Genomic DNA, 72089 nt, shown 5'->3' on the forward strand with positions numbered 1-72089 from the left:
ATTTGCAATGTTTGTTTTTAAATAAAAATTGATTAAAAATAATTTGATCTTTTTATTAAAATTAATGCTAGTAAACTTTTTAACATGACTGTTGGCATTAGCATTATATGCACTTCAGCTCTACATGAAAAGCTTTTCACATGGAGCTATGAGTGAGTGATGCTACAAATAGGGGATCTCATCCCCAAATTTCATGTGTTTGAACTTGAAATCTCACATGTGTGAAAACTTTTGTTACCTTTAAGTTGGTAGGATTATTGGGTGATTCTCAAAATGATATAAAATGTTGACAATAAAGGGGAAAACCAAGTCAAAGAAGTTGTGAATGAGATTTTTAACTTCAATATATAATCATTTGTGCATATATAAAAAACAACAAAAAACTAAAGTTCCTCAAAGACAATGGGGATGCTTCGATTATAAAGAAACCTCAAAAAAGTATAAAATTAGGCCCAGTGAATACAAAAACAAATCAAATGGACAATACAACCTCTCAAGAAACAACATATAAGGGCAATACCAATTGGGTCACAAAAGAGAGTTAAATAGGGTGGTCATACAAAAAAGGACAAAAGATCAAAGCATTTTACGATGAAAAACTTTTGACATTTTTTTTTCAGTGTTAACTCTCTAGTATTAAAAAAAATGTATTCCATTGGAGCAATCAACTAGGAGTAAATGAATACTAATTCTAGTATATTTAGATTTTTACTTGATGTTGGACCTCATGTCTTATATATAAATGTTTTATTGTTGATTTGGTGCTCAATTTTAGTTTTGTGTCTTATTTTATTGGATTTGGTTCACTTATGTAATTTAAGTTGGTGACCATTTCCTTCATGAAAGCTATTATAAATTGTGGTTTTCTAAGAGAATGGGTTGTCCACAAGTTTGGTGTTTACATCTTGGGGGTTTCTTTGTTTTTGTTTAAGGTGCTTCTATAATGTAGCGACTTCAAAATATGAATTAATATTTTAAACAATATATTTTTAAATTTAAAATCCATTACTCTAGTTCCCTTTTCCTTTGGGTGATTTAAGTTTGAAAAACTGGAATTATTTTTTGAAATAAAAGGAGCCTTTAAACTATCAACTTGATTGGATGTTGCCTTGTTGCCTCTCTTTCAATAAATATAGGTCCATAACCTTTGGGTACTATATTGAGAACTAAATTAAATAAATAATGATTTATTATGTTTTATTTTAAGGGTGCTAGCTCAGTGGAAGAGCGCATGCTTTAGAAGCAGGAGGATGGTGGTTTGATTCCATCATGCTCTATTATGAACAAATACACTACCAAATATGTGACTAAATATGCTATTGAATATGCTACTAAATATGTGAGTAAATATACTAAATATGTGATTAAATATGCTATTAAATATAACACTATATATGTGACTAAATCAACTATCAAATAAATGACTAAATATATGATTAAATATACTAATAAATATACCACTAAATATGTGACTAAATTGATGATCAAAATCATGGATCAAATAAGTGACTAAAATTGTTTAGCAGTAAATTTTGTAGTGTTATAAATGACTGGATATTAATTACTATTAGTCATGTGACTGATTTTGGTCAGATATATACAAGTTTTACTGGTTTTTTAGTCACATATTGTTATTTTTGTACTAGTGTCAAAGAAAGGGTATGACACAACAATGAAATCGCAAATCAAGGGCATGACATGAAAATGAAATCATAGAGCAAGGGCATGAAAATGAAATATAGAGATCACGAGGGCACAACAACCAAATGCATCGATCACAAGGGTACCACGACAATGTTCATACCTCTCCACCTCTTTTGCGCACAGCTCTTTCCAAAATCAAAACAAATAGAAAATGATTGTCGTGTTTCATTTTTTTCTATTTTATCCTTGCAAGGGCATCACAATTATGATGCCAATGTTTAGAATTGCAACATCATCGGGCACAATTGCAAAAAAAAATTGAAAATGACCACAAATTACACTGTTGTCACAAATTGTTATTGCAATTTGACCCCAATTGTAGTGTATTTGTGCAATAAAGATTGAAATGGATAACTAGACTATGCATTCATTTACAAGGATCTAAAGTAGTACCAAAATAAATGATAATTAGGCTTGGTTATAACTAGAAGATGGTTTCATCATTGTAGTGGTATATGATGATGTGTACCTTACAATTTTTTATCTTATGAAAATGTGAACGTTGATTAAAATTCCCTCATTTTGTTCTTAACCATTTTAGTAGTCTTCTTCACATTTCTACAAGGATTGTGTAATAGTTTTAGGATATATTTTGATCAATTTTGAAGTACATGTGGAACATTGTTGTAATAATTTGATTTTTTTTTTGTTATGGTATGCAATATAACAATACTATTAAAAGTATATAAAACTATTGGCGTAACCCTTGAACCCTTAACATGTGCAAGTGCTAGTTATTTTTAAACTTCATATTATCTAACTATCTAATAACCAACTTCAAAAAGAAATTACAAAATTTATGGCATAGAATTTCTTAGAAATGTGTGAAACCACTAGAACTGCACATTATATCTTTTTATCATAAAGAAGTGCCACAAAATATGAAGCGTGCTTATTTCAAATAATTTTAGTATGCTTTACTTGTTATCTACGACTCTCATTATTCCCATTTTAACAAAATTAAATTTAACAAGAGATGCAATGCATCAATGTCCCTGTCTATAGCAAGAAAAATGAAAATGAAAAATGTGAGAGGACATATGAGAGGACATATGAGAGAACATATGAGAGAACATATATGTAATATGTAAATAATGAAAAAATATTTAAAATAATTATGATGTAAATAAATAATTTTTAGAACATATATAATCTATTTTGAGGGAATAAAATATCCATTTATCCAACCTAAGCGAGTAGAGGGAAATAACTTTTGCATTTTGTAAACACCATGAGAAGGGTCAATAGTCTAATCATTTATATCTTCCTCCATAAGCATGATGTTGAGCTCCTCCTCATCAACCATTTGCAACATTGGAATCCTCACCTTTCTCTTCACTTTTTCCTCCCCCTTTTTTAATTTTATTTTAGGTTGTGAGACATGAATCTAATCTCCATTTGTTCAACATCTTTTAGAAAGATGAATAATTCATCCTCAACTAACTCTTCATAATCAACAAGTCTAGTGGCTTCTCTTGGATCCTCATCATCAACATTTTGTTGGGGGATCTTACTTTCTTTTTTGTTTGGTCATGGCACGAGAACAAATCTCATCATGATTAGCCTAAATTTATTTTTATTTTAATGCCATAGGAGAAATCATCTTGTTTTTACCTGAACATGGTGAGGTAGGGGAAATTGGGACATTTTCACCTCCAAAATATCTTTCCATTGATTCATAATTTTCAACTTCCTCTAAATTCTCTATGTCTATCCCCTCTTTCCCCTTGCCCCAGTCACTTCTTTATCTTCTTCATATTAACTTTTTTCTTCAAATTTTGACACCATCTCCACATAATTGACCTTATTCTTCTTCCTTTTAGTTAAACTAGGGGAACCCATACTTAATTCCCCTAAAATCCTTTTACCTTTACCCACTTTTTCCCCTAAACCCATTATTTTACCACTATGTTTCACAAACTTCCTCAAAATAGGGTCAAGAACAATTTTTTAAAGATAATTGTTTGTCATCCTCATTAGACCCCTCATGCAAGATTGGTTTGTTATGATTAGACTTTAAAGCATTAATACTATGAGACAATGAACATAGTAGATAGAATGGAAAACACACACTTGTTTTGTATCTAAAATGATTAAGAAGCACAAAATGATATGTATGAGCCCTATCATATCTCTTGTAAAGAAAAATATAATTCTTTACAGGAGTAAGAACATGCCTCCAAAGAAACTTAATAGATGACACAACATAAATACCACTCTCCCCTTTAACCAATTTACCATTTATTTCTTTGGGAAAAATTCTAACTATTAGTTTAAAATATTTTAGGTCATGCAAAAAAAACCTTATCTTTATCACTGAGCCCTATTATTTCCATCATTTCCACTATATTGAGTTAGAATTTCCTCCCACCCAAGTTAACTTTATCATTATTCCAGCCTTTCAAGAACATGTCTATGAGTTCCAGTTTTTCCATTTTCATTTTCACCATATATGGAGTTAGACCCCCTTCAACCAATTTCTCCCACACTTCATTCAACTTCTTCCATTTTTTGTAGTTGTTGGGTCCCCTTCTTCTCAATTTCCCAACCATGTTATCAAATTGCAAAGTCAAACTCTCTAAATTTTCCTCAAGAAGTTGAGTTTCTTCAAGAAGAAACAAAACCAAATGACCCATAATACATGTGATGTATTTATTATCACACTATTACAACTTGGAGCATTTCCCATAATTATTACACTTTTTTTCCCAAAATGCTTTCATTCTCAATAGAAATGAATGAAAGGGCCTTGATTTTACTAGTTGTCTTATCATGATTAATAAGTGCCTTTGTTTCATAATTAATATCATCCAAGTTGTGGTTCCAAAACAAGATAACTTCCCTTTTAATTGGCATGTGTGTGAGTCAACAGCTGTATCCACTTCTCTAAATAAATAAGATATATAAACCTTGTCAAACTTAAATAATAATAAAATTTCTTCCTTGATAATATTTGCAATGGACAAAGAAGGAATAGAAGCATTAGATAGACAATTTAATATATTAAGTGAATCTCCTTCTATCCATATTCCTTTAGCCTTGATGTCAATAACCATTTTTAGTCCATGGAGAAGGCTTGTTGCTTCAACTAAGTGGTTGGTTTGAATATCAAGCTAGATCACTATTGCTTTTAACATCTTTCCATGATCATCCCTAACAATAAGACCACAATCAGTTGGACCTAGATTTTCCTTAGCAACTCCATCAAAGTTCATCTTAATCTAGCTCATCAAAGGTTGATCCCATTTTGTTATTTCCCATTCACTTTTGACCCTAGCATTTAGATCCCTTTTTCTACTTATGGACCAAGAAGGAACAAAAGCATTAGATGGATAATTTAATATATTAAGTGAATCTCATTCTATCCATATTCCCTTAGCCTTAATGTGAATAACCATTTTTAGTCCATGAAGAAGGCTTGTTTCTTTTGCTGAGTGGTTGGTTTGAATATCAAGCTAGATCACTATCACTTTTAACATATTTCTATGATCATCCCTAACAATAACACCACAACTAGCTAGACTTGGATTTCCCTTAGTAGCTCCATCAAATTTCATCTTAATCTAGCTTTTCAAAGGTTGATCCCATTTTGTATTTTCCCATTTACTTTTGACCATAGAATTTAGATCCCTTTTTCTACTTATGGATCAAGAAAGAACAGAAGCATTAGATGGACAATTTAATATATTAATTGAATCCCCTTGTATCCATATTCTCTTTGCCTCAATGTCAATAACCATTTTTAGTCTATGAAGAAGGCTCGTTGCTTCAGCTAAGTGGTTGGTTTGAATACCAAGCTAGATCTCTATCACTGTTAACATATTTTAGTGATCATCTATAATAATAACACTACAACTAGTTGGACCTAGAGTTCTCTTAGCAGCTCTATCAAAGTTCATCTTAATCTAGCTCGTCAAAGGTTAATCTCATTTCACATTTTCCCATTTACTTTTGACCATAGCATTTAGATCCCTTTTTCAACTTATGGACCAAGAAGGAACCGAAGCATTAGATAAAAAAATTATTATATTAAGTGAATCCCCTTCTATTCATATTCCTTTTTCCTTGATGTCAACAACCATTTTTAGTCCATGAAGAAGGTCCATTGCTTCAACTAATTAGTTGGTTTGAATACCAAGTTGGATCACTATCGCTTTTACCATATTTTCGTGATCATCCCTAACAATAACACCACAACTAGCTGGACCTAAATTTCCCTTAGTAGCTCCATCAAAGTTCATCTTAATCTAGCTCATCAAAGGTTGATCCCATTTTGCATTTTCCCATTTACTTTTGACCATAGAATTTAGATCCATTTTTCTACTTATGGACTAAGAAGGAACTAAAACATTGGATAGACAATTTAATATATTAAGTGAATCACCTTCTATCCATATTCCCTTAGCCTTGATGTCAATAACCATTTTTAGTCCATGAGAAAGGCCTATTACTTCATCCAAGTGGTTGGTTTGAATACCAAGCTAGATCACTATTACTTTTAACATATTTCCTTGATCATCCCTAACAATAACACCACAACTAGCTAGACTTGGATTTCCCTTAGCAGCTCTATCAAAGTTCATCTTAATCTAACTCATCAAAGGTCAATCCCATTTTGCATTTTCCCATTTAATTTTGACCATAGCATTTAGATCCTTTTCTCTGCTTTTTCCTTGTACATAATATCATAAGAATTGTTAAATATGTTTCACCACATTAAAAATAAAAACAAAAATACAATGAACAAGAGAAATGTCATTGTTTAAATTGCACTCTAATCAAAAGAGGATAGACACCTCACAAAGTATTCTAGAATAAGAATTTTATCTTGTAGGAAAAGTTGGAATTTTTCTCTTTGCATATATTTGCAAAAATAAAAACAAAATTCTCTGAGAAAACTCAATTTCCTTCGGTGGGAAATTCCATACCCGACCTAAATTTTTTATAATCGAAAAGGGACCAAATTCCTAGAACTTAAGAATTTTCCTTTTCAATTGTCCTAAAAAATAGAAAAGAAAAGAATTCTCTCTTATCGAGCATTTTTCATCCACAATCGATATCCACATCAGTGGGCATTTGTATATAAGCATACCTCACAGCTACATGAACATTGTGAGTAGCAGTACAAGGCGATCAGTTAAGAAGTTACAAGAATTTTTGTATCTTGAAGCATAAGCCACAATGGCTTACCAATAAGCTATGTATCTACCTCCTCAAGAATATCCATCTGATGTGTATCCACCACCCTAGTCATATGGATATGTGTATCCACCTCAAAAAAATAGAAAATAGGTGTTGTTTGCACCAGGCACTGGCCCTAAGATCATCAGAGCCTTTTAAGCTTATGATGAGGATGACAATGGCTTCATCAATGATAGGAGTTGCAGAAATCTCTCTCCATAACTGACTTGTCTTACAGCATCTAGACTGTGTGCCTCCTCATGTTCAAGTACAACAATAGGAATTTCCCCAAAATAGGTATCTCACTCATCTTCATTTATTGCTTTTCATTTCTTCTTATTGTTGTTTAATTCTATAATTAATGCACAACAATATAAGATTGGAATCATAGTTATATTTTTGTATAGTAGATTAAGTCAAACTGTATGTAAAGTGAGCTTAGTGTGGTTGTTGTTGTGAATGAATGCAAGGCTTAAAGAGTTCACAAGCTTGTGACATGATCTCTAGGCATGGTGGGTATGTTTCCTTTACCCATATTGCTACTTCAACTTGTCATGTGGATTTTGTGGGTGTCAAACCATTTTTTGATCTACAGTATTGTGTCATATTTAAAGTGAACTAATTCATGAGTGTCACTTTTGTAGTTAATTTTTGAGAAATTTGATAGAGACTATAGTGGGAAGATTGACAGCAGTGAACTGTGGAATTGTTAGGAAAGCAATGGTGCGAAAACACTTTTTGAATACCAAATGATAGGGAAATAAGCATAAACAAAGCTAAAGATGTGTATATTAATAAACTATCAGAAAACATATTAGACATAAGGTAGAGAAAACACAAATTTAATGTGGGAAACCCTTTTGGGAAAAAAAATCCACCACCCAAAACCCGAGCAAGCTTTTGTATTACAATAAATGAAATTTACATACAACACTCTACATTTTCACAGGCTCAAACTACCTTTTCAATCAACCTAATTTCATCAACATGCATTTAAATGAATTCTTGTAGCCATTAAAACACCTTGCAAATTCATTACAGAATACCACAAACAATTACAGGAAAAATGGTTTGCCAACTGTCTGGCAGCAGATGCCTTCAATGAACATAGAGTGGTTCGCCATACATAACATGACTTCACCATACTATCTGACACCATGTACTATCTATCATTGTACTATTTGACACCATGCCTTTAGCACCATGGCAGCATGACACCACCATACTGTCTGGCACTATGCCTCAAGCACCATGACACCAATGGCACCACCCCTCTGGCATCACGACACAAAATAATATTTTGTCACCGTATGCATTAAATTTTGTACACTTTGCATATATTAATATGTCACCATATGTTCAAAATAAAAAATAAAAAAATGAAAAACTGTCACCGTACGGTGGACTCACCATATAGTGAGGCACTTTGTCACCTCAACAATCTCCCATTTGATGAAGTGCTAAATCACTCTCATAGTATGGCTAACAAGAGTTAGGGGTATTAAGCCCCATGAAGTTTGTGCACAATTTGAACTTAGTTGTGTTTACTAGCTTTTTCAATGTATCTATAACATTCTCCCAAGTATCAACCTTTTTAAGATTTACCTTTCCATCTTTGACCATGTTGCATACAAAGTGGTATTGTACATCAATATGCTTTGTTCTAGCATGGAAAGTAAGATTTTTTGCCAAACATATTGCACTTTGACTATCACAAAAAACTATAATACTTCCTGCATCATAGCTAATATCTGAACACAAATGCTTAAGCCAAACTGCCTCCTAACATGCACGAGTAGATGTCATGTAATCTGCCTTAGTTGTCAACAATGCAATTACACTTTTTTGTTTGCTCATCCAACTAATAGCACCACCATTGATCATGAATACATATCCATTGGTGGATCTTTTCCTATCATTGTCCTTGGCCCTATCCACGTCAACATAACCTTGAATGCTAACAAACCTATTAGATCCCACTAAATTATCTTGATAACATAATGTGTCCTATGAAATACCCTTTAAATATTGTAGAACTCTTTTCACAACATCCCAATGCGACTTACCCAGATTCACTATAAATTGGCTTAATACTTCCACTACTTGTGCAATGTCTGGTCTCATATTGACCATTGCATACATAAGACTTCCAACAATACTTGCATAAGGTACCTACTTCATCTCTTCAATCTCATCAGGATTTTTTTGACTATCATTGACTGACAGCTTTGTTCCATGTAACACTGGAACTACCCATTGCTTGAATCAGTCATATTAAACTACTCTAGAATGCTGGTAATATGTTTTCTTTGGCTAAGCCAAAGTTTTTTTCCTACCCAATCCCTTATGATTTCCATCCCCAAAATAAATTTTTCTGACCCTAAACTTTTCATTTCAAACTTCAAGAATAATTGAGATTTTAATTCTGAAATCATTTCCTTACTATTGTCTATAAATAACATATCATCTACATATAGAGAAATAATAAGTATCTAATCACCTTCAGCTTTATAATATACATAGTGATCCAATTCAGATCTTGTAAAACCCAAAGACAAAACATATGTATCATATTTTTGGTACCACATTTTGGGTGACTATTTCAAACCATACAGAGACTTTTTTAGTTTACATACCAAATGCTCTTTACCTTTTTCTACAAAGTACTCTAGTTGGGACATGCACATCTCTTCTTCAAGATCACCATGAGGAAAAACCATTGTCACATCCATCTACTCAATTTCAAAGTCATGCACTACTGCAAGTGACAACAGAAATCTAATAGATGTTAGGTTAGCTACAAGAGAAAATATTTCTCGATAATCAACCCTTTGTTTCTAAGAATACCCCTTCACAACCAATCTTGCCTTGTACTTGTCAATCCTCCTATCTATGTTGTACTTCTTTTTAAATACCCATTTACATCCTATGGGTTTCCTCCCATTAGGAAAAGGTACTAGATCCTAGGTTTCATTCTTTTCCAAAGATTTCATTTCATCATTCATGGCTGATAACCAAGAATCTGAATTTGGCATAATAACTGTGCTAGTAAATTTAGGCCTAAATTTTGATTGCAACCAAAGTTGGTTGAATTGGCGACTAAACTTGTTGTCACTCTATTTTAGTCATTTTTTGACACAGACATTTTGCATCAAAATTTTGACTTCATAAAGGTGGACTTACCGACATGAATTTTGTTGATTTCCTTAGTCCAACCTAAACTATTATTTTATTTTGACATAAACCCTAACCAATTTGGCATCAAAATTGCGACCAACACCCCTTAATTGTCTACGCCAGTGCCATACATTCAACGTCAAAGTAAAGAAATGTGCATTGAAATTGAGACCAAAGATAGGTAGAAATTTTGATGAGCTATGCCAATTATTGTAAAAGCTTTGCTCTCATAGGAGCCTTCTAAACTGCACAAAATTTGATTCTAAAGTGTAATTTATCAGTGCATGAGAGTCAAGGTATCATGCACATTTCTATGTCCACAACATTATTTCATTCATGACATGATTTATTTCATACAAAACAATGGGAAGGAGGAAGAAATGTACACAATGTCCTGAGTCTCCACCGAGCAATTATGCTTTACAACTCAAATTTTGTGCAGTTTAAAAGGCTCCTATGAGGGCAAAGCCTTTGCAATAATTGGCATAGACCATTTAAATTTTGGTTCTTGAGACACCATTACTTGTGAAGATTGTATGGAAAAATAAAATTAGGAAAGAATTATTTATCAGGAATGAAAGCCAATAATTTCACTAACTAATCTCTATCTTTCAAACAAATAAACGTGACAAAAAAACTTACAGTCCCAATCACATCATCATAAGAGCTCATATATAACTATAACTATAACTATGTCTAAAACCAACATAATTTACAAATATCCACAATTCAAATATTATCCCTTGATGTTTTCTTTAATGCAAATTTTTAAGTCAACTATGTTATCACCTTGGATGTAATACCAAATTGTCATTAGGCTAAAGATTGCAACAAGATTTAAAAATGCAAGGAGAACTACCCAACCAAAGTAGAAAATGACATGAAAAGTTAACAATCTATCAATTGATGCCTCTAGATGAAATATTTCTAGCAATTGAACTATACATTATAGTAACAAAAAATTGTCTTAAAATTAATACCTCACCAGTTGTTCATTTACATCCGTAATAGCTTCACAAAAGTTGAAATCTTATGATTTGTCAAGAACACAAAAGGCACTCGTAGTTTAGCTGCATCAATAAAACCAAAGTAGTTCAGTTGCAAGGTGAGGGCAAGAGACTGTTAATATCAATTGTGGAGTTGTAGATAGGTAAGTGATAAACATAAAAAGGTATTACACGGCACCATTTTCCATGTTCTAATATGATGAACTACCTTGGAGTTGGTTCTTATAAACCTTGATTGCTTATTATTGGATTTGATCCAATAGTACCATTATCTGGAGGAGGTCCCACACCCCACTTTCCTATTGATTCTAAAGGCACTAACAAAGCATCTTTGCTAGTTAATCTCCCTTGTGAGCTCAACTAAAAGAGAATTCTTGATTGAAGAATGCCGAAGATAGTCACGATGTGCCTATTGGCCAAAGATAGTCATGATGTGCCTATTGCTAATAGGCACATGGTGACTATCTTCGACATTCTCCTATGGCTCTTGTGGTTCTAATCTTATAACATGAGACTTCCTCTTCTTTTTTCGAGCATAAGGCTAATGCAGCCCTATAATAAGAAATAAATGGGTTTAATTTTGATTATGTGCAACACAAAGAAAACCAAAATGTAATAGCAAATTTTAACAGAAAATGAACTATATAAACTTATAAAGGTCATAATAATAATAGGCCATAAAATTGGACAAATTTGTTGTAGATTTCTAGGATGATTGGGGTGTACTTATCATCATGATCTAAATTTTGTAAGAGATTAGCATGTGTTATTTTAGCAAAGATAACCTCCTAAGAGAAATGAGCACATGTTGTTGATTGTTCACTTTATCTAATCTAGTATTTTCTTGCTAGGTTTCAAATTATTAATCTATATAATCTGTTATTTTTGTTGGCTTTGGGGCATTTGCACATATTTCCAAAGTTCACAATGCATAACTTTTTCTATAGGAATTTTACTTACTTTCTTTAAGCTATGCCATTATTGTATGTAGCTGGGACAACATTATGGCGTCTTTGGAGGAAATTGTGCATATGAATGCCCAATGAAAATTCCATTTGAACCCTTTTTGAAGCATTTGAAAGTTATTGATGAATCTCTTGAGAATACCTTTCACAGTGTACCTATATTTTTGCTAACATAAATATTTGTGTTGTTGGATGGGCAATAGCTTGTGGTATCATTTGGGTGACATCTCAGCAATACCTTTGAAAGTGTACCTTTTGCAACATTATCTTAGTGACAAAATCTAGTGTGCATCCAATACTCATTTTAGTGTTATGCTTGTATGAGGAAATTAGAGATGTTTAGTCAGGGAATTGTCAAGAGAAAAAGAAGAAAATAGGATGAAGTAATTCAATTCACTATAAAAGAGACACCTTAGTTCACTTTCACAATTCTTAAGTAGTTGCAATCGATTTCAAAATCAAGTGACAGAAAGTTAATTGAAGTAGCGGATCTTCCTTTGTTTTCTTTTTAATCTTCCTTCTGTGTGTTTCATATTCAAACCACACTATTTTCAAGATGTGTTATGCATGAATGGCTAGGGTAGAGAATTAATCAAGCAACAATTTCTTTCAAGAAGCTCTAATAGAGAAAACTAATAAATTTAGATTAAACTTGCACCTTAACATTTACATAGTTTTTTGTCAAAGCAAAGACTCTTTTTTAAGTTTTCACATGGAAGAGAAAGAAGAACTTGAAACAATGTTGTTCGCAGCTTGAACAAGCACATTCCCTTCTCCAACAATTGTTACCCTTGAATGCACCTTTGTTTTGTTTTATAAACATTGGGAGAAAATAACTAACCAAATTGTAATTCCATAAGAAAAACTAAAGAGTTATATGTGAAAAAAAAAATAAGTTAGTGTCATTTGTTATTATTATTGTTATGTTAGGAAGGGCTATAAAAAAAGTATATAACGTGTGAAGATTATTATTGAATTTTAAATTTGAATGCATTTAATTTGTATTCGAGATGAAATCCTACATTTTCATTTCCATGAATAACTTATTCAGTTAAGAAAATGATTAATATGCTAACAATTTACTTATTATAAAAGTGACATTATTACCAATTTCATGACATCTCATAGAACATACAAGAACTATGTTAGAGTAAAATGTGACATCAATTACTTGCATCAAATCCTAAGTGGTGTGTGGGCTATGAGATCATCTGGTTCATCCCCTTCTGAGAGGCTAACCCTGTCTACTTCAACCACACTCTCATTCTATTAGGTCCTACAACCACTCAAAGACTCATAAGAAATATCAATTTAGTAACCAAGATAATATGACTAGAGATAAACATTAAATATAATCATGAGTGGCATACATCACATGACATAATAATATAAGAAATGAAATATGATTTCATAATCATACATCTACACATTAAATTGTTTATTGATTCATCTTAATTAATGCAGTCAAGTTACAAAACTAGAAAAATAGCTTAAATATTTCTTAATTGTTGTCCAAACAAAAATGTTGACTAGCCAAAAATTAACTCAATTTCCATATAAGAAACCAACAAGGCATGTCGACATGCAAGACACAACACATTTTTTGGAATTAGGTTTTGGATCCACACTCATGTTCAATACTATTCCAAATTTGGACATTTGAACTCAGCTGGTCATACTGTATACCTTATAATATTTTGATTCTTGCAGAATAGAATAACCATGATTAGGCTAAGTAGATACAAATGGCTTTCATGATCAAACCACTTGTAGTAGTTTCTAGTGAAGCCTAGTTTCTCGATGACTATGAGAAGCTTATTGACTATTGAACCATGTAGAATTGGCCTATTAACTCATGGTCTTTATATTGACATTCATCTTCACCATTTTACTTCTACTTTGATGAATCCTATCAAGCATAGAGGACTAATTTCATAATTGATAGTTGCCTTCCAAAAAGGATAATGGTGTAGAGTCTGAGGTAAAGACTGAGTGTTTGAAGACAATCCAAGGCTTTTGGAGCACAATATTAGATATGAAGGGTGTGGCATTGATGCATTGCCCACTGATTTTAATGTTATGGTTATTTTGATTGATTTTGATGTTGTAAATGCCTACCATTACTAGCCATGTTCCAAATATTGTTGATGCAACTTAGAACTGATGATAATGTTTTCATATTCTTGAATATTCTTGATGCTATTCATTGTAATTTTCATGGTAATGTCTACTATTATTGATGCATTGAGAAGGCATTTTTTTTAAAATTGGTTTGGCCAATGGGTTGTACATGTGCATTAATAAGAATGTGGTAGCATATTGTTTCCTCCCATAGAGGTCAACTTCAAGACAACACAAAAATGGCTTGGTTAATGTGAAGTTAAATGGCCATGCCCAATATGTATATTTAAATTGATTCCTTTAGTGGTGAGCCATTGCATAAGAAAAACATCTGTAAACTTGACAAACTTGTCTGGTCAATATGGTTTTGTGAATATGTTATTTTGAGTTGAGCAATAGTAATCCTATTGTTAATTTGGGTGATACATTTGATTTGATGCAAATGTATGTCAGTATGCATTGTGTGTGCACTGAGAAATTGAAACATGCTTATTTCACTTACTAGGGATGTGGTAGGGTATTGTCTCTTTCCATTGAGGCAAAATTTTTGGGCTAGCAAGAAAATGGCTTGGTTACTGTGAGGTTAAACTACTATATATATATATATATATATATATATATATATATATATATATATATATATATATATATAATGGCAATCCATGACACAAGAAAAACATCTCTCAAAAACTTGATAAAATTGTATTTCAATGTGCAAGTAAAGAAAATGTAGAGTGTTTGTTTAGAGATTTCATTACCAAATCTATAGAGGAGGGTGGATGAGTTAGAGTTTTATTAGGGTGGGATGACATTGTGATTGTAGTTCTAGAAGATACTAATGGTAGAGTGAGATGAATAGAAGAGACAATAAAGATACCTATAGAGAAGAGAAACAAAGCACTAAATAGGAAGCCACAATTATAGGGGTAAGATAGGTGGTGGTCAATGCCTTTGTTTCACTATGAGAGGAAGGTATAGAAAGATTAGAGGAAACATATTATATGGGAATCTAAACCAAGAAGTGACAAAGAATTAGAGAAAGCCTCCATCCTCCAAGAAAATATAGTTACGGAGCATAAGCAAGGCATCCTAGGGTTCATTGGGCATTCCACCAATGCCACCAAAAAGACATGATGGGGGTCCATCCTAGCTATCTATATTAATACCACCTAGTCATGTGACAAATAATTTTGACTCCATGGAAGATATTTATGTCAATACTTATGCATTTTGATATATTTTTAGATGTAGCATTCAATTTGTTATTATGATATTTATACAATTATATATGATTTGGCACTTTGATGGGTCATTTTATGGATATTATGGACTTCATATATATTTTCTTTAATGTTCTATATGATGATACAATTAGTTCTACAAGATTCTTATGTTGATGCATGGATGTACCTATGTCTATATGTTATTATGATGTATATGTTAATGGTTCTTTTTTTTTGATGTAGGATATGTGTTATTGATGCATATGATATGAAATAGTTATAATTAAGATTATAATGGTTTATGAAATAGAAATATGTGGATGATGACATTAATGTATGGGTATATGTGATGATAGTATGTAACTACAAATTAAGCCATGATTGATGATATGGATATGATATATTTGATGTATATTATGGACTTCAATAACATGTTTTATGATATTTGATGTATGTAATATAGTATTTTTATTTATGCACTATATGTTATGTGATTGATATATGAAATGTTGATGAGATATAGTAATGTAATGAAACTATGATGTAAATGAAATATGTGCAATGAAAATGTAATGAATGGAATATATGGTTAATGCACTTAACAAAGTGATGTGTAAAAGGAACATGCAATTAGAAAATGTACCTATATGTTTAGGGAATGTCTGTTATATTGAGTTGAGAAGTAGTAATTCTATCATCAATTTGGTTGATTCATTTGGTTTAATGATAATTATGCATTGTGTGCACTAAGAGATTGGAACATGCTTATATTAGTGGATGTTGATTGTCACAGTGGCTACTACTTCCCCTATTTTAATGGCATGCATTTAAGCAACCAACCTTTTCAACCAAACTAAGCTTTGAGAATAGAAGTTGTGACATGCTCAATGGAGGAAAGAGTTAATGTTTGTTGTTTCTTGTTACTCCATGAAACAATTTATGCTCTGAGGCCAAAAGTTTCCATTGCTATGGTTTTTACATTATCTATTGAATCTACCCAACTAGCATTGGTGAAAGTTTGAAACCAATGAACAAAAAATAATTACACAAATAATACTAAATATAAGAATCTATTGTATCCATTACATTTATCATAATCTATTTTGTTGGTTGCCAATGATTCATCTATGATTCACTCATGATGTTGGAAAAAATAGTATTAGTGAAAATTGATTAGGGAGGGTGGCTATAAGATGCAACTGCTCACACATGATGTGTTGATTTACTCATGAAGTTGGAAATATATTTTAGTAAGATGCAACTGCTCACAAATGATGCGTTGATTTACTCATGAAGTTGGAAATATATTTTAGTAAGATGCAACTGCTCACAAATGATGTGTAGAAACATCATCTCCTTCATGGATTATCCAAAGGGATCAGATTCAAAGTCACAAATGTTAGACCTAGGTAGATTATCACACATCCCTAAATAAAGAGTCATTTCACTTGTAAAATTGCAATTGCTCTTTTAAAATAGAAAGGCCCGACCATAGTCGAGTTGTATAATGCAGATCTCTAGAGTAAATATAGTTTTAGAGTCCTCATTAGATGCACCATTAGAAGAAGAGACCACTTCTTTTGAAGAATTTGTAAGGTTTAGAACAAAGGTTTATTCTTTATATCATCTGTTACTAATTTTTGATTGTTGAGATTCTTAGTAAATATTCTTCATTCCTTACAAACTACATCATTGTTATCTCTATCAATACACCCTCATATTTTTTTACTCATTTTATCATGGAAATACCCAAGAATCTAATTTCTGCTCATCATGGGAGGTAACAAAAAAGGACAAAGCAACAGGAAGGTGAACATATTTCCAAAATGTATTGAAATAATAGATTCATAGCTTTGAATGACTCATTCCCAAATTTGAGCTTGTTTTTATTAAACAGTTGAACATTTAAAACCTTAATTGATTCTAATAAACTAGCTAGAGATAACTATTGGTTGAAAGGCTATTAGAATGCTCCATCAACTAGAAAGCATAGATTGCTGACCTATTCTACTAAATTGAAATCTCCAAATATAAGTTAATCTCCCAGTGATGAATAGGAACTTGAGCCTAGAAATTGTATATATTTACTATTTTACCAATCATTTACACAGGCATGGTCTCAGGGGTAGCTAGTGGCTTGGTACTAGTGGCTAGTGGCTTAGTACTTACTAGTTATATAAATTGAACATGGTCTTCTAGTGGCATGGTCTTCTAAATTGAACATAATTCATATTATATATATAAACTAAGAAACAAAATAAGAATCTAGTTGACTTTACCAAAAAAACCTAATTCTATACAAATAAACAAAAATTCTTAACAACTTTAAAAATGGAATAAAATATACTTGAAACAAGAACTATGTGAAATTAAGGCTTAACTATTAGAAATGGTTATTATGTCTAATGTTGATGGCATTCCTTCACCCATTTAATTCTCTATCCAAAATCTGCCCAAAAAGAACATTTATTTCAAACAATATGCAAATCAATTCATAAAATGTACTATAACTAGTCAGAAAAAATATCTCCCAAATACCTATAGACATCATCTAGAACCTCTTTTATCTCATGTTTAAAATTTCTTGCTATACCCAAGCTCTCCAAATGATTTATCATTGAGAGGAGAAGAATCAAATTGATAGGATAAGCACTGAGCACTGTACCAACAAACAAATGTCTCTCACATTTACATGATCATTATAAAAATATCATCAAACTATATAAAAGAATATTTAAAGAACAACCTGTATCATAAGAAAAAAAAGATGAATATCTTCTCTTAATTTCCAAGAACAACATATTTATCCTTGTAATATTATCATCTATGCACATCGAACCAAACGATTTGTTCTCTCTGTTCTCTTTCTCAGCCTACCATTTAACAAGATGAGTGGTTATCAGAGAACAACATATATAGTTAAATGTAAAGAGTACAATAGGAAATATAGTTAAATACATTGGAGGAATCTTCAACACTCATAGATTTGACTTTCTGATGTGTTCTTGTATTGAACTTCTTTCTTCCATTGAAGTTAAAATTAGAGACCCCTAGATTAAAGATATTATTACAAATCAGTTCAAGAAAACTCAATGACAAAATTGATTATGAAATAAATATATGAATGAGTATAAAATTGTAGATTGTGCACTAATTGTACCCTTCCAAACTATAAATAAATTGGACTATGAGTAGGGAAAACACAAATGATTAACCACAAAATTATTGTAGTATTCAACTATGTTCTTCATAGCCCATAAAAGTTGACTAAGGTTGAAATGTTTATAATGACCATAGACAAAAATATAAATTAAAACAAGAAATATTATCATCAATGTTTTTAAATGTAGAATGAAATGGTTGTAAGTATGCATTTCTACCACATGCAAATGATTTTGAGATATAGACCTGTGCAATCCAATCTCCCAAGGAATAGGCAGCACCACTTATTGCCATCTTTGCCAAAACAAGATTTTTCATAAAGTAATGTTAGAATAGTTACTAAAATGTTCATAAATTATGTTGTTATAGTAAAAGAATACTTTAACTTAAGAAAAAAACTACACAATATCAAAACATGACATTGTGCTTTAAAAACTAAAAAGGTACCTGTAATGAAGAACTTCATTTTGACTTGCTAATTGGTTGTCACTATTAACTATAAGCTTATCTTTAAAGTTTGAACTTCACTTGGTTTCAAGAATAGTTAAATATTATCTACTAAACAAGGCCAACCAGATGAAGGTGGAAGCTCATTTGCCACCCCCTCGCCAACATACTCTAAATTCCCCCATTAACATTTAATAACATTCATTCATCCATCCATTTTTAAAATATAACATTCAATCATTATAATCACATGATAACATTCATTAACACAATATTCATTAACACCCAACATTAATGAATAATATTCATTAACAGTATTCAAGAGTAAGTCATTCATGAATAATCATTTCTTTGTGGCTTTCTTGCTCTCTTTTTTTTCATAAAATTCCTAAGAGGAATATCAATGTCCTCGTCATCCCCCTCCTCTACTAGTTCTAATGCATGTTTCCTCCTCATCTATTGAGGAACATCATGAGGCCGCTGCACCAAAGGGGGGTCCACTATAATAAAAAGTACTTCATGAGTTAAATTTACACCATTTTATATTAGTGAATTAGGAGTTTTTATTTAAGTAAAACAACTATAAATCAAAAAAATAATTTAAAAGAAAAAAAAATAGATTTTTTTAACCTGAATGTGCGACATGATCTACCTATTGATCAGTCTAAACATCCTCTAGCACTCGTTCAACACAACATGATTCCATATCCTCAACACAAAAAGGTTACACCAAGTTCAATTAAAGATCTTAAATTGTATTAATAATTACATAATTAGTTTTAAATAGAAAATGAGCACCTCCATCGATAGTATGATGCACATCAGGGGCTTCATGATGCTACATATGATATGTGTCACGATTAACAGGCTGCATTGCAATGTAATGCACATTATTATCAAATAGATTGTTGCTCAAGTATTCAATTTCTAATATATTTTTTGGCATATTTATCTATGCACATGATGCAAGAGACTGTTTGGTTAGGGAAATGGAAGCTTGCCATAGGCATTCAGCCACAACTACATAGCCTTGCTTGAATGAAATTCTTTTGTGTTCTTCTGTGGCCTCCATATTAAAATCAATGCCCTGCATTTTATTTGCATTTTTTATTAATTAACAAAATTATTTGCATTTTATAAATATTTTTTCTCTACAATTCATTTATTGCTACTTACAACTTGTGCTTTGATTTTAGAATATCCCTGAGAGCCAAGTTTGTGTTGCCCAACCTTTTCTAGCCTAGCCTTTGTTGCCTTTGATGTGTCTTGCAATCTATGAAAAGTTTGAAATATGTTAGATGATATAGATATAAAGATCAGTACTAATTAGTGCATTATTACATTAATGTACTAGTAGTTAATACTATTGCATACTTTTTTGGATTTGCTAGTGTACTTTCTTTTCGACTATCCCCTTTCTCCTTTGCATCGAAAATGAACTCGTTCCACTCGCTCATTGAAACAAAGGGAGGACACTTGTACTTCAAGTTTAGGATGAGACTCTTTCTATATGAGTCCCTCACAACCTTAAGATGTTTGCAAGCTTTTTTTAATAATTTCTTATGATCAAAAATATTACTACCAAACTCATGCTCTATATCTTTGATGAACTCATCTTTTAAATTTTTATCTTGGAAATTCCACCTTTTAAGAAAAAACACAAAATTTTTAGATATAGCTAGTATAAGAAAAGACCTAAATGAAAGAAAAATTGTTGCACCAATTAATGATATGAAAAAAAAAGTGGGATCAAATTAGTTTAGTTATGATGTTCCACCTTATACATATGGTGGGCCCGAATCTTCGCAACGTGAGGTCATAAAGCCTCCTATAAAATGTATCATTTCCTACAAAAAATGTCATGGAATAATTAATAGTAAGAAACATTAAAATGAATCATGCAAAGAATATTTTTCATAGTGAATAAAAAATACATAAAATGAGATACATTTTATCTTTTTAGTGATCTATTTCAGGGTTTGTCATGCTGAAAATATAAGGGGCAAAAATGCACACAATTTTTATTTCTATTTTTTAGAACTATGATTAATTAAAATAATATGGTCGCAAAGGTTTAGATGTTTAACTACAATGGAGTCAATTGTCTGAGGGGTTTAAGATTCAAATAGCCATAGGTAATATGAAACTGGATGCAAGATCACCATTGATAAATAATAGGGTTATGACTCAGTTTGATCATTTTCGTAAAAGGGATTATTTGGGTGATCTGAAAGTTTCTAAGTAATTCCATTAATAAAATTAAACAACTAATCCATTTAACTAAATTCCTAATCCATCTGTTAGCTTGAAGAATAAATTTGACAACTGAGTGTCAATACACTTAACCAAGATCAAGAACAAGTGCCAAGTGCAACAGGTGCCGAGTGATAACAAGTGTCGAGTGCAACAAGTGCCGAGTAATAACAAGTTCCAAGTACAACAAGTGTCGAGTGATAATAAGTTCCGAGTGCAACATGTGCCGAGTGATACAATTTTGTTCAAGTGCTGAGCTATCCAAGAAACAGCATGTGTCGAGTATCAGAAATACTTCAGGAGCCGAGTAACTCAGTATATCAGCATAAGAGTTTGTAATTGCACAAACTATGATGCAAACAGTTTTTACAGCCAACATAAGGTAAATCTCGAAGGATTTAATGATGAGATCGAATCTTTGAAGTTTCCTATGAAATTTGCATGCATCCAATAAGAAAATGCTAAAGGCATGCGACCAATCAGCAAAAGATAAGTATTAAGCGAGAAATTGAGATTCAATATGGATCGTAGATCCCAAAAAAACCCTAAGTCTTTGAAGTCTTTATAAGGAAGATGAAATTTCACTATAAAAGAGAGAGATGAGATATATTGAAAGACATACAAGGGTGCATAAGAAAATCTATTTTCAGAAGCAAGAGTTATCAGATCACAAAGGATCAAGATCAGGAGAAGGCAGAAAAGGAGCCTGTATTCAGCAATCAAGGATTGTAATTTATCAGGTTTATTATATCTAATACTCTCTAACAATTGTATTAGAATGAAAATCCTATGGTGATAGGTTAGCTTTACAGCTATTTTGTAAGAACCTTCTGATTAGGTGATTAAAATCCTTTAAGCAAGTGACACTTCATTTTAAGTGTTTGAAAATCCTCTAACTAGGTAACTATTAATATAGTGTAAAGCCTTTAACAGGGCAGGCCTTTAATAGGGAAAACCATTAGAAGTGGTTGAACAATATTGCTGCAGTAATTTTTTGTGGGTATCATCCCCACCCCAGTTTTACCTTCTTATTCCTAGAGGGTTTCTGGGTTACCAAATTTTGGTGTTATGTGTTATTGATGCATGAGTTTTGTTATATATTTATTTGATGTATTTACATGTATGCAACTTATTTTGAATTAAAAAATTTATTGGTTAAAGTTTGGTACTTATGATTCACCACCCCCCCCCCCCCTCATAAGTACTCTTTCCATATTTGAATATTCCAACAATTGGTATAAGAGCAGGTCAGGTTCTCACAAGGAAAAGCCTAACAGCTTGGAGGAAAAGATCTAAAGATGGAAGCTTTCAAACTTGGAAAGATCATTGAAAATCAGGTGATAGATGTGCAACTTGCTCTGCATAGCTTGGAGGAATTCAGAAACAAATTGAGAAGCTCATTAAAAAAGAGGAAGGATCTAGCCATAGCTGAAAATGATATGCACTACAAGGAGATTGATACCACCAACATATTTTCCAGTGGAGACACTAAAGAGTTTGATGCAGCAATAGCAGAATTGATGGAGAAAAATAAAATTCAAGCATATGAGATAAGAACTCTCAAGATGGAACATGAATCGCAGGCTATAATGATATGTGAAATTACTGAACAAAAGAAAAGAGCAGTTGATGATAAGGTCATGATGGAAAATGACAAAAGGAATCTTGCAAATAGACTTGAAGAAAAATGTACTGAACTGACAAGGATCTCAAACATGCAGATGGATACACTTGCCCAAATGATGAATCTTCATCATGAACTCAATATAAAGGATATTAAGATCTCTACCTTGAAGATGCAAAATGAACAAATGTAGAATGAATTGAACAGAGAAAAAGATGTAGCAGAGAATCTCAACAAATCAAGTGAAGCAATCAAGTATTTTGAACAGTTGCTGAAATCACCAAAATCTGCCCATGATACATCAGGACTTGGATATAATAGCACTGAAGTTGGAGAATCATCAAAGAGTGCTGAACAAAGAAGTGATAAAGGTAAGAATTCAAAACCCACTTGTCATTTCTGTAATAAGAAGGGACATACAGCTAATGTGTGCAGGAGTAGAAGATTCAATCAATCAAACATACCCAAAAGTTTTTGTCACAAGTGCAACATGCAAGGACATATGACACAAAATTGCAAATCCAATATCACAAGGACTCAAAGATTTGATGGACATTGTTATAATTGCAAAAAGTATGGACATAGGGCATTTGAATGCAGATCAAAACCTATGTGGACAGTAAATCAACCAGCAAAGACATCAAACCATGAATTTTGGGATTACAACACCAAGAACAGCTATCACTATTGTCAAAAATATGGACATATCCCATAGAATTTCATAAGAACACATTTTAGAGGAAACTACAAAAGATGGTTGAGTCAAACCACATGTTTCAGTTGCTTAAAAATTGGTCATGTCAATGGGAATTGCCCAACAAGGTCAAAGGCATCAAGTTCTGAGTTCAGCAATGGAAAGGCAAAGATAGATGTTGGACATATCAGAAGTGAAATGAATAACACATACAAAGATCACTTCACCTAATAGGTCAAGTGATCACACTTCATCAAATTAAGTAAAGAATGAGTGTGAGGGATTGATAAACCAAGTAACATCATAAATCAGTCCCAAGACATATAAGAACTATAAAAATGAAATCAGCAAAAAAAAAAGGATGCTAAGTCAAAATTGAGAACTTTTTGAAGATATGTCAAAGTTGCCTTCAGAAGCCGAGTTGCTAACAATGACTGAGATTGATAGTTGATGCCGAGCTATAAAATATCAATAGGAGCCGAGTAAAGTAAAACATAATGGGAGCCAAGTTATGATGAAACCTTTCAAGAGCCGAGTAGACAGTTGGCGGTGTACTGAGCATTTATTACTCTATTTTGAACGGTACATAAATCCTATTTTCGATCATTTTCCCACCATTCGAACAAGAAGCAAATTCGAAAAAGGAGCACAAAAGATCAAGAACAGCTCAGAAGCCATTCGTAAAAGATTTCAACAGCGATTCAAGACAAATTTCATTGATTTAAGGTATTTTACTTAAGTGCCGAGCTACGTAGGACTCATAAATTTGTTTAAACTATAAACCCTAGTTTGGAAAACAATGGCATCTGGGTCAGGAACCACCAAGGGTTTAGAGAGTCATGAAGTTCAGTTGGTAAGCAACAAAGTAAAACAACCTGAATTTAAGCCCATTCTAGAAGTAGCATACAAGAATGATCCTGCAGGTGCATTATCTGTTATTTCAGATAAAGTTGTTATGGTACAAGATGTTCACAGATGTTATAATTGCAAAATTGGTGCCATAGGAGACTTAGAAATTTATAATGCATATGATAAACTGTGTGAAAACAAAGTATTGAAAAATGAGTTTTCAATAATAGAAAGAAAGGGATTGACCAAAACCCTAGCATTTCTGACTGTTTTCAAAACAGAATGGGTACAGATAGTTTTGAGCCAAATACATGATGGAGCTTTTTGGTTAGAGTCTGGGCCAGTAAAATTTACCAAGAAAACTATTCATAGGGTTACCGGTATTCCAACCCTAGATCGGCCAAAGACCCTGCGAAGTGACAAAAGGGAAATAATAGAGAAAAATAGAGGAATGACTATTGACACAGTCACAGATCCCCTACTAGATTTTGTTGTGAGAATCATATCACACAAATTCTATCAATCAAGCAGGTTGAACAGTGTACCTTGTATAGCAGTTGATGTTGCATACAAGATAATCAAAAGAGATCACACTTATTATCTGGCAGAGCTCATGTTTCAACAGATTAATGAAAATTTGGGAGCTATAAGGAAGAGCAAGGGAGCTCAATGCAAATTTGGATCAATTTTAATGTGTATGTTTTTCTATCTGATGAAAGAATTTCCTTCTATGGGTAAAGTAAAATGGAATCCAGACAAAACAATTGTTGAACAAATTAATGGATACATTGAACAGATGGGTGAAAATTTTGATGCCCAAATGACTGGTTATTTTGAGGACTTCAAAAATTCCATGAAACAAAGAATGAAAATTCCAGCCTCATTGACTAAGAAATATGAAAAAGATATTTTTTTTTCTTGTAGATATAGATTATACTTATATACAAGCAGTTATACCTAGAATAAGATGGCTTAGGCCACTAGGTTATGAACTTGATGTTGATCAAGCCTCTGTAGTAATAATAGCCTTACTTGCAGAAGAAGCAGATAAAAATGCACAAATTTTTGGAACCTATGATGTTGTCAAATCAAAGGTAATAACAGATTTGAAGACTGCTTCAGCAATAAAGAAGAAAGAGAAAGTGGTGAGACAAATCAAAAGAAAATTTGGCATAGAAGAAGAAGAAACAACAGAAGAAGAAGGAGAAGACATTGAAGAAGAAGGAGATAAGCTTCAAATTCAAACTCAAGGGTCAGAAGGAGACAGAGAGGAAAGTACTAAGGTAGAAGAAGCCAAGGAAGCACCAGTTTAGAGAAAGACCACAACTCCTTCTGCTCCTAAATCCAAGGGGAGGAAAGTAGCTGCCCCTACACCAAAGAGACCGACCACAAGGGTTGCAGCACAAAAAGCCCAAGAGGAGGCAAAAGGAAAGAAGAAAGACTCAAAGAAGACTATTGCTGAGTCAAAGAAAAGGAAATTTATTCCCCAACCTGAAACAGATGAGGAGAAAATAGAGTCAGAGGACAATAGTCAATTTCAAGTGGTAAGACACAAACCCCAGATTGTTGTTGATAAATTATGTTCAAAAATTAGAAATAATAATTTAAAAGGTCTAAAGAACTTGAATTTTTCTAAGCTCACCAAAGAAGAGCAAAATAAATTAGAGGAATCTATGTATGCTATGATGGCTGAGTATAAGCACACACCTCTAGAATTAGATGAATCTATGCCAAGAGAACTATATAAAATTATAGAGGATAAATGGCATTTTTCTTTACAAATGGAAAAAGAAATAAGGGAGCCAACATTGGCAAGATTGTTGCCTGATTTGACTAAAGATCAAATAATAAATGCCGTAAGAAGGCATAATAACAGATTCACTCCCAAGTATAGAGCATTCAGCATATTGCAGAATAAAATTGAAGAGGTAGTTACCAAATCCACAAGATTGTGGAAAATAGTTTACAAGAAAATTGAAGATGTATATAATGAATAATATAAGGCAGAAGCAATTTCCAAGACAAAGGAAAAGAATGCATCAGAAACAAAAGAGAAGAAACTAGTGGAGAAGGAGAGTAAAGACGAAAAGGAAGAAGAGGCACACAATGAGGAGAAAGAGGAAGAGAAAGATACAACTAAGCCACAAGATCAAAGTATGCAAGACATACAGGTATCTCCTCCTAGTCCTCCTCATGCCACCATCACACCTACAGATTTCATAAAAATAAAGGATGTTACAGACATTTCAAATATAAACATCAATCCATTAACTGTAGAGGATTTGGATATCCTTGACCAATCATCACTAGTAGCAAAATTAAGTTCAAATCCTATATTGGTCAGTGTTGATGAATTATAGAATCCAAAAGTCAAGGTAAAAGCACAAGTGCCACCTTTGACCACACAAACTACTGGTACTCTATTCCTTCCACCACCACCTCCACCAAGTATAATCACTGATACACTCCAAGTGCCAAGTACAGCAGCAGGGGAAATAAAAGAGACATCTGAACAACCAACAAGTTCAACCCCACCTAGCATTCATAAAAGGGATATTCAAGCTAAAGAAAAAGATGAGACAAAGAAGAAGGAGGAGACTGTCAATACAAACATTGGTTGCATTACCAAAATTTGGTACTCCTACACAAACTCTTCAGCAGTCGAGCACAGATGGATTACAGTTGCAAATTAGAACACCAGGCTTGAGCTCATGAAAGGCAGTCAGGAGACTTCACTATGGAGTTCCTGAGCTTGATGAAGAAATAAAGATCCCATATTATGAATCTACCACTCTTACTGAAGAAAAGATTAATGAAATTCAGAGTGCACTAGACAAAAGAAGGAGACAAGAAGCACTAAGAAAGGAATACAAGCATAAGCTTACATTGAATGAAATTAAAGACATATTCACGGAAGCTTTTTGCTTACAATCTCCAGATGAGTCAAGACCAATCATGGAACAACTATCTGATATAGTTGACCAGGTGACTAATGAAGACTAGGAAACAAATGCCAGATTGCTTGAGTGGTCAGAAAAAAGGTTCCAAGGAAAAGTAAATAGTAAAATATCCAGTGATATAGCACTATCACAAGAAGAACTGGCAAAGAAAGTTATAATAGTTAAAATTGTACTAGGAAACATCTTTTCCCTATACAACAAGTTGTGTGATTTTTCCACATTCACACAAGACACTAGCCAGAAAATGATGAGCTTGGAAAATAATCTGAAAACTTCTAGCATGCAACTCCCCACAGATCCAGCTCAGAGTGAGAAGCATTTTGTCCAATCACTTCACACACAAAGAGAGCTAGTTGTTTTAGCAGCAGAGGAGGCAACCACAAAAGCCAAATTGATACAAATGCAATCATCAGTTACTCCTCATTTGGAATTACTTCACAAGGAGCAGATAAATGCAGAGACAGTCCTCAGGAAAGACCCCAACCTTTCTTCATCTGATGGACTTGTACACCTAGTAGCAGAGATTTCCATCTAGCATAAGACATTAGATGTCACATTAGCAAATTGGGATGCAGCTCTGAAGATAATCCTTGAAGTAAATAGCACATTTTTGGCCAATTATGGGATTTCATTGTAAAGACCATTGACATAAGTGTCAAAAAGGGGGAGAATAAGTAATAAAAGTTGAGTACAGGAATGAAATGATAAGTATAATAAAAGGGGGAGATAGCAGAGATAGAAAATTTTGAAATTTTGGGGGAGATAGCAAATTTTGGGAGCAAAGTTTGAATGAAGGATAAATTACTGAGTCACATAGATCTTAATTAAGTGTTTTTTTTGCCACTTATGTCAAAGGGGGAGATTGTTAGCTTGAAGAATAAATTTGACAACTGAGTGTCAATACACTTAACCAAGATCAAGAACAAGTGCCGAGTGCAACAGGTGCTGAGTGATAACAAGTGTCGAGTGCAACAGGTGCCGAGTAATAACAAGTTCCAAGTACAACAGGTGCCGAGTGATAATAAGTGTTGAGTGCAACATGTGCCGAGTGATACAGTTTTGTTCAAGTGCTGAGCTATCTAAGAAACAGCATGTGCCGAGTATCAAAAATACTTCAAGAGCCGAGTAACTCAGTATATCAGCATAAGAGTTTGTAATTGCACAAACTATGATGCAAACAGTTTTTACAGCCAACATAAGGTAAATCTCGAAGGATTTAATGATGAGATCGAATCTTTTAAATTTCCTATGCAATTTGCATGTAGCCAATAAGAAAAATGCTAAAGGCATGCAACCAATAAGCAAAAGATAAGTATTAAGCGAGAAATTGAGATTCAATATGGATCGTAGATCCAAACCAAACCCTAAGTCTTTGAAGTCTTTATAAGGAAGATGAAGTTTCACTATAAAAGAGAGAGATGAGATATATTGAAAGACATACAAGGGTGCATAAGCAAATCTATTTTCAAAAGCAAGAGTTATCAGATCACAAAGGATCAAGATCAGGAGAAGGCAGAAAAGGAGCCTGTATTCAGCAATCAAGGATTGTAATTTATCAGGTTTATTATATCTAATACTCTCTAAAAATTGTATTAGAATGAAAATCCTATGGTGATAGGTTAGCTTTACAGCTATTTTGTAAGAACCTTTTGATTAGGTGATTAAAATCCTTTAAGCAGGTGACACTTCATGTTAAGTGTTTGAAAATCCTCTAACCAGGTCACTATTAATACAGTGTAAAGCCTTTAATAGGGTAGGCCTTTAACAGGGCAAACCATCAGAAGTGGTTGAACAATATTGCTGTAGTAAATATTTGTGGGTATCATCCCCACCCCAGTATTACCTTCTTATTCCTGGAGGGTTTCTGGGTTACCAAATTTTGGTGTTATGTGTTATTGATGCATGAGTTTTTTTATATATTTATTTGATGTATTTACATGCATGCAACTTATTTTTAGTTAAAAATTTTATTGGTTAAAGTTGGGTACTTATGATTCACCCCCCCCCCCCCCCCCCCTCTCATAAGTACTCTTTCCATATTTGAATATTCCAACACCATCAATTTGTTTTAATGAATACCTTAAAATATTACCTCTTAAAGATGACATTAGACATAATACAACATCTATCGATACATTTAAACTAACATGCTAATAGAATGGCATCTATCTCTTAATTACATAATCTTGTTTAGATACAATTAATTACAAGTAATATACCACGAACCCAAAAAAAAAATGATCTAATTAACTAGACCTCTTCATTAACTTGATAACTTGAACGTCATTACAATTTTAATCATTTAACATTAAGAGAACTTGGAAATCTAGAAGATCAATTAAATTTAACTATTCAACACATCCTAACTATGTTTAAAAACTTTAATCAAAAATCTAAACTAACTTTTAATATATATTCCATAGAGATAACATTATTAAAAATCATACTACCTAAATTTTATTTAAAATTATCTCGAACATTCTTTTAACCATATAAATTATATTAATCAATTACTTACAATTAATAAATACAGACTAGAATTGATTCAAATAGATATATAAGTTAAACTAGACTTTATTCAACTATTAGAAATTTAAGTCCACTATTAAAAGCCCATATTAAGATTAATCTAACCAACTCATAATAATACAAAACCAAATGACATTATAGAATAAAATTTAACTATAACAAGAGGTAACTTAAAACAACAAACTAATTTAATATTATCCTAAGTTACACTAACATAAAATTTTAACTACTTTCAAATAGAATATAGTAACTACTGATCTAATCAATTAATGAGAAGCTAATCCTAATTTAAATTACTCATAACTTTAAAACTAACCAAACATTTACTAAACTATCCTAAACTACATACTAACTAAAACTATCACTTACACCATAAACTAAATGCTAAACTACTACCTAAGACTACCTACCCATCTTCCTTCCCTTGCCAAGTGGCCTAGCCACCACTTGGCTCTCCCTCATCATGGTCCCTGCTTCCCCATGTAGTGGTATGCTACCCCAAGGTCTGCGTTAGCACAGTCCTGTCTCCTCTTGCATGAGTGATGCGCAATAAAATTATTAAGAGTTAAGTTTTTAATTCAAACAAACTTCTTTGCTCCCCTGGTTGAAGTGAATTGGGATAAAAGAAAATGGTAAGAGAATTGGGGGGTGGGGGGGGGATTTAATTTCATGGGTAGTCTAGATTTTTTTTTTGAGAAATAGTATAATCAAGTATGATGACCTAGGCAAGTACCTTGCCTTAAGCTACATGGAATTTAATGCCAAAAGTTTTATTGTTGAGATGAGAGAATAATAAAACATTAACATATGAATTTAGGTATTTGATTTTTGAATTTATTTGATTTATATTATTTAAAGAATTAGCAATGATTTTAGTTGAGATTCAAAGGGGAATAACTCTGAGAATATTCTCTGTAACTTGGGGGAATTAAAATTTTCCCCATACATTTTCCAGAGAGGTTTTTACTCCTACGAATGCACATTTTGTTTTGAAGCCAATTTTTCTAAGTGTTGACATTTTTTTTTTTTTTTGCTATATACTTTGTGTATTAGACTAAGAGTGAATTCTAACCTAATGAAAACATTGATTCCTTTTAAGAATATACCATTTCAAGGATGTGTATAAGGTTATAATTTTATTTTCTATCCATAATTTATGTTTTATAATCATCATATAACAAAGTGTATGTTCCTTTTTATTTAGAATACAAGGAGATGCATAATTTTTAACCAAATTCGATTTTGTCAATTCTATAATTTAACAAGGAGAGGAATGAATATGTTGTTCACAATGCAGGATTGTTCATTTCCTCTTAATACATATAACATTGAATTGAAAACTTCAACATATCCAATTTACTCATCCTTAACATATTTGAAAACTTGAAATTCATAATTCAATAACATTATCCATTAATCTATTTTATCACATACATATGCATAGTTTGAAAACAAATAAGAGCAATGCAAGGAGGTTTTCACAATCTTTTCCTTCCTCTATTATTTAACCTAGTTCAAAGCTCCATCAGAAAAGAACCAGTAAGAAAACTCGACGTCTTTTCCAATACATCAAAGTTTAAAATACAATTTTACAAATATTACAATTCAATTGAATTCTCTTCAAGAGCTTTCACAAGATATCTTTACCAAAGTCTTCAATGCATCAAGGAAACCATGGGAGAGACAAGAACCAAAATGGAGGTAAAACAACACAATTAGATGAACAATTCAAGCATGCATTCCCAACTCGATTTTGCACAATAGGTTCAACAATGAACCAAAATAGGGGGGAGGTGGATTTTCTCAATAGGAGATGTCAATCACCATACCATAACATAGCCCTTTCAGGGCTAAAATTTAAGAACTTCCATTCTTCTACAATTTCCCTTTTGGAGCCAATATAACAAGGGTGTTCATTCCTTCCCTTCTTCAAAAATTCAATCTTTCATACAAGGTATGGGATGACAAGTAGGGGCCCATACACCCTACCCTCTTTCCCTCCTCTCACCATGAGAGGAGACTCTACACTATTGAGGTCCAACTAAGGCCCTTCCCCCATACATGGCCACTTCTTCCCTATCCAAGGGTGAGTGATGCCAAAACAATCCCCATGAAATTCTCTCAAAACACAAAACATCAAAGCAAGCATGAGAATAACATCAAAAGAAAAACAAGTTAAAATCCCTCCAAATCAACCCCAACACACAAGCAAGCAATACAAAAACAACACAATTCCTTATGCATGATTCAAGCAAGATTCAAGCATGACAAATGAAGAAAACAATTCAAAGAAGTGAAGAACTCCTACCTTCACCAAAAGAGTTATGGCAAAAATGGTGGTTTGAGAAGAGCTTTTCCTTTTCTTCCTTCAATCTTCAAACTTTCTCCAAAACTAGAGATTGGGTAACAACCCCAAAACTCCTCCAAAATGCCTCTAAGTATGATCCTAAACTCAACTAGACTTCAAGTAACCTCAAGATGGAGTTTTGGGTCACCAACTCAAGTAAAGAGACAATCCATTTTCGCAATCAACCAAAAGTATCTTTTTGAGTGACCCTAAAAGTTAACCAAGGAGGCTAAAGGGGTGGAAAGTACTCCCCACCCATACCCTTACCCTTAGGGTACTTAAATTTAATGTTTTTAGGCCTTAAAGACTTAATAGGAAGAATTAAAAGCTAGAAGAATAGTAAGACCAAATAACAACCTTTAAAGAATTACAATACAAAGATAGCACAAAATTAACAAGTGGTTTAGTTCCATCTTTCCATTGAGTTTTCTCAGCTAATTTTCCTGCACACTCATTGCATACATCAGTAGATCAAGAAATCACATGCATTATGTAAATTATGTATCAAAAAAATCATATAAATTAAAGCATCCATTTTTTAATAATCAATTGTTTATCTAATTCTACTCATATTTATGACCATTAGACTTGCATAATCAAAGTGTTAGTTTTGCATTCATTTACTTCATCATTACACATGTTCATAAAGCATTAAATGACAAAATCAAATAACTGAAGTAAAGCATCACACAACGTAAAATAGCATAATAATGTTCAGTGCATCAAATAATGTTCTAACATATCGAGTCATGAGTATCAAAATAATAATGTATCATCGATGTTAGGATGGGTCGGGGCAAGGCCTCACAGGGTTGGAGGGTCAACTTGACCAAAATTGACCAAAAAAGAAGTACTTGCAATATTACCATTTGAGCAATCGAAATGAAAACCACCACGCGTACTAAATCAAATACTTCATAGCTCAAATTGAATTACTAAACTAGAGAATTACTAGTATAGACAAAAGGTCATTGATAATTTAGATGATCCTACCAAACCCCTAATAAAAAGGAATTGCAAAATTATTAAACAACTTGCACAATATGACATACTAAAGAAGGTCATGAGGCATCACTCCACATCAAAAGCCCTTGCATTCACCACTTCCTATCATTTTTACATCTTGCAAGAATATCCTTATTACAATATAAAAAAATATTATTTAAAGGACCTAGAATCTTAGGACATTTCAAAGGCATTGATTCATCATCATCAATCAACAACGATGTATGTGTAGCTCCTATGCTAGAAACATGAGAAGCTCTAGGAAATGACAGTGAATTATCACCAATACATGCACTATGATCTGAATCTAGGGGCGTAGTAGACGGTGCATCTCCTACCACAAAAAAAAATACACTATGTGATGCACCCAAGATTAAAGTACAAATTATCAACTCATAATTAACACAAAACCAAATATAGAAAAACAAGGATTTACTAGCTAGACGTCCCCTTGTTGTTGACATTGCAGTCAGCATTCTCGTACAAGCATCTATCAACCTCGTAGGAGTCTCCTACACTGGATGACTTGAACAATACATTGTTAGCAAAGACATTTTGAAATAATAAAAGTAAGAGTTAAGTTAAGAAGTTTTGAATGTTCAAAATAAAAAATTCCTTCTAACTTATCAACTAAAAGATTATTTTACCAGTGGCAATTGGAGCTCTACTACTACCGGGCTCACCGCATTGTCCTTGACCAGGTTCTGGATCAGTTGCCAAAAAATCCTATATAACAAGAATTTAGTAGTTAAAGTTTCTTACAACTCTTTAAAAAAATTGCATCAATAAAGTATTTTTTCACATATTACATATTTTACTTCATAACATAAATGATTATAAAATATAAATCTTTATTAAACTTTTGTTTTAACTAAAGATTCATTACGACTTACTTCATAACAATGAGCTTGCGCTCTCAAATCTGATAGCCTCTTCATCATCTCCTCAGATTCCATATTTGCCTCATCCAAATTTTTTATTATTTCTAAATTAATTTTTTAAATTTTTTTCTTCAACATTTTTGTTACATTGGGAGTTTCAACAATATCCTCATCAGAAGGTGTAGCTAGTGGCTTAGTACTTACTGCTAGTGCTTTACCCTTATCCTGAACATCAAATTATGAGAGGAATATCAGTAAAACTATCATAAAAACTCAAACACTATAAATAAAATAATGAAATAATATAACATTTTTCAACTATATAATTTGTACAATTTCAATAAGGTTTACCCTCACTAAAGAAGGGGTAGGAGTAGCATCTTAGTGGCCTCTATCATTTTTCGGATCCATATCATCCTGTCACAAAGATTAAACATAAAAAAATCAGCTAATTGAAAGCAATAGACAACAACAAAATTTATTAACAAAACGGTATATAGTACTTACAACCCTCATGATAGTAACTTTGTTTGTATCTATGCAATTTAAATCGTAATCTATTAGCAATTTTTCCCTTGCACTTATTGATTTTATTGCACAAACAAAAAATTTATTCCCCTCACGTGCCTCAAATATGCAATTAGGTTGCTTACTAGTTGAGGAAGGTTGCATACTATTTATAAAACCTACAATATTACCTATTTCTTTTGGTCTCCCATCAATGTACATAGCAAATCTTTTACTTTGATCATTTTCTTTTCATTGTATATAATTAGCTAATAGTGCATACCACACATACTTTTTTTTTATCGAACAATCCACATTCAATCATTGTAATTGTAACATGGACTGACATACTTGAACAATTCAACAACTTTGTTGTAACATGCCTTTATCCCATCCATGGAAAGTAGGCCCAAACCATGTAATGAGGATGGAGCAATGCAATATATCCTCTCATTAACACAAAAATCTATATTGATTGGAGGTAGCTCATTGGGTACCAATTCTTTCTCAATGTGTGTGTACCAAAAGGGCACCTTGATGTCACCTTTGGTCTCATCATCATAAGAACATGACCCCCCATTAGCAAGGTAAAATTGCATGCATTTATCAAATTTTTTTCTATTCTTTTGACCTCTAGTTGATCTCCCTCTTTTAGCCGTACTACATGTAGAGCTTTCATCTACCATTTCCTCATTTCCCTCATTCGATGTAGATAGATCTGAAAAGTACCTATTTGGTGGGTCCTGCAATCCATCAAATGGAAAGTGAAAGTGACATATATAAAATGTAGTAAGTTGAAAGTGATTATACAATTATATTACTATACTGACCTTCTTTGTCTATATATACATTATATGATTATATAATATGTCTATTTATAACATACGTGCTCAATGATAAATAAGAAGAATATAAAAAATTATGTCTATTTATTGACTTATACCTACTGATCCATGTCACTATGCATGATCCACACCAAAGGGGTCAAATTTCTTGTATATGTTAATCATTTATCTTAAGTTAGCTAAAAATTACATGATACGCGTAAACATGAACAAATTTACCTTATATATGGAATGCAAGGTCGTCAATAGAAGGGGTGATGATGTACCTTTAGTCAATTGAGTGTTTGCAAAAAGGGTGATAATTAGACACAATATAAAAATTGGTAATTATAAATAACGTATGTTGTGATCATTAGAAATGAACACAATAAATATGTAATCAAATTTCCTGCATATGTTAATCATTTACCTTAAGTTAGCTAAAAATTACATGATACACATTTGCTACAAATAGCTTAGAAGACAACATGAACAATAGGCAACATCGTAAACATGAACAAATTTCCCTTATTTATGGAATGCAAGATCATCAACAGAAGGGGTGATGATGTACCTATAGTCAATCGACTATTTGCAAAAAGGGTGATAATCAGACACAACATAAACATTGGTAACTATAAATAACATATGTTTTAATCATTAGAAATGAACACAATAAATATATAATCAAATTTCCTACATATATTAATCATTTATCTTAAGTTAGCTAAAAATTACATGATACGTGTATGCTACAAATAACTTAGAAGACAACATGAACAATATGCAACATCGTAAACATGAACAAATTTACCTTATATATGGAATGCAAGATCATCAACATAAGGGGTGACAATGTTTGTAGTCATTGATTATCTTCATCATCATCATCATCATCATCATCATCGCCATCATCACCATCATCATTGCCATCATTACCATCATCATCACCATCATCACCATCACCATCATCATCATCATCACCATCATCATCACCATCATCACCATCACCATCATCATGATCACCATCATCATCATCACCATCATCTTGATCTTCATCATCTGCTTCTTCATCATCTTCAATATCTTCTTCTTCCATAACATTATACTTTATCGACCTTCCTCTTGGATCATGTCTAACAACAAATGACCAATCCTGTTTATTTGGAACCTCTGAGTAAAAAACTTGCTTGCATTATCTTTGAAGAACATAGGGCTCATCTCCAACTGGCTCAAATGACCTTTCATTAATCATTGTAAATACATTATCATGTTGAATAACCATTCTATCTGGATCATTTTGATTTAGTCGTAACCTGTACCATTTGACGACGAATAGAACTACTTTGAAGGTGTTAAATTCACAATCAATTATATCATCCAAGATGCCATAGTATTGATTTTGAGATTGTTGAGGATGTATGTGATTTCTAGATGATATATTGGTGACCTCAAAAACTGTAGTTATCCTAGAATCACAAGTTTTCTTTGTGTCATCCAACTTTTTTATGTGAAATTTGTGGCCATGATAATACATAGCTTTTTGGTGCTTGATCTACAATTTTTGAAGCGTGTGTAAATTATTTGCATCATGAGTTGATACAAAACATATGTCAAGTTATGATCATTAATAAATTTCTTCATACCTCTCCACCTCTTAAACCCTTTACTAGATCAACTACTATTGGCATAACATTGGAATCTCCATTACGATGAGCTTCTGTAACCAATGAAGCAATACCTTCCTATGTTAATGAGCAACCATTTTGTTGACATCGTTCAATCCATTCCATCATCCAATCAAGATTGTTCGCAATATACAAATATATTGCATCCCACTCTCGACCACCTATTTCAAAAAAAATACACCAATTATAAATAACTTATATTGAAGATTTATAAGAATTAATTAACTACAATAAAATCTTAGATTAACCTCTCACTTTCATTGATCTACCTTTGCCCATCAAGTTCTCCCCTTCAAATTTTTTAACTGAGTTGGGATCCCAAATATGATTTACATAGATCTTTGCTGCAAACTTAGGAAGATATTCACTAATGTACACCATGGTCTAGTATACCATATATCCCTCCACCATAGAACCCTCAGGATGTGCTCTCTATTGAACCAAGCCTTTCAAAAAATTTAAGTTCCTCTCAACCATCCACATTGACCTAGTTGGTATAGGTTCACACAATTCAATCTCGTCAACTTGATGTATGAGGTAGTGTTCTTGTGCATTGAAAAAACTCAAAGGTAGACAATTTTGCATTTCACACATCAAAAGAGGAATTTTTCTCTTCCAATAATTTATATCTTCTTTATTTATTTCTTTAGATGACAACCACCTCATGTATTTTTCAAAATCATATATAACCTGTTTGACATTGTTAGCGAAGTGGTGTGGGAGAGATAGAGGTAAAACATACTACAATATTTGTAAAAGTATCTTGTCAATATTTTATAAAAGAATGCAATTAAAACTACATGTAGTATATAAGTATATAGTGAATACAAAATAACATAAATTACCTTAATAAATGTATGCCAATCATGTGTTTTCAACCCTGGCCCAAATTCACTTTTCTTTGATATGAGATTGTTTATGTTCACAGAAAATCCTGTGGAAAATCATATTTTTTTTATGACTTCTTTTGTAGCATTTCTCTACTACTCTAAAAATAACCAACTAAGGGCACTTTTATCAATTTGGTCTCCATTATTATTTTACCAAATGCCATTTTTCATTGCATGGTTGGATTCTTCAATGTCACTACAAGTTTTGACAATTTGGTCTTTGTCACACCTTCCATCCAAGATTTTCCATAATGTCTCTATTACATTCTTTCCAATATGCATAGGATCAAACAAATGCACAATTGGGAGTTGCTCATAGTACGGTAACTTAGTAAATTGCGTAGGATAAATTTTTAGTCCTTTTGGAAGTTGATCATTGATGCCTTGATGACCTTCACAAGCATCAATGGCATCATCAATAAACAAAACACAATATCAAAATATAAATTTGAAACAAAAACCATTAGATGGAATGACATTACCTAGATGATTTATTTTATTGTATACCAACTTCCATAGGTGAGGTGTCATTCTTTGTGGCTTTGACGTAGTCTCTTCTTTCCCATTGAAAAAATGTTTTTCAGTAATTTGGTACTTATGATTTCTGTGCAGAAAGCGCCTATTCTCATCAAACACCTGCTTTCTTAAACTTTTTGAATGATGAGATTTTTTCTTTGGACCACAAACTAGACATGCAAATTTTCCCTTTTTCTGAAGACCTACAAGATCATGTATAATTGGATTAAATGTGTTAACTTTGACATACCAAAAAAGAGGTGTTAAGACGAGAACATACCAAAAAAATGTGTTAGCCTAGGGGCATCGTGTATTGTCCATACAAGAATTGCATGAAATTGAAATTGTCTTTGTCCTATTGGTCTATAGATGTCATACATAGTAACCCCATTCCATAACACCATCAACTCATTGATAAGGGGTTCAATATATACATTGATATCTTTAACTTGGTACTTACCTAGTTGAATGAACAAAAATATTACATAATTATTATGACCATTTTGATGGATTAGTAATAATAAATTAATTTATATGACCACTAAATCAAAAAATACCTAGAACAATCAGTGTCAACATTATGTGCTCTCTCTTTATGTACAACCAAGGAGGTATGTTATTGTTGATAACAAAAATAGGTCACACTGAGTAAGTAGATCTCATCTCTCCAAAAGGATTGACACCATCTACTACCAATGAAAGCTTGAGATTATGAGGTTCTTCTTTAAAGTGTGGCCATTTTTCCTCTATTTCCTTAAATGTCGAACCATCTACATGCATTCACATAATGTCCTTTTGACTTCTATTGTGTGCATGATAATCCATAAATTGTGCCAAGCTATTACACCTGAATAATCATTGCAGACGTGGAATAATAGGAATATGCCAAAGAAACTTGCCAGACACCTTTTTTGTTAATCAATCTGATTGATATCTACTGATATGACAAGTAGGGCATTGTGTTACAAATTCATGTTGTTTATGATATATAATATGATCATTCGGACATGCGTGTATTATTTGATACTCCATTCCAATATATTTCATGATGGTAGATAATTCTCAGTACGAGCAAGGTAGAATGTCTGATGGTGGTAACAAACACTCACCTATCAACCTATGACCAAAAATATAATTTGTTAATTTAAAGAATATTAATTGCTACAAAAACCTAATGTTAGTTGTAAGGGAACTATGAGTCAAATAATGAAAGAAGATGGCATACCTTAACATACATGTCATTGCTACATTGGATAAACCATTCATAACCTTGAAGTTCACCAACAACAATACAGTGGCAAGAAGAGTTGTTTTGGAGCCTTCATATAGGGACTTGTGTACCTTCTCAAGTATAGGTACATCAAGCTCTATGTCAACATCATCATCATCATCATCATCATCATCATCATTATCATCATGATCATCTTGATCATCGTGATCATTTTGATCATTATGATCTTCATCATCTTGGTCTTCTTCCATGGTATCATTAACTTCTACTTCAATATTCACATGTCCATGTTCCCTCATTTGGAAATCTGCATTCTCTAAATTGTCATGGTCCATAAATCAAACTCAGGGACATTGACCTATATGAAAATGATAACCTTATATTAACCATGACCATGATGTCATCATCAAATCATGTCTTATGTAATTTATAAACTATTAAAATACATACCAATGGACAATATTCATTTCCCCCTTCAATGTGACCATGTTGCCTACAATGTTGCTCAGCTGTTGTGATTAGATATCTTCGAGTCTTTAAGCCCTTACACATTTTGCAAGGACAATAACATTTTCCATCACCTTTTCTTTTTAAGTTAGACCATAGTCTAACAATTGTCTCCCTATTTTTTTGTGTGTTCATATCATTAGACATGGTCTTTCTTGAATGGAATGACTTGTTGGTGGAAGAAGGATGATTTGTTTGCAACCTGTAGATGGAGTAGTAAGAGGAAGACACATATATAAAGGAGTTAGGTCTGTGAACCAAGTAGGAGTTAGGACATGCTAGAGTGGGGCTAGCCCAAGATATTTCATAATCTTGAAGAACCTGGTAAAGGGTATCTAGAAAGGTGAAAATAAACAAGTTTTTTTATAGCTACAAAGGAGGAATCAAGAGCATTATAAATAATGAAGAAGAAACTTAAATCCATATAGCTTCGCCTCTATTTACAATTTGACCTTTCTACATGTGAAATATGACAATATACAAAATTTCCAGTACATTCTCACTTAAAAAAGAACACCAAATATACCTTTGCTACAATATCTTCTTCAAATTCTTCACTATCAGATTCTTCAGAATTGCAAGCTCCTGTGCAGAAGAAAGATGAGATGTACTAAGTAATTTTTGATGGGCAATATTTAAACAAATTAACTATCAAAAAAACAATTTATGAAATTTAGTTGCTTTATTATGTACTAAAGACTTGGCAAGATGTTCCTACTTCTATCTATAGAATGCCTATCTGCATCGTTGTTTGCAAATAGTCTAGTATGGTGCCACTTTTGAACAACAAAAAATGTCATTGGGCTAGTAATTTGGCTCAAGAAATGCACAAGCCTATTGACACCACAAAAAATTTAGTTTATATAGCATTCAACTATCTTCTTTAACAAAATCCAAAGAGAAAACAAACAAACTAATGACCCTAATGAGCCATGTCTATCTCAATTGAATAGCAAGTACTATAGTGAGTATTAGGAAACTAACCTTGCAAATAGCATCCAATTCATAAAGTAGAACTTGGTAAAACTATCCTTCACTTACACCATCTCTGAATAAATACCAAAGCTATCACTAAGGAGACATAAGAAATGTAGAACTAAATCTCACCACAAAAATCAATAAAAATGAAATAAATTACCTATAAAATATGATTCATAGAGGCTTTTGTCTTGTTGCTCTACGAAAAGAAATCAGTAGCTCCCTGCAAAGAATCAAAGTGAAATAATCATTCAAATTTCCTAATATCATACTTTAAATTTTGAATAGCAAGTGAATTTCCAAAAATCATATTTTTAATTTTGAGAAGCAGTAATTTGTCTAAGAATTTTCAATTTCATTGGTTGGTTCAGTGTTAATAAAATGCATAATAATCAAGGCAGAAATTGTGCTCTAGAGGGTTTTCTCCTCTTCATAATTTAGTAATTTAGAACACATCACTAATCTATGGTGTGTGAAGTTGTAAAATTTTTCCCCAAGATAATTCTTTGTGACTTTAGGCCAGTCTTGAGATGCAACCACCTAACATTTGCACCAAACCCAAAATATTAAGATAAGCATTTCTCATATGAATTGTGTGAACCAAAACAATAGCAAACAATGATCTATATTGAAAACTTATTGCCATTATTGATGGACTAGAATCTTCTCCAAGGTGGGGATGTGTAACATCTACACCACAGGAGTCTAAGAGACATTGTGAACTTTTTAATCAAGTAATTTTTCTTACTTGTAAGAAAACCTTAGAAACACAAAATTCAATAATCTAAAAAGTTCTCCAAAATTGCACATTAAATAAATAGCAACAGATCTACAAAATAATAAAAAGGAAACTTGACACCAACTTGTATCAAGAATAATTGATCAAACTTGGATCACCTCAATGTGAAAATTCATTTAAGGTATGTTGATTAAAAGTTAGGTTTTTTCTCAAAATCGCTGCAACTCAGAGGACCAAATCTTTGCTGATTAGTTTAACATAGATTGGTGAACAGAAAATTCATAATAAAAATCTATTTTTTTTCCACACTTGTTCAAACCATATAATGAATGACAAAAAATGAATTTTATATGAGTCACTCCAAATCATTAGCTTTTACTATGATTCATAGATAAGACTGCATTATATTTTTTGAACAAGATGTGGAAAAAAATGAAATGATAGAGTCACTCCAAATCCTTAGCTTTTAATACACTTCATAAATGAGATTGATCATTACTCTGTTGATGATTTGGAGTGATAAGGATACAAATAGAGTGTAGTTGCTTTGTAAGATCATGTTTTTAAAGTCATTTTGAAGGTCACTATGTTGGAATAGTCAGAACCAAAGGAGTGTATGGAATAGTCAGAGCTTTAAGTAATATTTGAGATCTAAAATCACTTGTAACATCAAACAAGCAGTTTGATATGGCTTAGAGAACCTAAAAATCCAAACACTATAGGGAAGCATCCAACACAAACAAAGTATTTTTTAGATACTTCACATGGATGATAATTTTACAAACTTGGAGACAAATAAGGCTCACTTAACCTTGAACAAAACTAATATTTTTTCTTCAAAAGTAATGAAGATAGTAGAATACCCAAAAAACTTAACTTAGATTTGGTTGAATTTAACAAGAAGGTTCTAAAGACCATTCATTAGAGAAATCAATTCAAAGGTGATGTCTTGTTGCATATGGTAAGAGAATTTTACTTTCTAAAAGAAATAGAATGCTTACTAGCTTTGTGACACATTTTGATACAATGAATTATAGTGACTAGTCAAAATATCAATATGCTCAATTTGGTATTATATGTCAAATTTTATAGTGCAACTTGACTTCAAAAGGCATAGGTACTATCTTCAGTTTCTTAGCTCCTATTATTTAAGTAGACTTTAATGCAATGAAGCTTGAACTCTATTTTGAAAAGAAAAGAGTTGTTGATTATTTAGCTTCCACCAGTGCCACTTATCCAATTTATATAAAAAGAATACCATCAATATTTGATAATAATTTCCATGATAAGTTGATGTAAAAAGAGGTAGAATGAAAGTATAGTATTAGTCCAGATTGAGTTAAAGACAAATTTATGGTATTCATTGATTGTGAAGGATATCAAAATCATATATTATAGATTCAAAATTTTGAAATAGAAGAAGATGTGAATGTTAATTCTAGTTCTAATCCAAGATATAGTTCTAGATATTTTTTAATGGTTGTAGACATACTCTTGTCAAGAAATAAGGTTATTATTTTTAAAATGGCATTTAATCTTCAAAGCCACCCAAATGAAAACACACAATATTTTGGTCTCTTTGTTTCAATAATCCGCTTATCCAATGAGAAATCATATCATTAAAAGCTTCATTATAGTATTTATAAAGGTCTTAAATTTTGTCAATTACAATCTTCCATAGAAAGAAAAGAAGTTACCAATTGCCCAGCCTAGATAATTTTGTTGAAGGAGATCTATGTTGTAGAACACTTCCAAGAAATGCAAGTTACACTTCAAAACAAACAAAGAAACACAAAGTCAAATGGTACTTTCTACTTCTATAAATTCCATTTAATCATAATATTAACATAAAATAGAATGAGTTCAAATGACCATAAACAAATTGGCTTTAGAAACTTTCATTAATTCTTGGAAATTTTTGAGAGATTTAAATTGAAACCCAAAGTAACATGTGAATATTTGGACTTAGTTATCAAACCTTATTTTAGTAGCATATTGAGGACTCCAAGAACCTTACAGCAACTAAGGAGGGTGGAAGTAATCCACCATTGGTAAGAAATAAAGATTGCATGTGCATATAGCCTCAATTAGAGAGGATGATCTTAAAAAGAAAATCACATAAGAAATAAGATTAAATATCAAAAATAACAATAAAAAAAACTTCAGACTGGCCATTATATCAAGCCATGATTTGGATAAAAGAGTGGATCATCACATACACAAAATTGATGAACATCAGAAACAATGATGAGCATATTACTTTCAGATTGATTTAAAGTTCTATATTTGATTGATACAATATAGAAATAATATTCAACAATATAAAACCCTTTGCCAATCAGCAATAAAAGCTTCAAGAGATGATACCAAACCCTATTGTAGCCCTAGGCTTCTTATAATTTTTGTTGATTTTCTTAGTGTTCAGATTCAATTAGGGTTCAAATACACATTTCTATTTTAGTTTTAGTTGTCACTCTAAGAATAATGCCATCAATACTTCCTGATATTGTAGTCAATGTCATGAATCTCTCTTATCAGTGACTTGAAAACCTAATTTTTCTTTTACAAATGCCTATTATGTTGCTGAAGTTTACCTAAAAATGTTGTCCTTAAAATAACAATTTTCTTGACATCTTACTGTTATTTGATCAATAATTGATTGTCTCATACATCTTTATATGCACATTTTTAGAAAATTTATGTGATTTGTTTTGTATGGTGCTTCCAAATTTGATAGTCTACACATAATATGCAAAGTTTTGCCTCAAGAAAGTTTTTCATTATTTCCTTAGAATTCTTTAGCAAGAGAAATGGCTCAAACAATGAGTGGTTTGTAAGATGTATAGACTATCAACAATTGATAACTTATTATGAAATATATAATATAAACTACCAAAAATTATGCATAAATATGTATAATACATAAAACTAATAACCAATGTAACCTACAACATGTGCCTAAGGAAAGAAAGTTTCATCAATACATGAGAATGTTGTAATGTACAAAGTCTTCTATCAAGAAAGTCTATGCCTATTGCCTAAATATGTTTTAAAAAATGTAGCAGTTTACCAAACAAAGGTTGGTTATAAGAATTTAGTTATCAACAATAAATAAGCATTAAGACATTTTTGAATGCAATAAAATTTTTATTGAACATTAAACATCGTGATGATGCATAAAACAAACTACAGTCATCTCTCACAAAATTGTGTCAGCATGTGTGTGTAGTGTGCATGCCTGCACACTTAGACAAGGAAAATTGTTTGATGAGAGGCGACTACAATTTTTTTATGCATCATAATATTCTCCAATATTTATTCATCACTTTTATTATACTAATTCATACCTATATATTGTCGATGGCTATATTAAACATCCACTATTTGATGAAAGAAACCAGATATATCCATCGTGATGCTGGAAACTAACTAACTAACTTTGTGTGTGTGTGTGTGTGTGTGTGTGTGGTAGCTTGTTCTTTGTTACTACAGGGGAAACCCCTACTTTCCATAGCCTAGTTCTGTGAGAGCATTAGGTTCTGGTCTGTACTTGTATATAAAGATATATAAATACACTAAGTGTATAAATTGTGAAAGGCCATTGCATTGTGTTTACTGCATCATTATGATCTTCAATAATCATTTAACATTCTTGTTTCTCTCATTCATTGCCTTTTCCTACCCATAATATATCTATGTTGATTACCTATAAACTACACACTAATTAATGAACTATTTCTCTTCTAAGCATGTGTGGACAAACTTTTTCTAAAAAATGAGAGAGAGAGAGAGAGACAACTCCAGTTTGTTTCTTGTATTATCATAATTTCAACATTTTTAGTGCACCACCAATTGTCTCTGACTCTTTTGATTAGCCTATATACTATGTAGCTTAGCACCAATAAGAAAAATAAATTGCTTCTTTTTTACACCCCAACCACCATGCGCTCTTAATTTGTTCAAACAGGGTAAGTGAAATAAATTATTTACTATTCACATCCTAGCTATTATATATTCTCAACTTTCTCATATTGGGATCTCAATGATCAAAACAAAAAAAATGTGTTATCATTTGTATTATATTTCTTAAAATTTATCAAAATAAGCTAATACATCACCTTGGGAAATTACACTGTAGTACTAATTCTCTAAGATATATTTATTGGAGATCCTTGCAAAAGATGGTTTGTAGTTAAAGTTCATTAAATTTGATGCCTATATAGATCTAAAATTTAGATACCAGCTTAATGCCTTCTAAGTTCTATATTTCACATGTATCTAGATTCCAATGAGAAAATGGAGATTGTCTTCCAATTGATCACTGACCATAATATTTTTGTACATGTGATTATGCCATTTGAACTTGACAATAGCACTTACTGCTTTAAGCATAGTACCTAGAACCATAAACCCTATTGTAGCCTCTTCTACTGCATCATGAGGACCTAAGGATGGATACTTGGATAAATCATCTAAAGCTCCCACTTTGGCCATGGTCAATTTGTTTGCACTATTGAGTTTTGAAATCTCAGTCAAGAAACTAGAACAAGTGATGTTGCATCTAATTGGCTTGGCATAGGCTTAAGCTTCCCAAGCTCCCATTTTGTCCATGGCCAATTGCCATATTGGATTTTGAAATCTTAGTCAGGATAACTAGACAAGTAGAGTTGCATTTGATTGATCTAGCATAGGCTTAACTAAACAAAGAATAGATTTACAAGTAGTGGCAACCACCATAATGTCATACACTTTAAAGAAATATTTAGCATCATCCTAAACAAGGTCACACAAAAGAAAATTCTTCAAATAATGCATCAAGTGTTGATATATTGAATAATTGCGATCTTATGTCCTTTAATCCTCATAGATAGTATTCTTCCCCTTGCCCTTGGGAACTCAACCCTTGCAACTTCAAGACTTTTTCTGCACTAACCTCAATATTTATTAACCTACCCTATCACAAACCTCTCACCCAAGAACGATGTTGAATGTTCTTTATTGTCAAAACAAGTATTTGATTGCTCCTCCAAATAGTCTTTGAACCGAACAAGATTTGAATACACATATATTTGGACATCTTCTAGACTCCACATTCTTCTTTTGATACCCCTCACAATGCTTCCCTATTGTCTTGTATGGACAAATCCATATCTACTCACTCTTGTCTCCATCCTCTTAGTAGTAAGATGATTTTCTTAAACCCTTCTTGCACCTTTTGCACATGTTTCTTTGTGCATGACATCCCACATCCTTTTGGATAGATATTATATACCTTTCCCCATATTATTTCCCAAATGTTAGGTCTTATTGCATGTAAGATAATGTTAAAATACATTTTGCAATATTCTTACTTAACCTATATTAAGGTTTTGACAATTCCTAGGAAAATGATTTGATCTCTACAAATATCATAGGGTCTTAATCCGTACAGATGCCAAAGCAATGGTATTCAATACTTTACCATCTATACTAATGGATCTTTAGCAACACAATACAAAACTATGAAAAAAGAATTATACTATCAAAAAGGTCAATATATAGGAATTATGCAGGAAATTCAATACTTTATTTGTTCAAAAAATGTTTACATTCATTCTCCTTGTGTCAATGATCATGGAAAATTTTATAAACTTATACTAACTCCTAAAATCAACAACCAACCGTAACTACCCCTGAACTGACCATAAACTACTTATTTTTTCAGTCTATTACATTATGTTTATGATGTCAAGTTGATAACAAATTAAATTTCCCTTGCATATGAATACTGGAAAATTATATCCAAATGATTGTTTCACAATATAAGGAACACATTTTGTTGACTATTTCTTAGTTTACCCCATCAAAAGATTAGTTTGCTAACATATTTTGACACACTCATTTTCTTGAGAAAAATATGAAATGTCTCACATATATAACACATGCTTGAAGAAACTTTGACCAAAGTTGGATAATCAAGTTTTATTTTCACTGATATAGCATTTTCATGAAACCTCTTAACCTCCTTTCAATGTCCAAAGAAAGTATGTTCAACTATTTTAAGGTAGGTTTATTTGGTTGTATATAACCTCACAACACTTTTGTCTATAGCAATATTCGCAAAAAGTGATTTCCAATACCCTGTAACATTCTAAAATCATCTAAAACAATAGATTTATAAAGTCTAAGTGCATGGGTAAAAGCTTAGTGACATGGATAGCCAGTTTTTGGCTGTCCACATAAATGGGTAATCTTCTGCTGACCATTTTTTTACTTTCAAACTATCAAAATCTAAAAAAATTATATGGCCACCATAACCCTTTCTTTCTTGAATTCCCCAAATACAATCCTTGTTGACACAAGTTACTCTAAGAAACAATTTTTTGAGTGATACAATTGCTTCATATTTAAATCTCAAGTTCCCATCAAGCTCAAAAAGCTCATTAAAAATGAGAGCATCTGTACGTACTAGTGGCTCACCTTTATAAACTAGTATAATTTGTCCCCTGTACATAAAAATTCCCAAGGTCTTGTGCCATATACCTTGCCTCCCCACTGGAATCAAAATATTCTTGAAAATGCCATCTCCATTCAAATCAAACAATAACACATAATCCCCATTTGAAGAAACCCAGGAGATTTTCTAGTTCAGCATCAAAATATTTGGAGCGAAGCTAAGTGTCCTAAATCTAGGAATCCCTCCTTCATAGGGAGCATCTCTTTTTTCCCATCTCTTTTTGGTAGATTATAAACCCACAAAAAAAATTTCTTATTTCTGACATGGTAGAGAAAACCTATTATCACATTGAAAAGATTATTGATACCTTGGTTGAACTAGACAAGAAAATTGTAAAGTTGAAAGTAATAGAGGATGAGTCAAATACCAAGATACACTATTCCCTCATGCGAAATGCTAGAATTTTTTGGAACTCTCGACACTGACTTGCCGGAATGCTCTGGAACCCTCGACAAAAACTTGTGCTCAAGTGAAATGTGATTTTTGCCCCTTTTTTTTTGTTTTATGCTACCGTGTGCATTGCAATTGAGACCTAAATAAGTGGTCGCAATTGTGACCAACATGGGCATGCTATTTAAAAAACACAAAAATTTTCTTTATAAATTGACCAACCAACCCATTTAAAAGACTTCGTCAAAAATTTTGGTCAAAATTTAGGGTTAAATGTACTAGTGTGCCAAGATCAGTTGCATGCAAATAACTTGTCAAAGGGAAACCAAGAAGGAAGAGGTGGAGGTTGGAAAAACCCTAAATGAATTTGAGAGAGAACATTGCAAAACAATGAAAATGTAATGAGAAAATACAATGAGAGAGCCTGAATATAAAGGCCTCGTAGAAGCTTTTAGAACAAGCTAGAAAGTGGTAGAAGATAAGGTTGACAACTAAGCATCCACAAAAAGGTGAAACATCCTAGAAGGGAACAAACTCCCATGTTTTCAACAACTCATCACTACAACTATTAACTAAATGCATTAAACTAAGTAAACTTAAGTAAATAAAATAATTAATTAATAATTAATTATTTACTCTAACACCCCCTTAAGTGCATCAACATTTGTAAGAAAACATAAGCACAATTAACATTCAACATGGAATAATTAAATCTCTCTGGTGAATAATCATACCTATTAGGTTGTCGCCTCTCCCAAGTAGATCTCCTCACTTCTTGTGGTAAAACTTCCTAAGCTTCATCATTAGGTTCAAGATCATGTTCTTCTTTAGTTATATGATTGCTTGAGTTCTCCTCATTCTCATTCTCAAGTATTTCCAGATTATCATTCTCAACTTCATTTGGAGTCTGAAATACCTCCTGTCTAGAAGCTAAAGGGATTTGAACTGCTTCCTTTCTCTTGTTGGTCAAGTGAGTTAGGTTTCATTTCTCAAAAGATAACACTCCTGCTATATATAGACCTTTTTAGTGAGAAGGTTCCACAATTTGTATCCCTTCATAGCAATACCATACCCGATAAAGATACACTTCACATCTTTGTTAACCAACTTTGACCTACTCACTTTAGGTACATGAGTATATGCATCATAGTTGAAAACATGAAAATGTCTTAATGAGGGCTTCTTACCATACCATGCTTTCATAGGCATCTTGTCAATTAGTGTTGTTGTAGGAGAATGGTTCAACAAGTAACATGAAGTTGCCACTGCTTCGGCCCAAAACTTCTATTCTAGACCAGCACCTCCCAACATGCTCCTTGCTCTCTCCCTCAATGACCGATTCATCCTTTCCCCTACTCCATTTTTCTCCGGAGTATAAGGAATTTTCTTATGCCTCTTGATGCCATGATCTACACAAAATTTGTCAAAATCTACATTGCAAAATTCTCCACCGTTATCCATCCTTGGGAATTTAATCTTTCTTTCAATCTAATTTTCAACAAGGCTTTTAAATTCTTTAAATTGGCTAAACACTTCTGATTTATTCTTCAAAAAATAAAAAAATATTCTTCTTGAATAATCATCAATAAATGATACATAATATCTTGAATTAGATAGAGAAAGAACATCCACAGGACCAAACACATTAAAATAAATATAGTCCAACAAAGCAAAATATTTTTGAGAACTGGAATAAAACTGAACACAATTTTGTTTTCCATAGATGCAATGTTCGTAGAAATAAAATTCAAGATTACAATCAACCAACCCCTCAACAATGTTTTTATTCTTCAAGGTTTTAAAACCTTTCTTGTCAATATGGCCAAGCCTATGATGCCAAAGCATTATTTTCTCTACAGGAAGTTTAACTTCCATAGCATTTGCACCATGAGTTATGTCATTACTTCTACCATACTTTATAGAGACACTATTACAACACACAAGTTTGGCATCTAACTTATATAGTGTTATAATGCATTCACCCTTAGCTAAAACAATAGAACCCCTAGTCATCTTACAACCACCATGGAAAAACATTACCTAAACTCCAACATCATTTAGCTTGCTTACAGATAGTAGGTTTCAAGCCAAACTAGGTATGCAAAGCACTCCATCAATTCCCTTTACTCTATCATCAGGAAACTAAATTCTGACTCTTCCTTTGCCAATGATTTCTAGTATGGAATTACTCACCAAGAATTCCTTTCCACCATTCTATGGTTCATATTTTGAGAACCAATCTTTATGTCATCAGATGCAGACACTGCCAAGGCTACTACAAAGGCATCAGTATCACTTTGAGAAGATTCAGTGTCAAAAGTAAATTTCTTCTTATTTTTCTCCTCCTTGTAATCCCTTTGGATATAACCTTTCTACGCGTAGTTCCAACATTTCACCTTGGACTTCTTTCTAGGAGTGGCAAATCGCTCCTGAGACTTTGACTTTGTGTCCTTTTTCTTACTCTTTTCCTTAGATCTTCCTCTGATACTCAGGGCTTATTTGGCTACCTCAGAGGACTTCCTTCACATCTCCTTTGATAGAATTGCAGCAACTACTTCATCCATTTTCAACTTGGTAGTTGTAACTCTAATGGTCCTTACCAAATGATCCCATGAATCAAGCAATGAGCATAATAGTAACATGCATCAATCATCTTCATAAATGGACATACCAATAGATTTTAACTATGCAATCACCATATTAAATGAGTTTAGGTAATCCGCCACATCCATTCCTCCATCCATCTTCAAAGAGTATAATTTCTTTCTCAGGAAAATCTTGTTTACCAAAAATTTCCCTGATAAATGTCTCCTAACTTTTTCCACAAGGAATTTGTGGTTTTCTCTTCATGGACATTCAATAAAACTAGGCCTACAAGAATCAATCTTATTAATCCTCTGGGCTTCAAATCCATTAGTTCCCAATCTTCCTATTTCATGCCTAAAGGCTTAATGCCTGACACGGCACTCCATAGGTCTCGATCAACTAGCAAATCTTCATCTTTAAGTTTCCACAACTCAAAGTTACTACCATTGAACTTTTCAATGTTTTCTTATCTTAGCATACTCGCCATCTCAATTTACAAACAAAAAACTTGCAAACTCCCACTAAAACCAATTTGGCACAAAAAACCAAACCCTAAGTGACAAGGATAACACAACTGGCCAGGCTCTAATACCACTTTATAAGAAAGCAAAAGTGCAAATATGCTTTTTGAATGCCAAATGATAGGGAAATAAGCATAAACAAAGCTACAAAGATGTGTAGATTAATAAACTATCAAAATGCACAGCAGACACAAGACACAAAGAAAACACAGATTTAATGTGGGAAACCCTTCCGGGAAAAAAAGCCCACCACCCAAAATCGAAGCAAACTTTTGTATTATAGTAAATAAAACACTACGGATTTTCATAGGCTCAAACTACCTTTTCAATCAACCTAATTTCATCAACATATATTCAAACAAATTCTTGTAGCCATTAAAAAACCCTACAAGTTTGTTAAAAAATACCACAAACAATTATAGGAAAAATTGTTTTCCAACCGTCTGTCAACGGATGCCTCCGATGAACATAGACTACTTCGCCATACACAACATGACTTCACCATACTATTTGAAACCATGTACTATCTATCACTATACTATCTGGCACCACACCTTTAGCACTACGACACCATGAAACCATCATACTATCTGGCACCATGCCTCCGGTACCATGACACCATCAACATCGCACCTCTCACATCACAACACAAAATAATATTGTGTCACCATACACATTAAATGATGTACACTTTACATATATTATTGTTTCACTATACCTTCAAAATTAAAAAAATTAAAAATAAAAACTATCACCGTACAGTGAGGCACTTCGTCACCTCAATAGGGATGCTTTTTGGCAATTGGGAAATGCAATATCACCACCAATTATATAGCTTCTCCTTAAAAAGTATGACAAGATAGGCCAAGAAGGGGGAATTGATTATGAAAAATTCATCAAGTATGTTCTTTTAGATCTCAAGACCTCACATTTTATTATTTTAACTCAATCCTAGGTGTTATGGTTATCAACAAAATGTTTGAAATTTTATCTCTTCTTTAGTCTCTATATTTGAGTCACAAGTATAAATCTCACTTCTTTGACACTATTTCCTTTATATTTTATGTACAGGTGTAGCATAGTTGTGAAGATAGAATTGATAACAAATGATTGTGTTCTTCTTACATAAGTAGACACCCCTTGTTTTACAAACCAAATGAAATTGGAGTCAGGGAAATGATAATGAACATTAGTGATTTTTAATATTGTTAAATATTCTCCTTTATCTTTTTCTACACTTAGAGTTATTTCTATTTTGATAACTGATAAGTATATCCCTTCATCTTATTATAGGATTGACTAAGAAGTTTAAGGAGAAAGACAAAAGATGCACTAGCATAGCCACTCTAACATATGAAGAGTTCCTGGTCATGGTTTTACCGTTCATTGTTGCATAGGGAGATGTAGTGACTGAACAGAGTCTTAATTTTTGTTAGAAATATATCTTATGTATGTGGTTCCATATATACTTTCAAAAATCCTAAGAGATTTGTAGTTTGAATAATCCTTGAGAGATCTATACTTTTAAAAACTTTTATATTATATATTTGAGAAATGGAAGTATTTATATTATTAGACCTAAGAGATCTATAGAGTAGTTTGTGTAGTTAGATTATATCTTTTGTGACTGATAAGCTTAAATTTTCCATGAGTCCTATTCATAAGTTACAACAACAAAACCATAATAAAAAACAATGACCCAAGCCAACCTCGATAGCACTCAGCTGCAAAACTACAAACACAAAATAGTGAGCTGAGAATAACAAGATACTCATTGAGATATTGTTGTTTAGTAATTGAATAATACACATATAATTTAGCATGAATTATGGAGATTGTTAGGGTTCTATGAAGGATAAATGTTATGGTATGAGTATAAGGAGATTCTACTTCTTGATTAGATGTTGAAAAAAGAAGTGTTATTCTAATTATTCTATTTTTTATTATTACCATCATTTAATATTTTGTTAACTCAATTATTATTACCATCACCATGTGAGTTCACTTGGCATGAAGCCAAATAAGATAAATATTCAGCAAAAAATACATTAACAAAATAATTAAAGCCCTCAAGCTACAAGAGCACTACCATCTAAGGAAGGGTCTTTATCAATAGAAACCTAGAAGTCCTTGGGGTTGGCTATTGCCTCAGAGGGAGCCCAACCATTAATAGGGCTAGCAATAGCATCATCAAGTTCTTTTTCTCCCTCCATCCTAGGTAGAGAGATAGCTAAGTCTAATCGAGGGAAATTCCACTTGGGATCTCTATGTGGAGAAGGCTAGCCCACATCAGGGGCAACAAGAGGAGCCACAAGAGACCAACTAAGCTCAACCTCTATGGAGGTGAGGCCAAGTAGTGATGACCACCAGAACCACCACTAGGAAGGTGGTGATGAGCCTATGACCTGGGAGTATGCGAGTAGTGTGCAGAACTACTTTGACCAGGAGGAGGAGTACAATCACTAGATAAGGCATCTGATGCCACCTGAGAAACTGTACAAGGGGCATTTTTCCAATGTGCTAAAAGCTCCTACAAGTGAGAAACCTCCAGCATGACCTTATCTATTTTTACTTAAATCTACATCATGACATTATTATAAATACATGCTTTAGAGTACATAGCAACATGTATATCAAGAAAGTTGTGAGTGAATAAAAAAACATTGCAGTTCTTCCAAATAGTAAATAAAATCTTCATTCTAAAAGCATGTCAAATTTGGGAGTACTTGAAAGGAAGCTTGGAAAATCTCTCAACATGACTATATGCCATGTAAAATCCTCTGGGTGGAAAGGGATAAAAAAAATCATGGATCCAGAGCCAATAGAACTGCGCTGGCCTATAGAACCAAAAAATATGTAGGAAGCTTTCGAGCTAGCCACAAAAAGGACATCTAGGATCCAGGACTCCCAAATGTCATAGCCAAGGGCCTAATGGAAGCCCTTGGAAAAGGAGGCACTAGGCAAAGTGAGTAGTTTTTACCTTCATGACATCTAGTGTTCCAAACTTTGACAAATCTAAGACTCCAAGTCTTTTGAGAGGATTGCAAATGTCAATGTTGATTGGCAGTATCAACCATCAAAAGGTGGGAAACTAGCCAGTGATAGCCCTACTTGGGTTTATAACTGGTCATAGGAGTGGTAGGATACCAATTTCAATCTTTCCACCATGGGTGAGATGAGTGAACATCGAGCTTGTGTAAGAGATAGGTAGGCACCATAGAAACTAGAAGATCAACTATCTGTTGATCTAGATGGATAAGCTTGAATTATGCTAGCTCCTTGAATTTTAGCTAGTGGAGCACCTTAAACAGCAAAAATGGGAGACAACCACAAGTTTTTTTGGTTCATAAAGAACCCTTCTTTGAACCCATTGCTAGCCGAGTGAAGCCATGGCTTGATGGCTTCCCATGCTTTCCAAATGCTTTTAGCAACAAAAGTTCCCTAAATCTACACAGTTTTAGTGGTCATGGGAAGGGTTTGAAAGACAATCCTCTTCCATGTAGACCAGTTAATTGAAAAGCTTAAAGATATGAAATGCATTAACCAATATAGATTAAATAATTAAATAAATTAAATTTATTCAAATTTTTTAATTGAATGTCAAAATATAAAAAATAAATATAATAAAAAATGTACTAAATTCAATAACTAAAGAGATTATTTGTTGATGTATTTTTGAAATACTTTAGACATGCATGATCTTTTTTAGAGATCATAAGGATAAAACAATATAAAATGGACAACATATATTAAAAATAATAAGTGAATGATATAGGAAAATATTGAAATTTTAAATTGTATATAATAACAAAAAAAGGATGTTACTATAATCATTCTTCTCAAATTACATCTAAGGTATTGGCTTTATAAACTATTTTTTTGAAATAAGTTTCTAATGAATTAAATTTAATTACTAATTTATTAAATTTAAGGTTACTAAAATTTCTTACAAAACTCCCACCACCCGAGTTTACATTTACATTATTAAAAAAACCTCTCAAAAAAGGTGTATTGCCAATAAGAAGATTTTTAAGATTAGGCAAAGAAATATCTATTTATCTAACTTTGTACTATAATTCCTCCAAACTCCTCTTCTCTAACATTTTTTTTGATTATCTAACTATACATCACTACTAATCCAAAGCCTCATGTATAGACAAATATTTTGATTGCCAAATATATAATTATGTGTAGATAGTTTTTGGATTCAACAATCTATAAACCTCATGTGTAGACCAAAAACTTGTTAGGTTTGTTGATTCTACAATCTATAAACCAAAAAATAAATCCAAAAATTTGCTCAACATGAGAGAACATAAAGTTTCTCACGAAGTCTTTACATAATGATAAGCATTTTCTCCAAAAGTTTACAATCTTCGTCAAGTGCATCTAATGTCTTTTTCTAGTTTTGTGTAAATAATCCATCTTCTTTTATACAAAACACACCATCCAAACACCAAGTACACCCACAAGCATACTTGGTCCACTTACATCTTAAAGATGTTGAACCCTCTCTTTTCTTTAAGGACATAACAAAGAAAGTGTTTCTCATTAAACAAATCTTCCCAAGAAAAAGGTATCTTGGGATGATAATATCCTCCTCCATTTCCTCTAATTATAGAGCATTAATCTCTTCAAAAAATCTATTTATTTAATATCATATTAGACTCTCTAAAAAAAGAATGTGTATTTTTCAAGGTCTTAGTATTTGTAACAATGATGGCTCTAAAAGAAATTAACATTTTACAAATGTGTAGTCATGATAAAATTAAATCTATAAATTTATATCATAAACATCTCTACAAACTAACCGAACTTTGAATAAATCTCTAACTGTACTCCAATTGCAATATATTTAGAAACTCATAAATTTCTACACATGGTAATTAATACCTAAATTTTTAATATCATTATTATTATCAGTTATGGAATAATATTTGAATTTTAAATTTCTAATATCATTGTTCTTATCAACTATGCAATAATTAAATTTGGTTTTGAAACTTCCTTTTATTTATAAAATTTATTTAATACCTATAAGGCTTCATTTTGAAATAACATTTATTAAAAATAGAAGAAGGCTTTGGCTTAAATTTAAGGTCTAAACATTTTTAACAAATATTTTCCTTATATGTAGAATTAGCAACCTCTCACCATTGGAATACTAGATGATGGATGAATGCATAGATTAAATAAAGACTTATGGGTCCAAAATTGTGAAATGACACTAGATGTAGGTATATCCTTAAATAAAGAAATGTCACCTTATACTGTATTGTACAATATAGAAATCAAAGTTATTGTATCTATGAAGTGCTTTGATCCTTACAATAACATCACACATAAACTAAAATATAAATTAATTTCATATTCATGTTGATATTATCTTTCTTTCATATGTTGTTTATATTTATCTACACTACTACTTCTCATATTTATAATAAAAATCGTTAAATCACATGCATACATTATTAACACTTCGATACCAATGTATACCAATATTGAAAATTAATATTGTTAATAATAATAAGTATTTTTATTGTAATAATTTTAAATCATACCAAATTACAAATAAATTAATATAAAAAATCCATAATTTGAACTTTTATTTTTATAATTTAAAAATATTAATTTTTAGAACTATTCTTCATATGGTTTATCTTTTTTCCTAAATTAAAATACCTCTACATTCTATATACTATAATTGCATCTCATTTTGATTGTTTTTGTAAAGGGGACATTAATTCAATAGGTAAAGGTGGTCTTATAAGATATGTAAAGGGAAATTTAAGATTAGCCTATATAGTTAACCTAGATATACAAATTGCCAATTTTATAGAGGTGGATGTGGCATATCATACAATTATTTTAGCTTTTCAAAAATATCTTTACCATTCTCATCATTAAATGTGTTGTCAAAATTATCATCATTATGCTTAATTGGAATGTGTTTCTATGTTGAGATGTCACTTGACATCATCATTGAAAGCATCAAAGAAAAAAAAAGCTTTTCTCAAATCAAGATTCTACATACCCTTGATGAGGGAACAACTTAGTAGATGTGAGGCCTCGCCCCAACCCTTCGTAGCCTTAGTTATTACTTTATCATTTTGATACTCACGACTCGAGATGTCGAGACATTATCTAATACTTAGAACATATTATATTATTTCATGTTACGTGATGTTACTTTCAGATATATTGATGTTTTTCATTTAAGGCTTTATTTTTATGCATGATGATGAATTAAGTAAAATGTAGGATTAACACATTGATTTTTGGAATCTTTATGATTAAGAATTAAGTAGGATGAAGAAACCCTTATTGATGTATGTTTTAATTTATGTGATTCCTTATACATATATATACATATGTACATGTGATTTTACGGGACTACTAATGTGTGCAATGAGTGTGTAGATATTTTAGCCGAGGAAACCGACGGAGGAATAGAACTGATTTCTATGTGTTAATTTTGGAAACCTTGTTGTTCATAATTCAAGTACTGTATTGTGAGATGTATGTACGTATCTCTCTGTGTTTAGTTAATGTTAATGTTCGTAACTATGTTCTGTTAGTGTCGCTTGACACTCGTAAATTGGTTATGTTCTTCAATATGATGATTAGGGTTAGTTGTGTAACCTTTAGACCCAAATTGGTTTGAGTTAGTGTTAGTTTTCTATTTCATTCTTAATCGAGGTTAGCCACCCTTAGTTCGGATTATTGCATAATCTATATTGTTAGAGTTGTTAGATGGTCCTATCTTATTCCTAGATTTTGTTTGGCTCTAAAACTTTTTCCTAAGGCTTAAAACATGAAATTATTATACCCAAAGGGTATGGGTATGGGTTAGGGGTCTTTTCCAACCCCTAAGCCCCTTTTATTGACTGTTGAGGCCACTCAAAAAGTCTCATTTTTCCTTTGTGCGAAAATTGCAAGTGGTTATCTTGAGTCACCTCACCTCACCTCCACTTAGTGTTTAATTATAGTGTGGGTAGAGTTAGGATTTCTAGAATTGCAAGTGGGTGGGAGAAGTTATTGATCCCTTTGGTGGTTGAGTTTGAAGTTTATTTAGAGGCCCTTCTTGGACTAGTAGAGGTTGTTACCCAATCTCTATATTTACAGAGGAGTTCTTGAAGATTGAAGGAAGGAAGGGGAAACTCTACTCAAACTTGTTTATTTTCCATTACCTCTTTGTGTAGGTAGGAATTCTCATCTCCCTTATTTAGATTTCATGTTTGTTTTATGCTTATACTACCTTGTTGTTGTTTGAATGCTTGTATGGTTGTGGGTATGTTGGGATGCTTTGAAAACCATGTTATTTTGGATGATTTCTTTTCATGTTAATGTTTGAAATTTTGAGATTTTCTTGCATGGGTGTTTTGGTATTACTCACCCTTGGATAGGGAAGAAGTGACCAATTTTGGGAAAGATCTGTTTAGTTGGACTCCAACCAGTGTAGAGTCTCTTCTCAGGATGAGAAGAGGGAGAAAGGGTAGGCTGTTATGGGCCCCTACCTATCAGCACAAACCTTGTATGATTATTGTATGTTGAAATGGAAGAACGGAAGTTCTTGGTTTATAGCCTCGATTGGGCATTTGTTTGGTGTTGTGCTTGACTTCTCCTGGTTGGAAGAACCCACCTTTCCCTAGTTTTGATTCATTGTGAATCCTATTGTGTAAACCATGTATGAATATGTATGTTTGATTGTCTCTTGGTTATGCTTGGTTGTCACCCGATCAGATTATGTTCCCTCCAAGGTACTAGAAATATGATGCAGAAATTGTTATGAATCCCTTGATGAGGGTCATGAAGAAAATCCAATTAAAATTGTTGTAATTTAGGATTGAAATCCTATGTAAGTTGTATTTCAGACTTTGTTGGATTGGTAACGAAGTTGGGTTTTCTTCCTGATTCTTTCTCGGCTGAGCCTTTGAATCAGGTTTGCCAATAAAATTGGTGTTTGAGTAAAAAAATTTATCTTGTGATTTAATCGTAATTTCAAATTAGATGGATGCACATTAGGAATAAGATGATTTAATGATGGTTTAATTGAACAAATTTTCAAGTTCCTTATATGTTCAATATGATAATTATGTTAAGGAAAGAAAATAACGTCTATAGTTGATTTATTGCAATTCAAGTTGTATAGGAGATCATATTAAATATGGTGTTAATATGCCTCAAACTATTGTATCCATGTTTTAATTCTATTCAAAAATATTTTTAAAAAAAATATTCATGCATGGCCTTGAAATCTATACTTAGAAAATTTTCAAAAAAATAAATGTAGCAAGAGAGTAAAACTCTCTGCCTTTTGTACGGGAGATTCAAATTAATTCATTTGGTAACAGAGAATCAAAAGATTCTCTAAAAAGATCCTTTTTGCTTATTGAAAAATTAGATTAAAATTAAAAACAATAATAAAATAAACACCAAGTAAATAAAAATATCATAGAAATTTCAATATCCTAAATATCTATTGCTACCTATAAAACTTTATGTCATTAGTGCATTTCCATCACCCTTGGATGTCAGTTTTGAGATTAATATTTTAAAAAGGTTTTATGAAATAAGTTTGTTGTGCAAAGTCAAAACAACATGGGGGGGGTGATGTCACCCTACCCCCATGTCCCATCCCCTTATGTTATTGGAGCGCTCACCTACTTCTTTGGACTTTAACAAGTTGGCAAAATTTATTAAAACCTGTCTTCTTTTTTGACCTGCCCACCTTTGCTAAGGGTTTGCACTAGTCAGTGTGGGGCAGAGCACTGTCCCAAGGATAGCACTTTGGAAGCGTTGCCCATGGAGAAGGAGTAGGGTGGATAGAGTAGGATTTAGGTGTTAGTTTAGGTATGTTAGGTTAGGTTAGTAAATTTGTTTTATTTTAAATAAAGTTTGGTTAGTGTGTGTGTTAGTAATTTTAGTTATTAGTGAGCTTTTATAGTTAGTTTAAATGTAGATTTTATTTGATTAGATATTTTTTTCAGATTAATCTAAACCCAAACTCTTTTAGAATGTTATTTAAATAACTTTCATATCTTGTTGTGAAGTTAATAAAATAACGTGATTTATGTCGATAACCTTTTAAGAAAATAAGCTCAAATCTTAACGATGTATTCCTCCACAAGTTTATAAACTTAAGATGAAATGTAGAGCACCTTTATTTAAACTATGATAACAACCTTATCAAACTTAGAGCTTTTTAATTACGAATTTTGAAAATTTGTGTGTGTGTTTTTGCCCCAGGGTTTGGGCATGACATTTTGGTATCAGAGCCCATGTTTTGAAACACTAGGAACCTTAAACCATTATGCTTTTGAAACTTAAAACTAAACATTAAATTGTGTAGGATGCCTCCTGTTACTCGAAGCAACCAACAAGGCAGAGGTCATAGGGTGAGAGGTGGTAGAGCGATACAAGGGGATGGACAACCTCCACCACCACCACCTCCACCTCCACCACCACTAAACCTGAACCAGGACATTATAGATGCACTTCAGACTTTGATCGGTGTAGTTCAACAGAGAGTAGTACCTGTGGTTCAGCCAGTTCAGCAGATTCTAGTAGTGGAAGCAGAGGGACCCGGAGGAGGTAGGCCCAGAGGTAGAGAGAGGACTAGGAGTCCCCCACAAAGATAGTTAGAGGGGCAGGATGAGAATGAAGGTGAGTCAATACACCAAAGAAGACCCCCACTTGACGGACCTCCTAGACATATAGGAGATGACATTAGGGAATTGATTTGACTCGAGCCACCATTATTTACGGGTTCCACTGAGGGGATAGTAGTAGAGGCATGGTTGCAGAGCCTACAGTGGTGCTTTGGATTATGACCCTATGGGAGTAATCTAAAGGCATGCCTAGCAGTTCATCAGTTGAGAGGGGATGCCTCCAATTGGTGGCATCAGGAGGAGATCATAGGTGGAGTGAGGATGGATACCCTCACATGGGAATCATTCCTAGAAATATTTTGAAAGAGGTACCAGTCAGAGCATTTTTGACAAAAACAAATAGAGGAGTTCCATTCTCTTTATCAGAGAGGCCTTTCAGTGGCTCAGTACGAGAGCAGGTTTCTCGAGCTCCTTCCTTATGTGGAATACATGAAGGATGAGAAAATACGAGTACATCATTTTATCATTGTTTTGAATTTCTCACTTCAGGGTCTAGTTCGGATGGCCTTCCCTATCACCTTCAGATAGGTAGTGGAGATAGCACTGGTGATAGAGGATACTCAGGGTAGACAGGAATCACGGGATCGATCTCGGAACCAAAATTCTACCTGACAGAAACCCCCTTGGAAAGGGAATTAGAACTATACAGCAGGGTCCTCTAAGGGCCAACAGTCTCAGCAGTAGCAGGTACTCTCACAGGGTTACCAGGGATCTGAGACCAAGCAGTGGCAGTTACAGCAAGATCAGAAAGTACATACCCCACAACCACAGTCAGTGCAGACTCAGCAGTCTTCCAGGGGTGGATACAGTGGGTCTAGTAGGTCAGGGGGCCCACAACAATTAGGATCATAGGATACATGATCTTATACCCGAGGTCCATTCTATGCTTGTGGTGGCATGGGTCATATAGCTAGAGAGTGTCTGTAGGGACAATCATCCAGTGGTCAGAGAGGGGCTTTTTCAGAGCCGACAGTTGGAGACATGGGCAGGTCCCACAGAGTTTTTACAATAGTTGACAACTACCAGATTCAACATTAGGGTACAGCTATTGAGGCTACAGGTGGAGTTGGTTGGCAAATTAGCTCTAGAGACTATCCATATTATTGCCCGACAGACCCTAGCTCCTCGAGGTCGAGAGCTGGACCAAGTTAGGGTCTAGCAGGAATGTTACGATGAGGTCACAATTTCTTTGGAGGATGCAGCACAGATGCGATCTCTATACACTTATCTTTTGATGAATTCCAGGAGGAAGTTCATGCCTAGTGGGGGAGGATGTGAGGCCTCACCTCGACCCTTCATAGCCTTAGTTATTACTTTATCATTTTGATACTCACGACTCGAGATGTCGAGACATTATCTGATACTTAGAACATATTATATTATTTCATGTTATGTGATGTTACTTTCAGATATATTGATGTTTTTCATTTAAGGCTTTATGTTTATGTATGATGATGAATTAAGTAAAATGTAGGATTAACACATGGATTTTTGGAATCTTTATGATTAAGAATTAAGTAGGATGAAGAAACCCTTATTGATGTATGTTTTAATTTATGTGATTCCTAATAGGTATATATACGTATGTACATGTGATTTTATAGAACTACTGATGTGTGCAATGAGTGTGCAGATATTTTAGCCGAGGAAACTGATAGAGAAACAGAACTGATTTCTATGTGTTAATTTTGGAAACCTTGTTTTTCGTAATTCAAGTATTGTATTGTGAGATGTATGTATGTATCTCTCTGTGTTTAGTTAATGTTAATGTTCATAACTATGTTCTGTTAGTGTCTCTTGACACTCATAAATTGGTTATGTTCTTTAGTATGCTGATTAGGGTTAGTTGTGTAACCTTTGGACACAAGTTGGTTTAAGTTAGTGTTAGTTTGCTATTTGGTTCTTAATCGAGGTTAGCCACCCTTAATCCAAATTAGTGTTTAATCTGTATTGTTAGAGTTGTTAGATGGTCTTATTTTATTCCTAGATTTTGTTTGGCTCTAAACCTTTTTCCTAAGGCTTAAAACATGAAATTATTATACCCAAAGGGTATGGGTATGGGTTAGGGGTCTTTTCCAACCCCTAAGCCCCTTTTATTGACTTTTGAGGCCACTCAAAAAGTCTCATTTTTCCTTTGTGCGAAAATTGCAAGTGGTTATCTTGAGTCACCTCACCTCACCTCCATTTAGTGTTTAATCATAGTGTGGGTAGAGTTAGGAGTTTCTAGAATTGCAAGTGGGTGGGAGAAGTTATTGATCCCTTTGGTGGTTGAGTTTGAAGCTTATTTAGAGGCCCTTCTTGGACTTGTAGAGGTTGTTACCCAATCTCTACATTTAGAGAGGAGTTCTTGAAGATTGGAGGAAGGAAGGGGAAACTCTACTCAAACTTGTTTATTTTCCATTACCTCTTTGTGTAGGTAGGAATTCTCATCTCCCTTGTTCAGATTTCATGTTTTTTTTATGCTTATGCTACCTTGTTGTTGTTTGAATGCTTGTATGGTTGTGAGTATGTTGGGATGCTTTGAAAACCATGTTATTTTGGATGATTTCTTTTCATGTTTATGTTTGAAATTTTGAGATTTTTTTGCATGGGTGTTTTGGTATTACTCACCCTTGGATAGGGCAGAAGTGACCAATTTTGGGAAAGGTCTATTTAGTTGGACTCCAACCAGTGTAGAGTCTCTTCTTAGGATGAGAAGAGGGAGAAAGGGTAGGGTGTTATGGGCCCCTAACTATCAGCACAAACCTTGTATGATTATGGTATGTTGAAATGGAAGAACGGAAGTTCTTGGTTTATAGCCCCGATTGGGCATTTGTTTGGTGTTGTGCTTGACTTCTCCTAGTTGGAAGAACCCACCTTTCCCTAGTTTTGATTCATTGTGAATCCTATTGTGTAAACCATGTATGAATATGTATTTTTTATTGTCTCTTAGTTATGCTTGGTTGTCACTCGATTAGATTTTGTTCCCTCCAAGGTACTAGAAATATGATGCAGAAATTGTTATGAATCCCTTGATGAGGGTCATGAAGAAAATCCAATTAAAATTGTTGTAATTCAGGATTGAAATCCTATGTAAGTTGTATTTCAAACTTTTTTGGATTGGCAACAAAGCCGAGTTTCTTCCTGAATCTTTCTCGGCTGAGCCTTTGAATCAGGTTTGTTAATAAAATTGGTGTTTGAGTAAAATTGTTTATCTTGCGATTTAATCGTAATTTCAAATTAGATGGATGCACATCAGGAATAAGATGATTTAATGATGGTTTAATTGAGAAAATTTTCAAGTTCCTTATATGTTCAATATGATAATTATGTTAAGGAAGAAAATAACATCTATGGTTGATTTATTGCAATTCAAGTTGTATAGGAGATCATATTAAATATGGTGTTAATATGCCTCAAACTATTGTATCAATGTTTTAATTCTATTCAAAAATATTTTTTTAAAAAAAATTCATGCATGGCCTTGAAATCTATACTTAGAAAATTTTCAAAAAAAATAAATGTTGCAAGAGAGTAAAACTCTCTGCCTTTTGTATGGGAGATTCAAATTAATTCATTTGGTAATAGAGAATCAAAAGATTCTCTAAAAAGATCCTTTTTGTTTATTGAAAAATTAGATTAAAATTAAAAACAATAATAAAATAAACACCAAGTAAATAAAAATATCATAGAAATTTCAATATCCTAAATATCTATTGCTACCTATAAAACTTTATGTCATTAGTGCATTTCCATCACCCTTGGATGTCAGTTTTGAGATTAATATTTTAAAAAGGTTTTATGAAATAAGTTTGTTGTGCAAAGTCAAAACAACATGGGGGGGGTGATGTCACCCTACCCCCATGTCCCATCCCCTTATGTTATTGGAGCGCTCACCTACTTCTTTGGACTTTAACAAGTTGGAAAAAATTATTAAAACCTGTCTTCTTTTTTGACCTGCCCACCTTTGCTAAGGGTTTGCACTAGTCAGTGTGGGGCAAAGCACTGTCCCAAGGATAGCACTTTGGAAGCGTTGCCCATGGAGAAGGAGTAGGGTGGATAGAGTAGGATTTAGGTGTTAGTTTAGGTATGTTAGGTTAGGTTAGTAAATTTTTTTTATTTTAAATAAAGTTTGGTTAGTGTGTGTGTTAGTAATTTTAGTTATTAGTGAGCTTTTATAGTTAGTTTAAATGTAGATTTTATTTGATTAGATATTTTTTTCAGATTAATCTAAACCCGAACTCTTTTATAATGTTATTTAAATAACTTTCATATCTTGTTGTGAAGTTAATAAAATAACGTGATTTATGTCGATGAACTTTTAAGAACATAAGCTCAAATCTTAACGATGTATTCCTCCACAAGTTTATAAACTTAAGATGAAATGTAGAGCACCTTTATTTAAACAGTGATCACAACCTTATCGAACTTAGAGCTTTTTAATTACGAATTTTAAAAATTTGTGTGTGTGTTTTTGCCCCGGGGTTTGGGCATGACATTTTGGTATCAGAGCCCGTGTTTCAACACTAGGAACCTTAAACCATTATGCTTTTGAAACTTAAAACTAAACATTAAATTGTGTAGGATGCCTCCTATTACTCGAAGCAACCAACAAGGCAGAGGTCATAGGGCAAGAGGTGGTAGAGCAATACAGGGGGATGGACAACCTCCACCACCACCACCTCCACCTCCACCTCCACCGAACCTGAACCGAGACATTATAGATGCACTTCAGACTTTGACCGGTGTAGTTCAGCAGAGAGTAGTACCTATGGTTCATCCAGTTCAACAGATTCTAGTAGTGGAAGTAGAGGGACCCGGAGGAGGCAGGCCCTAGAGGCAGAGAGAGGACTAGGAGTCCCCCACCAAGATAGTTAGAGGGGTAGGATGAGCATGAAGGTGAGTCAATACACCAGAGAAGACCCCCACTCGACATACCTCCTAGACATATAGGAGATGACATTAGGGAATTGATTTGACTCGAGCCACCATTATTTACGGGTTCCACTGAGGGGACAATAGTAGAAGCATGGTTGCAGAGCCTATAGTGGTGCTTTGGATTATGACCCTATGGGAGTAATCTAAAGGCATGCCTAGCAGTTCATCAGTTGAGAGGGGATGCCTCCAATTGTTGGCATCAGGAGGAGATCATAGGTGGAGTGAGGATGGATACCCTTACATGGGAATCATTCCTAGAAATATTTTGAGAGAGGTACTTGTCAGAGCATTTTCGACAAAAACAAATAGAGGAGTTCCATTCTCTTTATCAGAGAGGCCTTTCAGTGGCTTAGTACAAGAGCAAGTTTCTCGAGCTCCTTCCTTATGTGGAATACATGAAGGATGAGAAACTACGAGTACATCATTTTATCATGGGTTTGAATTTCTCACTTTAGGGTCTAGTTCGGATGGCCTTCCCTATCACCTTCAGATAGTTAATGGAGATAGCACTAGTGGCAGAGGATACTCGAGGTAGACAGGAATCACGAGATCGGTCTCAGAACCAAAATTCTACCCGACAGAAACCCCCTTCGAAAGGGAATCAGAACTATGCACCAAGGTCCTCTAAGGTTCAACAATCTCAGCAGTAGTAATTACTCTCACAGGGTTACCAGGGCTTTGAGCCCAAGCAGTGGCAGTCACAGCAGGATCAGAAAGTACATACCCCACAGCCACAGTCAGTGCAGACTCAGCAGTCTTCCAGGGGTGGATATAGTGGGTCTAGTAGGTCAAGGGGCCCACAGTAGTCAGGATCATAGGATACATGATATTATACCCAAGGGCCATGCTACACTTGTGGTGGCATGGGTCATATAGCTAGAGAGTGTCCGCAAGGATAGTCATCCAGTGGTCAGAGAGGGGCTTTTTCAGAGTCGACAGTTGGAGACATGGGCAGGTCCCACAGAGTTTTTACAGCAGTTGACAACCGCTAGATTGAGCATCAGGGTACAGTTATTGAGGCTATAGGTGGAGTTGGTCAGCCAGTTAGCTCTAGAGACTATCCATATTATTGCTCGACAAACCCTAGCTCCTCGAGATCGAGAGCTGGACCAAGTTAGGGTCACGCGGGAATGTTATGATGAGGTCACGATTTCTTTGGAGGATGCAGCATGGATGCAATCTCTATACCCTTATCTTTTGATGAATTCCAGGAGGAAGTTCATGCCTAGTGGGGGAGGATGTGAGGCCTCACCTCGACCCTTCGTAGCCTTAGTTATTACTTTATCATTTTGATACTCACGACTCGAGATGTCGAGACATTATCTGATACTTAGAAGATATTATATTATTTCATGTTATGCGATGTTACTTTCAGATATATTGATGTTTTTCATTTAAGGCTTTATGTTTATGTATGATGATGAATTAAGTAAAATGTAGGATTAACACATTGATTTTTGGAATCTTTATGATTAAGAATTAAGTAGGATGAAGAAACCCTTATTGATGTATGTTTTAATTTATGTGATTCCTGATAGGTATATATACATATGTACATGTGATTTTATGAAACTGCTGATGTGTGCAATGAGTGTGTAGATATTTTAGCTGAGGAAACCGACGGAGGAACATAACTGATTTCTATGTGTTAATTTTGGAAACCTTTTTGTTCATAATTCAAGTATTTTATTGTAAGATGTATGTATGTATCTCTCTGTGTTTAGTTAATGTTAATGTTCGTAACTATGTTCTGTTAGTGTCGCTTGACACTCGTAAATTGGTTATGTTCTTCAGTATGCTGATTAGGGTTAGTTGTGTAACCTTTGGACCCAAGTTGGTTTAAGTTAGTTTTAGTTTTCTATTTGATTCTTAATCGAGGTTAGCCACCCTTAATCTGGATTAGTGCTTAATCTATATTGTTAGAGTTGTTAGATGCTCCTATTTTATTCCTAGATTTTGTTTGGCTCTAAACCTTTTTCCTAAGGCTTAAAACATGAAATTATTATACCCAAAGGGTATGGGTATGGGTTAGTGGTCTTTTCCAACCCCTAAGCCCCTTTTATTGACTGTTGAGGCCACTCAAAAAGTCTCATTTTTCCTTTGTGCGAAAATTGCAAGTGGTTATCTTGAGTCACCTCACCTCACCTCCACTTAGTGTTTAATCATAGTGTGGGTAGAGCTAGGAGTTTCTAGAATTGCAAGTGGGTGGGAGAAGTTATTGATCCCTTTGGTGGTTGAGTTTGAAGCTTATTTATAGGCCCTTCTTGGACTAGTAGAGGTTGTTACCCAATCTCTACATTTAGAGAGGAGTTCTTGAAGATTGAAGGAAGGAAGGGGAAACTCTACTTAAACTTGTTTATTTTCCATTACTTTTCTATGCAGGTAGGAATTCTCATCTCCCTTGTTCAAATTTCATGTTTTTTTTATGCTTATGCTACCTTGTTGTTGTTTGAATGGTTGTATGGTTGTGGGTATGTTGTGATGCTTTGAAAACCATGTTATTTTGGATGATTTCTTTTAATGTTTATGTTTGAAATTTTGAGGTTTTCTTGCGTGGGTGTTTTAGTATTACTCACCCTTGGATAGGGCAGAAGTGACCAATTTTGGGAAAGGTCTATTTAGTTGGACTCCAACCAGTGTAGAGTCTCTTCTTGGATGAGAAGAGGGAGAAAGGGTAGGGTGTTATGGGCCCCTACCTATCAGCACAAACCTTGTATGATTATGGTATGTTGAAATGGAAGAACGGAAGTTCTTGGTTTATAGCCCCGATTGGGCATTTGTTTGGTGTTGTGCTTGACTTCTCCTAGTTGGAAGAACCCATCTTTCCCTAGTTTTGATTCATTGTGAATCCTATTGTGTAAACCATGTATGAATATGTATGTTTGATTGTCTCTTAGTTATGCTTGGTTGTCACCCGATCAGATTTTGTTCCCTCCAAGGTACTAGAAATATGATGTAGAAATTGTTATGAATCCCTTGATGAGGGTCATGAAGAAAATCCGATTAAAATTGTTGTAATTCAGGATTGAAATCCTATGTAAGTTGTATTTCAAACTTTGTTGGATTGGCAAAAAAGCTGGGTTTTCTTCCTGATTCTTTCTCGGCTGAGCCTTTGAATCAGGCTTGTTAATAAAATTGGTGTTTGAGTAAAATTGTTTATCTTGTGATTTAATCGTAATTTCAAATTAGATGGATGCACATGAAGAATAAGATGATTTAATGATGGTTTAATTGAGCAAATTTTCAAGTTCCTTATATGTTCAATATGATAATTATGTTAAGGAAGAAAATAACGTCTATGGTTGATTTATTGCAATTCAAGTTGTATAGGAGATCATATTAAATATGGTGTTAATATGCCTCAAACTATTTTATCAATGTTGTAATTCTATTCAAAAATATTTTTTAAAAAAATATTCATGCATGGCCTTGAAATCCATACTTAGAAAATTTTCAAAAAAAAAAATGTTGGAAGAGAGTAAAACTCTCTGCCGCTTGTATGGGAGATTCAAATTAATTCATTTGGTAACAGAGAATCAAAAGATTCTCTAAAAAGATCCTTTTTGCTTATTGAAAAATTAGATTAAAATTAAAAACAATAATAAAATAAACACCAAGTAAATAAAAATATCATAGAAATTTCAATATCCTAAATATCTATTGCTACCTATATAAAACTTTATGTCATTAGTGCATTTCCATCACCCTTGGATGTCAGTTTTGAGATTAATATTTTTAAAAGGTTTTATGAAATAAGTTTTTTATGCAAAGTCAAAACAACATGGGGGGGGGGTGGGGTGACATCACCCTGCCCCCATGTCCCATCCCCTTATGTTATTGGAGCGCTCACCTACTTCTTTGGACTTTAACAAGTTGGCAAAATTTATTAAAACCTATCTTCTTTTTTGAGCCGCCCACCTTTACTAAGGGTCTGCACTAGTCAGTGTGGGGCAGAGCGTTGTACCAAGGACAGCGCTTGGGAAGCGCTGCCCATTGAGAAGGAGTAGGGGGGATAGAGTAGGATTTAGGTGTTAGTTTAAGTATGTTAGGTTAGGTTAGTAAATTTGTTTTATTTTAAATTAATTTTGGTTTGTGTGTGTGGTAGTAATTTTAGTTATTTGTGAGCTTTTATAGTTAGTTTAACATTAAATTTAGATTTGTGTTAGATATTTATTTTGTTTTAATATGAGTAGTGTTAAGTTAGTCTTTAGTTTAGTAGTATGTTAAAATGTAATTTAATTTAGTTTAGTATAATTAGTTATAGTAATTTTGTTACATTTTTTTATTAGTATTGATAGTAGTTTTGTTATTAAGAGTTAGTTAGTCATAAATTTAATTAAGTTTCGATTTAGTTGGTATAGTTTTAATTAATTTAGTTGTTTAATTATTTTTGAAAGTTCTAATTTAATGATTAGTTAAATTTAGTTAACGTTATTAGTTAGTATGTATTTTATTTAAGTTATTTAGATTTCATTTTGTTTTGTCAAGTTAGTTATTCATTGTGTTGTTTAATTGTTATTTGTTTAAAGTTAATTGTTTTAAATTTTAATATGTATTTAGTCAGGATTGTTTTAGTTGATATTTACTATTAAGTTAGTTTTAAATTTTATTAGTTAGAATTGTGTAAGTTTGTGATGATAGTTAAATTAATATAGTTCTAAGTTAGTCTTATATTGATAATAAAATTTTATTTTTGAGTATTAAGTAGTTTTAATTTTAATGGTTAATTGGCTATTTAAATTAAGTTTAAATGTAGATTTTATTTGATTAGATATTTTTTTTAGATTAATCTAAACCCAAAGTCTTTTAGAATGTTATTTAAATAACTTTCATATCTTGTTGTGAAGTTAATAAAATAATGTGATTTATGTCAATAACCTTTTAAGAACATAAGCTCAAATCTTAACGATGTATTCCTCCACAAGTTTATAAACTTAAGATGAAATGTAGAGCACCTTTATTTAAACTGTGATCACAACCTTATCGAACTTAGAGCTTTTTAATTACGAATTTTGAAAATTTGTGTGTGTGTGTTTTTGCCTCGGGGTTTGGGCATGACAGTAGATAGATTAGATGCATTTATCACCTCATTGCTTCCATGCAACTACAGTCTTCTTTTATGAAATCCTTGAAGAAGCTCATCTTGTTATTCTTCGGAATCAGCTCATGAATGTTAACTAAAGACTCAAACAATATCATCTCACTCAAGATAGCATGCTACCCACTATAATTATGAAGCATTAGAAAAAAAAGTTTTATTAGGAATATTTTATATTTTTTGTAATATTTAGCATCAAAGAAATACTCTAGTTTCTTGTAGACCTTTCTATTTTACTTTTGTTCTCCTCATTTTCTTCTTCAAACATATTAAGTATGTAGGGATAACTCATTCAAAAAGAGTCTAATTGATGTGATGATTTTAGAAATGATCCTATTCTCTTATTGATTTTTGCTTGATCAAGATTTATGAGAAAATATTTCCAAAGCATGGGAGAAGGG

At 32.9% G+C, this 72089-nt stretch overlaps 1 pseudogene; it reads left to right on the forward strand.

Moving 5' to 3' along the window:
- Positions 1 to 6885: 6885 nt before the first annotated feature.
- LOC149533204 (calcium-binding protein CBP-like) lies at positions 6886 to 53468 on the forward strand (annotated as a pseudogene).
- The last annotated feature ends 18621 nt before the right edge of the window (positions 53469 to 72089 follow it).

This window comes from Cupressus sempervirens, chromosome 10 (assembly GCF_028749045.1).
Source record: "Cupressus sempervirens isolate cs-2001-9-10 chromosome 10, ASM2874904v1, whole genome shotgun sequence".
NCBI lineage: Eukaryota > Viridiplantae > Streptophyta > Pinopsida > Cupressales > Cupressaceae > Cupressus > Cupressus sempervirens.